The sequence below is a fragment of the Euleptes europaea genome, chromosome 9 (assembly GCF_029931775.1).
Source record: "Euleptes europaea isolate rEulEur1 chromosome 9, rEulEur1.hap1, whole genome shotgun sequence".
Lineage (NCBI taxonomy): Eukaryota > Metazoa > Chordata > Lepidosauria > Squamata > Sphaerodactylidae > Euleptes > Euleptes europaea.
The window spans coordinates 92,366,436-92,437,453 of record NC_079320.1 but is presented as its reverse complement, the minus strand read 5'-3'; the positions used below and the strand labels follow the sequence as shown (position 1 = coordinate 92,437,453).

Genomic DNA, 71,018 nt, shown 5'->3' with positions numbered 1-71,018 from the left:
CCTCCAAAGAAGGAGTGCCCACCACCTCCTGAGGAAGCCTGTTCCACTGAGGAACCACTCTGTCAGGAAGTTCTTCCTAATGTTTAGCCAAAAACTTCTGATTTAATTTCAACCTGTTCTGGTCCAACCTTCTGGGGCAACAGAAAATAACTCTGCACCATCCTCTGTATGTCAGCCCTTCAAATACTTGAAGATGGCTATTGTATCACCTCTCAGTCGTCTGCTCTCCAGGTGAAATATGCCCCAGCTCCTTCACCCTTTCCTCACAGGTCTTGGGGAAAGGACTTGGGGATTGACCACAACATTGGGGTAGTCAGATGCCGGGTTGATGGAGACCTGATTCTGCAAACAATCAGCAGATCTGGAAGGGCTTCTGCACCAGACGGATATTTCCCCTTGTTTTTTGGGGGGTGGGGGGTGTTTGTCACAGATTCTGGAGAAACTGCAGAAGGGCTGCTTGCGGATGTGGTGGCGGAGTCTGGAGGGTTCGCATGTGACTCATTCTCTGCCTCGCCTGCCTTGAGAGACTCCTTGTAAAGCTGAGCTCCAGAATGACACTCTCAAAATGGATGGTGCTGGGTGGTGGCAGCGGTTTGTGGCACACCCAAGAGAGAACCAAAAGCTTTTTAGTTACTTCAAATGTTGGGCCTAAAAACTAAAAACCCTCTCTTTTCTGCTATCCCCCCTACCCCCCAGAACTGGCCTAACCCTAAGCATGTGTGAATTTTGTGGCTGCTCCAGCTTCAGGCCATGGGAGGCCCAGTTTTGCTCTCTGCCTTGGAAGGAGCCGCTCTGGACTGGCAAGCAGGGAGCGGGCGGCAGGTAGTGGGATGGCCCAAAGACGGGCATTCATTTGGATCTGGGGGCCCCTCTGGCCCAAATAACTGGCAGGGAGGCAAAAAAGAAAAGAAAAAGGATGGGTAAAAAAACTGATGGGGGTGCCATTTCTGGGGGGGGGGGCTGTGCCTGGTTTCAAACCAACTTCAGAGGGAGTTTCCCTCTTTCTTGCTGTCTATTTGTCTTTTGTTATTTCTTTCAGGGGGGAGGAGGGAAACAGAGGGAGATGTTTGTTGAAAATATCTTTCAACCTGGGGCCTTTTGCGCTACTGATGGATTCAGACAGTTTTTAAACCTTTGCCTTGAGAGCGTTACTATAATGGAGAATATTCTGCATTCAAAATTTAAATTGTAAAAGCATTTCGTGGACAAAGAATTGGGCTTCTTATATGGACGGGGTGTGTGTATGTGTCTTATGTAAATGCATTTAAATGTAGTCAATTGATTTCTTAACTGTTCAACTTTTAAATAATTAATCAGTTGATTGGCTAATTATTGGCAGTCTTAAAGGCAGAGGTGGTTTTGACACAGGGCAAGTTCTGGTCTGGCAAATAAAAAGCAAACGTTGCCCTTGTGCTAAAGGTAGCCTGCGGGGGGTGGTGGGGGGTGGAGAGAAGCCACCCAAAAGCCTGTCGCTCTGGCCACCCACCTGGCTGCTGAAGGCCGGGCCATGCAGAGGAGAGCCTGGCATGAGGAAGGTCTCACTGGGCGCTGCCTGACTCCACGCACAGTAGCAGCGCAGCCCACTCCTGCCATGAGAGGGGGCAAGACTTAACCCTAACCACTCCGTCCCATGTGTTCTCCCCCTCCCTTTCTCTTTGCTCCATCTCCTAAGTACCCCAAGGGCAGTTGAGAGCCACCATGGTGTAGTGGTTAAGAGCGGTGGTTTGGAGTGGGTGATTCTGATCTGGAGAATCGGGTTTGATTCCCCACTCCTCCACATGAGCAGCGGAGGCTAATCTGGTGAACCGGGTTGGTTTCCTCACTCCTACACACGAAGCCAGCTGGGAGACCTTGGGCCAGTCACACACTCTCGGCCCCACCCACCTCACAGGGTGTCTATTGCGGGGAGGGGAAGGGAAGGTGATTGTAAGAACATCAGAAAGGCCCTGCTGGATCAGACCCAGGCCCATCATGTCCAGCTGTCTGGTCACACAGTGGCCAACCAGGTGCCTCTAGGAAGCCCACAAACAAGACGACTGCAGCAGCAGCATCCTGCCTGTGTTCCCCAGCACCTGAGATAACGGGCATGCTCCTCTGACCCTGGAGAGAATAGGTATGCATCACGACTAGCTTCCATTTTGACTAGTAGCCCTGGATAGCCTTCTCCTCCATGAACATGTCCACTCCCCCCTTAAAGCCTTCCAAGTTGGCAGCCATCACCACATCCTGGGGCAGGGAGTTCCACAATTTAACTATGCGGTGTGTGAAAACATACTTCCTTTTATCTGTTTTGAATCTCTCACCCTCCAGCTTCAGCAGATGACCCCGAGTTCTGGTATGAGAAGAGGGAAAGCTTCTCCCTGTCCACTCTCTCCAAACCATGCATAATTTTATAGACCTCTATCATGTCTCCCCTCAGCCGCCTTCTTTCCAAGCTAAACAGCCCTAAGTGTTTTAACCCATCAGTGTATATGTGAAGTTGGGATTTTTTGCCCCAATATGCATCCCTTTACACTTGCTCACATTGAATCTCATTTGCCATTTTAATGCCCATTCTTCCAGTTTGTAGAGATCCTTTTGGAGCTCTTCACAGTCCGGTTTTGTTTTAACCACCCTGTCGCGGTTCGGGCCGTTAAGTGCCTACACTCTTAGAATGTACCATTTACTGAGAAATGGAGTTATCTATTCAGCGAGACACCACTAGACCGGAATCAACGGTTCCTAGAAACTTGTTATCGCTCCTAGGACATCTCTTGAACACGCCAATAAATTTATAATAATGGACAAGAGTAGAAGTATATAAAAAACACATTTATTTACATTATATAATATATGCTTTTTGGTTGCAAAGCCTTAAAATATCATATAAGATTAGACATCATTAGTCTTAAACATGTTTATGTAGCAAGTAATCATTCACATTCTCTATGCCTCCATAAAGGAGTATCTTAGTCAGAATATACTCATAAAGTATCCTTAGTGCAATGCACCTTCATTCAGAATATAAGGTTACAGAAATCCTGTCAAAATATGGTTAATTCTTTGGAGAAAGATTTGGTTAGAAGCATCCTAACTTAAACCATTCAAAACATCATAACATTTCTGTACAGAAGACACACTATACCTTGCTGTGTCATCTGTGTCATCTGGAGTCCTCTAAGAATCTAAGCTCTATGAGAACATATGAAGTTATCCCAGAGTATCTGAATTTGCTAAGTCTTGAATCCTTTAAAGACTTCTATTAATATTCTTAACTGATCATCATTAAGATCAGGCATTTTCTATGTACATGCTATGCATGCTCTTTCTAGTTTTAGACAGCAATGCTGAATGTATAAATACTATGTGTTAGCTTAAAGCTGTTTACAGTCTCTTTGACTGTGCCAATCTGTGTATGTGCATTGTGCATATCTCACAGAGTACAGAAAGTCTCCTTTCCCTTCAGGAACATTTCTGGTCTCTTGCTCTGAGGAGGTTCAGAAGTCCCTCTGTTAAGTAGAGGATGTTCTGACACAATCCCAGAGGTCTAGCTATTAGCCCTGTATTCAGGATGCTTCTTAGCATTGGTAAGCCAAATAGGCTTAGATTGTAAGAATCCATAAATCTGATGGACTCTCAGTGTTCCAATACTTGGAAAGATCACTGCACTTAGATTCCCATTCAAAGAATAGGAATTCTAAGGGTCTCTATCCTCTTCTAGGAATAGAGCAGTCTCACAAGAAGACTGTAAGTAAGATATGTTGAAATATCCAGATCTTGATACTTCAAGATATCTCTGAGAACTGCTGTCCACGCAAGAACAGAGTTTCAGTGTTTTACATCTCAAGCCTTTTGAGATGGAGGTGCTACATCAGACAGCTGCAGTCTGCCAGTCATAGCACTCTAAAGTGCCAGCTGTACTGTGGCTGTTATTTATACTATTTCTAGACCCATTAAGAGTGTTCCTTTATCCCCTCTTCCTTATCCTTCAAAAGGGTACCTTTATTCTCTCTTATCAGATACCAGGAGCTTAGTGGCATCTGCTCCTGTCCTCTGATATCTTATTGTCCAAATATGGACATCCTTCCCTTTCATTCCTCTGTGCCTAAAGTATAAATACTCATTTCTGAGGTACATGATCACGTTACATATTTAATTTCTATACCATCCTCTTCGTTAGGACAATACGCATTAAATGAGTCTACTTAGAAATCTGTAGCACAACATTTAACTATATAACTCATGAAACACAATTATTGTTTACATTTGTCACTTTGTAACATCTTTTAGTAACTGACAGCCTTGGGCAGATTACAAAAGGCAAGAAAGCTTGTTACTCTTATCTTTGAGAGAACGTTAATGCCTTTAAGCTATAATAAGCACAAATTCAGCTATTAATGCACTCTTAGTACATTAAGATATCTTAAGACCTTGAAAAGGCCTTTGAGATTCTGACATCTGGCAGCTGAGTCAGAAAGGTGACTTTACGCTGCCCCTTCAAGGGAAGGTGCTCAGCTCTGCCCCTTCAAGGACAAAGCCAGAGTAACTTTAGTAGTTAGCTTTGATAGAGCTAACCTTGAGAGTAGTCTGTCAGCCTGACACAGAGCTAGCCTGTCAGCATGACACAGACTTTCATTATACATTACACAATCCTCTATAGTGGCTCAGTTTGCATGATGTGTTTAAGCTCTATATGGAATTAATTCTGCACATGTTCACAGAAATACCATGATTATGTCATAGCCCGACACAACCCTAAATAATTTGGTGTCATCTGCAAACTTGGCTGCTTCGCTGTTTAATCCCAAATCCAGGTCATTGATGAACAGGTTGAAAAGAACCGGTCCCAACACAGATCCTGGAGCGACCCCGCTGCTCACATCCCGCCATTGTGAGAACTGACCATTGATTCCTACTCTCTGCTTCCTGTTTTTCAGCCAGCTCTCAATCCATAAGAGGACTTGTCCTCTTATCCCATGACCTATGAAGTTTGCTTAGCAGACTTTGGTGGGGGACTTTGTGTATTTGGATTTCCAAAAGGCTTTTGACAATGTCCACAGGCTCATTCCTGTCCACATGCTTTTTGACACTTTCAAAAAACTCTTAAGAGGTTAGTGAGACAGGACCTACCTTTACAGAAGCCATGTTGGGTTTTGCTCAGCAGGCCTTGCCCTTCTATATGCTTGACAATTCTATCTTTAATAATGTTTTCCATCAATTTACCTGGAACAGACATTAAGCTAACTGGCCTGTGATTTCCTGTGTCCCCCCTGGAACCTTTTTTTATAAATGGGTGTTACATTGGCCATTCTCCAGTCCTCTGGTACAGAGGCTGATCAAAGGGACATGTTACATATTACATAAGCCGGTTTGATTCTCCCTTAAGTGGTAGAGAAACTCGGCCTATAAAAACCAACTCTTTCCTTCCTTCCCACCCTGCAGGTGATGCACAGCGCCCCTTCCCCCCAGGTCCCCCTCTCTTGGAGACCCCTCTTCTCAAATGACTCCAGCCTCCGCCCCCGCCTGCTGCTCTCTGAATTTGCAGCTTCCCAGCCACTCCCCGTGGGAACTCGGACAGGTCCCTTCCTACCTGCCTCAGGCCAGGGGGGGCTTCACCTGCAGGGTGGGCTGCTGACCAGAAACTGTCTCTCGCACCTGATCCAGCTCCCAAGTGCAGCAGGGATTTGGGGGAAGGGCCTACTTGGATATCACCAGGAGGCTGACAGGTGGTTGGGGTGTGACACGGAAGGGGACCAGGGCACGGCTCTCAGTTTTGCCCTTTCAGTTTTCTGCTCTGCAACTTCTGCTCTCATTCCCAATGCCTCTGTGCAGGTGGAGAGTGCCTTTCCTGATCAGTCAGTTACTGCCTGCCACTGCCGTACATCTGGCCTTTCATGGATCCTTTTGGGAGAAGCATCATGGACTACACACACTCTAAAGAATTAACTGAATAACAACAGAAGGCTGAGGGTCTCTTGAGGAGTGGGGACTCCCCTGGATGAAGCAGGGCCCTGGCTTTGCCATCTCCTGCCAGTGCCTGTAAAGGGTCAGCAGATTCCTCTGGCCCCACCACTTCTGAGCCTTTGCTGCTCAACCAAGTGCCTCAGCTCTTGGTGCTGCTGGGGCAACCTCTGCCTCTGTCACCTGCCCAGAAAGCTCTGTCGATGGGCGCTTGGTGCCTCTGCAGCTCATTTCCCTACCTCCGTGTGCAAACAAGAGCATCCATGGAGACCATGTCTCTGAAAGGGAGGGATTATGCCTTTGGGGAGGAGGGATGGAAGCAAACCCCACCTCTTGAAGGTTGAGAGCTGTCCCCTGCCCTTTTGGCTGAACAGATGTTTGCGTGCACATGTTCCCTGGCTGATAAGCAAAGAGGTGCCCAGTGTGAGGGCCATGTGTTTCTGACTTCTCCAGGTCCCTCATTCCCACCCCTTTGAACTCGTAAAGAACAGTTCACACCTCCCCGTGCCTTCCTGGGTCTCACGTCCCATCTATCTTGCCCAGGTGCCAGCTCTCCCTCCCCTGCTGCGCTTCCTGCCCCCACTCCCTCAGGCCGAGTCCGGCCTTGAAGTGCTGATAGCCCTCACTGTCTCCTTGGGACTGTTTGATGTTTTGTATTGCACCAATCTGTCTTGCAGTTTCTCACAACAGGAGTGTGAACCTTTTGCCCTGTAGTAGATATATACTGTAACCCCGATAAGCTAGTTCACTTGTAACTTTGAATCCGTGTCTGCTCATATCTTCTGAAGCCTTCAATAAATCCTTTGTTTCTGCATCAAGTCTGAGCAAGTGATTTGGCGAAGTAGCACAGGGGATTGGGACTCTCACATTAAGTTACAAGTCCCTGCCTTTTTCGCTCTGCACCTGTACCGCACGGGACAGCGATGCAAGGCGAGGAGGATCCCACTACCCCCCCCCGGTTCGCCGGACAAGCGCGAGGCACCGGTGCTTCCAGACCCTAAGGAGGAGGAAGCCAAACGGAAGATACCCGTGGTCCCTAAGCCGGGACCGGACTTGGGTACGAAGCCCAAGAACCCTTTCAACTCCTGGCTAGACTCCCCCAAGGACTGGTCGCTCTCCCGGACCGAGGCGAAACACCGCCGCTTGGCTTTATCCGGCACGGGACTCGAAGGCGACCTCGCACGAAGGGAGGCCCTGATGGAGGAGGAACGGAGGCAATGGCAAGAGGAGCGCCAGACCATGCTGGCACGCATGGACACCATGCAAGCTGTGATGGGCCAGATGGCAGCCGCTCTGGACGCGCTGAAGGTACAGCCACCCCCCGGTAACCCCCCAGATGGGGCACCGGTAACCCCTCCCGTCCCTCCTAGCGCCCCGACCCGCCGTGACCTGAAGATCACGTACGATGGGTCGGGGGATCAGTTGACTTTCTTTTTGGTCCAGGTGGACATTTTTATGCGTGAGCAGGGCCGGACCTTCACCTCCGAGGAGTCCCGGGTCCAGTACGTGGCCTCCCTCCTGCAAGGCGAGGCGGCAGCCTGGATGGTGCTGCAGTACGAACTCCGCTCCCCTGTACTAAGGAGTCTAGATGAGTTTATGGTTGCTCTCCGGAACCGGTTCGAGGACCCGAACCTGGGGGAGCGGGCTAAGGCCAACTTGATGCAGCTGCGCCAAGGGACTAAGTCGGTGGCGCAGTATGCAAGCGAATTCCAGTCCCTATCGAGTAGAATCTTGGATTGGAGTGAAGCCACCCGGGTACAGTGCTTCAGGGAGGGATTGAATCCGGACCTGCAACACTGGGCTTTCATGCAGGGTAACCCCCCTGATGTCGAGGGTTGGGTACGCCATGCGGCAGACATAGAAAATCGTAAGCAACTACTGAATCTGTCCAAGCAGCGGACCGGTCGCGATCTTCAGCGGCGAGGGGACAAACCAGGCGGGCCCAGAGATCCCCGAGCACCGGGCGGCAGCGGCCCCTCGGCCGCTGAACGCCGCAAGCGCTTCGAAGCGGGAGTGTGCTTGGTATGCGGAGGCAAGGGCCACTTCGCCTCGCAATGCCCGTCCCGTACCGGGCGTCCTCCCCCGCCCCGTCTGACCGAACCGGAGAAAGCCCCGGCGGAGGGCCAACCTCGACGCCGGAGTAGTGCTCCCGGACGCCGGAGCGCACCCTCGGCGCTGCACGCGCGCACCCAAGAAGAAGCTTCCACTTCCTCCGGTCCATCGGGATCCCGGATTACAAATGCCACCTTTGACTCCGCCGAGTCACGGAATACAATCACCCCATCTCCTTCGTCCAGCGAGGAGGAAGAGTGGGAGATGCCGGCAAAAAACGCCGTCGGTCTGCTGTAAGAGGGGCTCCTCAGCAGACCGTTCCGATTGTTGTGCAAGGAGCTCCCCCAATGGTAAGCGCCCAAGAGGAAAATGTGTATATCGGAGTCCACCTTTCCCTAGCCAAGGGAGGCCCGAGATTAGAGTTTCCCACCTTGGTTGACTCCGGGTGCGCCCGGACTTTAATGAGTGAGGAAGTTGCCAAGAAGTTATGCGTCAGGCGCAAACGGCTCCCGGCCCCCCTCCGTTTTTCACAAATGGACGGTAGTGATTTTAAAAAAGGGCCGGTTACCCACCGCACCACGGCAGTGGTCATGGCCGTTGGGGAACATTAGGAAAGACTTTATTTTACCATCGCCCCCATTGTAGCCCCCGTGGTGTTAGGGATGAATTGGTTGCGGGTACATAATCCCTCCATAGACTGGGTTAAACGGACACTTACTTTCCCCGAGGACCCCTGCCTTCTGCATGATAAGGACCAAGTATTCTGCACCCCAGCCGCCGCGTTGGTGGGCTCCCCGGCGCCTGTTACCGCTCCACCCCAGCTACCCTCCGAATATGCACAGTTCGTGGATGTATTCGATGTAAGGGAATGTGATGAACTGCCCCCACACCGAGAAACCGACTGCGCCATTGAGATTGTGGGGGAAGGCAAGCTGTCCAAGGGAAAGGTTTATCCCATGAGCCCTAATGAGAAAGCGGTCTTACGGGACTACCTGGACACCAACTTAGCCCGGGGTTTTATCCGCCCGTCTAAAGCCCCGTATTCTGCCCCTGCTTTCTTCGTCAAGAAGAAGACAGGGGATTTGAGACTGTGCATTGACTTTCGCAGGCTGAACGCTGTCACCCAGTCTAACGCTTACCCCCTCCCTCTCATTCCAGACCTGCTAGCACAATTGAAGGAGGGCCGAATTTTCACCAAATTGGATTTGGTGGAAGCCTACCACCGCATCCGTATCATGGAGGGGGATGAACCCAAGACAGCCTTCTCCAGCTGTTTTGGCATGTTTGAATACTTAGTCATGCCGTTCGGACTTTCGGGGGCTCCCAGCGTATTCATGCAATTGATTAATGATGTATTACATGATTTGCTGTTTCGTGGGGTGGTAGTGTTTTTAGATGACATTCTCATTTATTCGGAAACTATGGAAGAACATGTCCGTCTGGTGCGTGAGGTTCTCCAGCGGCTTAGGGACCATAAATTGTATGCTAAAGTGTCCAAGTGTGAATTTCACCAACCTTCCATAACGTTCTTGGGATATGTCATCTCTCACCACGGTTTGGAGATGGACCCCGACAAGGTTCGGGCGGTTAAGGATTGGGAACCCCCCTCCACACGCCGACAGTTACAGCAATTTCTGGGGTTTGCCAATTTCTACCGCAACTTTATCCCCAACTTCGCCCAGGTGGCCCTTCCCCTCACTTCCCTCTTGCGCACCAAGGGAAAGGGGGCAAACGCCGCTCTGCCTTCCGCCCGTTTGCAGTGGTCTCCTCCTTGTCAGCAGGCCTTTGATAATTTAAAACTGCTCTTTTCGTCCGAACCGGTCCTGGCCCACCCGGACTGCAACAAACCTTTTGTAGTCCAGGTGGACGCTTCGGATGTAGCTATGGGAGGGGCGCTGCTGCAACGGGAAGGCGGCGGCGCCTTACGGCCGTGCGCCTACTTCTCTAAGAAGTTTTCCCAGTCCGAGATTAACTGGGCCATTTGGGAGAAGGAGGCGGCAGCAGTCAAGCATGCCCTCACCATTTGGAGGCACTTCCTGGAGGGGGCAGAGAGTCCATTTGAGGTGTGGACCGATCACAAGAATTTGGAGGCTCTCAAAGGAGCCTGAAAGCTCAACGCGAAACAAATTCGTTGGGCTCAGTTTTTCGCCAAATTCCGGTTCACACTCAAACACGTTCCCGGTAAAGAGAATGCCCTGGCCGATGCTCTATCCCGACTGCCCCAGTACCGCAATGATTTCGACCGTCCCGTGGACTCCCTGTTTACCCCCGAACAACGAGGGGAAGTCCAGGGACTGGCCGTCACCACCAGATCGCAAGCTCGCTCACCCGGCGATCCCTTGCTCAAGGGAATCCCGGAAGCGTTTCAGCAGCGCCTCCGGGACGCCTCCTTACTGGAGACGGAGCAGCAGGCTCTTCCTTCCGGCATGGAGCAGCAGGGTTCCTGGTGGACACTAGGGGGAAAACTTTATGTCCCGGCGCCTCTCCGCAAGGAAGTGTTGGAATTAGTCCACGGCGCCAAACTTGCGGGTCACTTTGGCTTCGTAAAAACCCTACACCTTGTTAGACGGCAATTTTGGTGGCCTAGCATGAGAGCCGACGTGGAACTGTACGTGCGCAGCTGCCCCACCTGCGCCACGGCCAAGAAAAGAATGGGAAAGCCTCCCGGGCTTCTGAAACCCTTGGAAGTCCCCTCCCGACCCTGGGAGGTGATAGCCATGGACTTTATCACCGATCTGCCTCCCAGCCGGGGCAAAACAGTACTCTGGGTAATCACGGACCTGTTCTCCAAACAGGTCCACTTTGTGCCCTGTGCCGGACTCCCCTCGGCCCAGGGACTGGCCAGGTTGTTTATCACCCATGTCCTCAGGCTTCACTCGGTCCCCAGGAAGGTTCTCTCCGACAGGGGGGTCCAGTTTGTTGCCAAATTCTGGCGAGCCTTCCTAAAATTGATGGGGGTGGAAGAGCAAGGACTCTCTTCAGCCTACCACCCGCAGACCGATGGGCAAACCGAACGAGTGAATGCAGTGGTTGAATGTTACCTCAGGTGTTATGTCAATTATCACCAAGACAATTGGGTTGACCTGCTACCTTTTGCTGAGTATGCGTATAACAATGCTCCCCACTCCTCAACGGGATTTAGCCCTTTCCGGGTGGTGTACGGGACAGACTTTGGCCCCTTCGGCTCCACTCCCGTCACCCCTGAACTCGAGGCGATACCCGAAGTTCAGGAGTGGGTGCAAGTAGTCCGATCCTCTTGGCCCTGGTTACAAAAGAACCTTGAACAGGCCAAGCGTAAATACAAAGAGCAAGCAGACAAGCATCGCTCCCCGGGGTGGGAACTCAAGGTGGGAGAACAGGTTTATCTCTCCACCAAAAACCTGCGCTCTCTCCGACCTTGCAAAAAACTCAATGATCGTTACGTGGGTCCCTTCCCCATATCCCGGGTGATCAACGAGGTCACGGTGGAATTGGACCTTCCGAAGACTTTGCGGGGCGTCCACCCCGTCTTCCATATTAGTCTACTCAAACCCTACGTAGCCGCTCCTCAATTCCATCCCCCACCCAAACCTGAGCTGCCGACAGTTGTGGGAGGGGATACGCACATGGAAGTGTCCAAGGTCTTAGACAGCAAATGGAAAAAGGGGAAACTGTTCTACTTTGTCCGATGGAAACATCTGGGTCCCGCGCACGATGAATGGGTTGCAGCCCCCCACATGGCGGCCCCTCGCCTCGTTCAGGAGTTTCATTGCGCTTATCCTGATAAGCCTCGGCCTCCCGACCTCGCGGGAGGGGGGCCTTAAGGGGGGCAGAATGTGAGGGCCATGTGTTTCTGACTTCTCCAGGTCCCTCATTCCCACCCCTTTGAACTCGTAAAGAACAGTTCACACCTCCCCGTGCCTTCCTGGGTCTCACGTCCCATCTATCTTGCCCAGGTGCCAGCTCTCCCTCCCCTGCTGCGCTTCCTGCCTCCACTCCCTCAGGCCGAGTCCGGCCTTGAAGTGCTGATAGCCCTCACTGTCTCCTTGGGACTGTTTGATGTTTTGTATTGCACCAATCTGTCTTGCAGTTTCTCACAACAGGAGTGTGAACCTTTTGCCCTGTAGTAGATATATACTGTAACCCCGATAAGCTAGTTCACTTGTAACTTTGAATCCGTGTCTGCTCATATCTTCTGAAGCCTTCAATAAATCCTTTGTTTCTGCATCAAGTCTGAGCAAGTGATTTGGCGAAGTAGCACAGGGGATTGGGACTCTCACACCCAGAGAGAGTCACGGAGAGCGTGGGAGAGAAAGCACAGGACTGGGGCTGGGCTGTTGGGTGGGGGCAAATGGGAAAGGGCTGGATTCTGTGAGGAGGCTGCAGCCTCTTGGGGGGAAGGATGCTCCCGGGGCTGGCCCGCCTTGCCTTCTGCCTTGCATGGCTGCTCCTGCCTCCCAGCTCCGCATCCCCTTGCCTGGAGCAGTGCAGATGTTACCTGATGTCAGACCTCAGTACCTCGTTGCATTTCAGCAACAGTAAACTCCACTCCAGGCATTGCAGAGAGTTTAAAAGTTTTATTAAGAAAGCAAACGGGTCAGTACATCTATATGAACTTAAGGTCAGAATAAAGGTTGGGGAAATACTGGTCATTTTTATAGGGAACGTACAAGACATTTGGTTACACGTAATCTTTGAAATGCAAAACATCAGGTTTCTTGCAAGCTTCTAGAGGTGCCAGGCTTCTGGCAGAATTGACACCTTTAAAACAGATAGTTGATTTATAATAGGAAGGCTTTGAAGTGGAAGTGTTACTGCCCCCGGCCTTCGTCCCTTCTTCCAACACTGAAGAGAAGTTTCCCACGAGACCGGGAGGGGGGGAAGAACACGGAGCTTGCTATCCGGGACCCGACTGAGTGCCCTCGCTAACACTCCGCCTCCCCAAGGACCCCTCCACGGGTTTTCTCGGTTTGACGGGGTAGTGCCAATGAAATTCTGCCACCAGGGTGGGGGCCATTACATGCATAGTGGACACCCATTCATCGTGGCTGGAGTTCAGGTGTTTCCAATGCACGAGATACTCCAGCTGGCCCCTTCGCACCCGAGAATCTAACACCTTGGAGATCTCAAAGTGCTGTTCCCCTTGCACCATAATTGGGGTAATCAGAATATCGTCCAGATAAACGATTACTCCTTTAAACAGTAGGTCATGTAGGATCTCATTAATTAATTGCATGAAGCACGACGGTGCCCCAGATAAACCGAACGGCATGACCATAAATTCAAATAACCCATAACAACAAGAAAAGGCCGTCTTTGCTTCATCCCCCTCCTTAATCCGGAACCGGCAGTAGGCCTCCGCCAGGTCAAGTTTCGAGAACACACAGCCCTCCTGGAGAGCACTCAGGAGGTCCGGGATTAAGGGAATGGGATAGGCGTTAGTCTCAGTAATTGTGTTAAGCCCCCTATAGTCAACACACAGTCTGAGATCCGAGGCCCCCTTTTTCTTCACAAAGAAGCAGGGTGAAGAGAAAGCGGCTTTGGACGGCCGTATGAACCCCCACGCTAAGTTCTTGTCGAGGAATTCTCACAGTACTGCTTTCTCTTGGCTCATGGGATAAACTCGGGCTTTGGACAGCTTGATGTCCTTAAGCAGTTCTATGGCACAGTCCGTTGTGTAGTGAGGAGGTAAGAAGTCACAGTCCGTCCCCTCAAACACTTCTGCAAAATCACTATACTCCGGGGACAGTGTGTGTGCCTCAATCGTAGCGGCATCCCCCCCTTCGCCTCTGGGCATGTAATCCCGGCCGTGTCTCTCGCATTGGGGAGCCCCAAACACAACCCGCCTCTGTTCCCAGTCAATGCTCGAGTTGTGTCCTGCCAGCCAGTTGCTACCGAGAACCACTGGGTAGGAGATCTTAGGCACTACAGTGAAGTGGACCTGTTCCCAGTGGTCTCCCACCCCCAACAATACCTTGCGAGAGCGCAAATGGACCGGGCCTCCCCGCAGATCACTCCCATCCATTTGATGGAAATGTAAGGGCTGGTCTAGAGTGACCCGACTGGGCGCCCTCACTGACACCTGAACACCTTGCTCTGCCTGGAGCCAGACAGCATCCAGAGCCTGTCACAGCTGCGGAGCCTGGAGAACTTCACCGAAGTGTGAGTATCATGCTGAGGATGCAGCGGCAGAGGTCAGGGTGGGACTGAAATGTGGTGCCCGTGACGGGCCGATATCCAACTGTGGCATGTTGGGATGGCAGGGAACTCAGCAAAGGGGGAAATGGTGGTCTGCCAGAAACATAAATCAGAGCTAAGAGGAGAGCTTTCAAATGGGACTGGGGAACCCTAAATAAACATCTGGAGTATATCGCCCTGCACAAATACATGTTTTTATGTTCTTGCTGTGGGGGTCCTTGGAGTGGCCAAGTCACACCTCAGCCCCTCCTCTGACTGCTTTTCCTGTGACAAAGTTCAACCGCCCCCCCCCCCACAGCTGCCCTTCTGAGCTGGCCTTGTCGCGGTTCGGGCTGTTAAGTGCCTAAGCTCTTAGAAAGGACCCCTTCCTGAGAAGGGATATGTTATCTTATTCAGCGAGACACCACTAGACCAGAATCAACGGTTCCTAGAAACTTGTTATGGTTCCTAGAACATCTCTTGAACATGTCAATAAATTTATAATAATGGACAAGAGTAGAAGTATATTAAAAACACATTTATTTACATTATACAATATACGCTTTTTAGTTGCAAAGCTTTAAAATACCATATAAGGCTAGACATCATTAGTCTTAAACATGTTTATGTAGCAAGTAATCATTCACATTCTCTATGCCTCCATAAAGGAGTATCTTAGTCAGAATATACTCATAAAGTATCCTTAGTGCAATGCACCTTCATTCAGAATATAAGGTTACAGAAATCCTGTCAAAATATGGTTAATTCTTTGGAGAAAGATTTGGTTAGAAGCATCCTAACTTAAATCATTCAAAACATCATAATATTTCAGTACAGGAGACTCACTATACCTTGCTGTGTCATCTGTATCATCTGTAGTTCTCTAAGAATCTGAGCTCTTATGAGAACATATGAAGTTATCCCAGAGTATCTGTATTTGTTAAGTCTTGAATCCTTTAAAGACTTCTATTAATATTCTTAACTGATCATCATTAAGATCAGGCATTGTGTATGTACATGCTATGCATGCTCTTTCTAGTTTTAGACAGCAATGCTGAATATATAAATACTATGTGTTAGCTTAAAGCTGTTAAAGTCTCTTTGACTGTGCCAATCTGTGTATGTGCTGTACAATGTATCAGCATTGTGCATATCTCACAGAGTACAGAGAGTCTCCTTTCCCTTCAGGAACATCTCTGGTCTCTTGCTCTGAGGAGGTTCAGAAGTCCCTCTGTTAAGTAGAGGACGTTCTGACACAATCTCAGAGGTCTAGCTATTAGCCCTGTGTTCAGGATGCTCTTTAGCATTGGTAAGCCAAATAGGTTTAGCTTGTAAGAATCCATAAATCCAATGGACTCTCAGTGTTCCAATATATGGAAACATCACTGCACTTAGATTCCCATTCAAAGAATAGGAATTCTAAGGGTCTCTATCCTCTTCTAGGAATAGAGCAGTCTCACAAGAAGATTGTAAGTAAGATATGTTGAAATATCCAGATCTTGATACCTCAGAGAACTACTGTCCACGCAAGGATCAGAGTTTCAATGTTTTACATCTCAAGCCTTTTGAGATGGAGACATGTTACTCCAGACAGCCGCAGTCTGCCAGTAATAACACTCTAAAGTACTGGCAGTATTGTAGCTGTATTTATACTGTTTCTAGACCCATTAAGAGTGAAGAAGGCTCCTTTATCCCCTCTTTCTTATCCTTCAAAAGGGTACCTTTATTCTCTCTTATCAGATGTCAGGAGCAGTGCTGAACTGGCTTAGTGGGCAACTGCTCATGTCTTCTGATATCTTATGTCCAAATATGGACTTCCTTTCCTTTTACTCCTCTTTGCTTAAAGTATAAACACTCATTTCTGAATTACATGATCACATTACATATGTAATTTCTATACCATCCTCTTCATTAGGACAATACGCATTAAATGAGACTACTTAGAAATCTGTAGCACAACGTTTAACTATATAACTCATGAAACACAATTATTGTTTACATTTGTCACTTTGTAACATCTTTTAGTAACTGACAGCCTTGGGCAGATTACAAAAGGCAAGAAAGCATATTACTCTTATCTTTGAGAGAACTTTAATGCCTTTAAGCTATAATAAGCACAGTTTCAGCTGTTAAGACCTTGAAAAGCCTTTGAGATTCTGACATCTGGCAGCTGAGTCAGAAAGGTGACTTTTGTCAACTTAGACAGATAAGGGAAGGTACCCTGCGCTGCCCCTTCAAGGACAGAGCCAGAGTAACTTTAGTAGTTAGCTTTGATAGAGCTAACCTTGAGAGTATTCTGTCAGCCTGTCAGCATTACACAGACATTCATTATACATTACACAAACCTCGGTAGTGGCTCAGTTTGCATGATGTGTTTAAGCTCTATATAGAATTAATTCTGCACATGTTCACAAAATACCATGATTATGTCAGAGCCCGTCACAGCCTTCCTGATGCCATCTCTGGCAGCCCCCCTCCCCCCAGCTGTCCCAGCCTTGTAGGGGTCAATTTTTCACCTTTTCGTTGGTCAGCCAAGATTGTTGATTGTTTGACCAAAAAATGTAAACATTGCATGAATATACAGCCTACATAATTTAAAACTAATAATTTCATGACTATAATGTATCTTAAGCAGAAAACTATCTTTAGATAGATTTTTCCTCAAAAAGCATTTTATTTAAAAAATCTGCTCTTCAGGGCAGCTGCGGCGGGGAAGGCGCAGAGGTGGCGGCGGCTCCCGGGGCGGCGCGGGTGTCGCCTCTCTGCTGCTGCCGCCGACGCTTTATATGGCGAACGGACGCCTTAGTTTGGGGAAGGGACGGGCGCAGCGGCTCCGGAGGGAGGAGGGGGCCGGGTTCAGGACCCTGACGGGCCGCATCCGGCCCGCAGGCCGTAGTTTGAGGACCCCTGATTAAGAGCATCTGAGATGATGCAACTGGCCTGGAAACTCCCTAGAGAGCCTGCAGGGGGCTGGCCTGAACTGGTTAGAGCCAGAGTTATGATGCAAGGTACTGAAACAGCACAATAACTTGGCAAAGTGACCTGATAGGTTCCAGGAGTTGGAACTATGTATAAATGTATATAAGCCCATGATATTGTAACTCTGTGTTGAAGAGTGCGGGTTGCTATGAGTGGAGAGAGAGTGTATAAGGATTAGTATTTTATCTGTGCACTGTAAAATAAACAAGCACTGTTTTCTAGTAGCAAGGAGTTCTGGTGGTGATTTACTGGACCAACTGCCTACAACAAGTTAACTTTTCTTTGCCTGGGCGCCTGGCTGCCTTCCCGTTTGGGTGGGGGGCGGCGGCCCCCAACAGTGTTTGAGGGACAGTGAACTGGCCCCCTGTTTAAAAAGTTTGAGGACCCCTGCTCTTAATCTACAGACTGCTTGTCAAAACTAATCTGACAGCCTTGTATCTTTAACAGGGGGAGGAGGGAAAGGCCCCCCACCATCGCCCCAGGGGGCAAGATGGGCAGGCTGAGTGTGCTCGCGTGCCCTGCGTGGCCGAGAGGGGGCGCAGCTTGGCCTGCCGACCTTCCCTGGGCCCAGGGCGGCCGAGGGGGGCTGCAGGCGGCCGAGGGCCCAGGGCCCATGCCAAGCAGCCCTTCCCTGGTCCGGCACCCCCCAGAATCCGGCTGGGCCCACGTGCTGCATCTGCCTGAGGCTTTGCAGTTGGGTGGTCCGCCACACTCTCAGAGCCAGCAGATGGCGCAGGGGGGCAGAAGTCCTCGCCAGCCTCTCTAGTTAGAAAGAAGGGCAGGTGATGGGAAAGAGTGCCCTTCAGTGATTTCTTGGCCCTCTGGCATACCTTCAGAGGGGTGGGGGGGTGGGGGGGGTGGCTGACCCATGCCGGGCTTTAGAACCCAGGCGGAGCATGCATTCAGCCATCCCAAGACTGGTCCTGCACTGGACCCAGCTGGCACAACAATGCTACCCACCGCCCAGCTGTAATGGGGACTGGTAAGAAAATCCCACATCCTTTCTGATTTCGTAGGTTTCCCCCCACGAAGGAGTGGAGAGAGGGGCTTCCTGTTGCTGTGTGTGGAGGGCGCATTTCCCTGCATGCGCCCATCCAAAACAGCTGCTCAATAGAGCAGGCCCTCTTCCCATGGGTGGGGCCCACAGTCTTGTCTCCTCTTGGCCCCCACAATGCTGCCACGCAGATCGGATTATCTTCCTGGCTGGGTGCTCCAGTCAAGCCCCGTTGTTGGAAGATGCCGGCTTATGGCTTTCCCTAGCAGGGGCCCTTCTGTAAGCTGACTTCAATAAAGCAACCGCAGACCAGTCTGCCCCCCCCCCCGGAGGGGGACTTGGGTGGATGAGACAGTAGATATTCTGCTGTTACTCAGCACCATTCGCTCTTCAGAACTGTCTTAAAATGTCATGCCCACATCCTTCGGCTACCAAGAGCTCTCTGGCAGCCTGTGAAGCAGCAGCAGCCACCCTCTGGCAAGCAGTGTGTTTCTCCTGCCCGCGTGGCTTCACACTGGCACAAATGGGAGAAGGGCCCAGACCAGGAGACCCACACACACAACCATGTAATGTGATCACAACTTTTATGTGTGTCGACTTTAGGAATGAAGGCCCCGAGCAGAGGTGTCAAATGTAAAGGCCCCCAAATTCAGCCCCTTGAGAGCTCTTATCTGGCCTGCCAGCCAGGCGAGGTAGCGCCCCACACACACACACACACTCTTGATCTGGGCTGGCGAGGTGACATTTATGTCACACCCGGCCCTCATAACCATGGAGTTCGGCACCCCTGGTCTAGAGGCTACGTCCCTTGTCCGCAGCATCTAATCCAAACCTCTGTCTGGTGGGAAGATTCACGGAGGGCAGAGGGTGCCACCCCACAAGCCCAGATTCCTGCCCAAAGCCCGAAGGACTTGACCTGCCGGGTGCCTCAGGAGCCCTCTCTCTAGGTCCAGGCTCCAGCCAGCCCCCAAAGCTGAAGCCCTGGCTCAGCAGCAATGCTGTGGATGCCCCCAAGTCAGTGCCTCCAGCACTGCTTCAGCTAAGGCCATTCTTGGGCATTCAGCCAAGGCCACCGGGGCTCTGGAACCCACACGGCAAAGTCCACCGGGACTGGCTGGAACTCCCGGCTGAGAGCCGCGAAATCAGTCACTACAGGGAGAAAGACCAGGCTTCACTTTTAGGGATGAGAAAGCAAAGGGGCAAGCGTAGGATGGGGGAGTCCTGGCTTGGCAGCAGTACAGGTGGGCCAGGTCTGGGCATCTTACGGTGCCATCTTAAGGGGCGTCACACCCTCGGACTTCAGTGGTGCGCCCCTGCTTGTGACTGCACAACCCGAACAGCAAGAGGCGATGTGAGGGCCGGGTTCAAAAAGCTGAAACAATCTTGGGCTGCATGAACAGGTTTGGCTCTTCGTGGCCTCACCAAGCCAGGCAACAGACCCCCACCCCCACCCCCACCCTCAGAGTATCATGATGACCCACAGGAGCACAATGTTGGGGTGTGCCAAGGGCAAATGGCCTTCACTGTTTATGATCCAAGCCACAATGGCCACATCGTGGGAAGTCCTGCTTGGCTCCATTTGGGTCAAGCCTCACCTCGAGAGCCAGTGTGTAGTGGTTAAGAGCGGTGGTTTGGAGCGGTAGACTCTGATCTGGAGAACCGGGTTTGATTCCCCACTCCTCCACATGAGCGGCAGAGGCTAATCTGGTGAACTGGATTTGTTTCCCCACTCCTCCACAGGAAGCCAGCTGGGTGACCTTGGGCTAGTCACAGTTCTCTCAGCCCCACCTACCTCACAGGGTGTCTATTGTGGGGAGGGGCAGGGGATTGTAAGCTGGTTTGAGTCTCCCTTAAGTAGTAGAGAAAGTCGGCTTATAAAAACCAACTCTTCTTCGAGATGCGTCCAGTTCTGAGCACCACGTTTTACAAAGAGTATTGACAACTTGGTCTAGGATGGTTACGGGTCTGGAAGCCAAACTGCAGGGGGAAAGGTTAGGAGCTCGGCAACTTGAGGAAGAGAAGATGAAGGGGAACCTGGTTCGGGGCCGTGGCGCAGACGGGCTCTCTCTTGCTCTAGAGGGCAGAAATGGGTGGGGATGGCACAAAACCCCAACTGCAGCAAGAATAAGAGCAGAAACTTCCTAAGGCGAAGAGGCCATCAATCAGGGAAGAGACGGCCTCAGGAGGGGGTGGACCCTCCTCCACTGGAGGTTCTGAAGCAGAGGCTGGGTGTCCATCTCTCAGGGGTGCTGTAGTGAGAAGTGGGTGGACTAGATGACATTCAAGACCCCTTTCCACTCAGTGCATGATTCTGAGGCCTTGGGGGGGGGGCTTCCAAAGGTTTGACATAACAAAGCCCTGGAGATAAAATGGACCCTTGGGGGTAACTCCATGCTTCGGGTCCCAGCTGGCGAATCCCGCCTTCCTATGGAAACGCCTCATTCCCCACCAATTTAGCAAGGGTTGAATTCCCTTGACCTCAAGAGGATTTCTGAATAAACATGTTTAGGATTGTGTTGCTGGTGCATCAAGGGATCTCCTGGCCTGTAGTTGAAGCCCAGGTCTCCTTCACAGCGTGTCGAGTGTGTGAATCTTTGTCTCATACAGCTAGTCAAACATTTGAAAAACATGGGGGGGGGGCTGTAGCTCAGCAGAACAGCCTCTACTTTGTACGCAGAAGGTCCCAGGTTCAATCGCTGGCAGCAGCTACAGTTAAAAAGGACCAAACAGCAGGTGATGTGAAAGGCCTCTGCCTGAGTCTCTGGAGAGTGGCTGCCAGTTTGAGCAGACAATACTGACCTTGGTGGAACCAGGAGGGTCTCATTCAGCATAAGGCAGCTTTGTGTGTTTGTGTGTTCCTGCTCAGTTTGAGTCCCACTTGAGTTCATCCATCCCTGATCTGGGGGGCGGGGGGTGTTGGTGGTGCAGCTGCCAGGAGAACCTTCTAGGCTGTGCGGTGGGCCTCTTCCCCTGAACTGGGATGGCTCATCTTATGTTCAAGCAATAAAGCTGCTGCCTAGATTGCAGTAATTGCCAGGTTAATTAGACTTTATATGAAGCAGAAACCCACAAGAAGATCTTTGGTTTAGTTCAAGTGACATTAGCTCATTTGGTCCATAACCCAAAATCTGCTTCCCACCCCCTGGAATGGTCTTCTCTGCCCTCCCCCACACACCCTTTCCCCACTCTTCCCCCACCCCCAACGGGCCTTGGACTGCCAGTGCACCCCCTTTCATTAGCCCTTTTCATTCACAGGGCATCCCTGGTCAGAAGCTATTGTTATAATATACATCTGAAGAAGTGAGCTGTGGCTCACGAAAGCTCATACCCTACCAGAAAATATTTTTGTTAGTCTTTAAGGTGCTACTGGACTCTTGCCCTTTTTGACTACTGCAAACAGACAAACACGGCTACCCACTGTGAATTATCTAAAGCTTAGAATAGTAAATAATCAAGTATTTCTCAGTTGCAAGACAGCTTTGACACCCCCCCAACCTACCCCCAGGGGGAAAGGATGGTGCTTTGCACCCCCACAACCAGTGTCTGCAACACACACGCACAGTTTGGAAACCGTCCCCTCAATGCCATACAGCCAATGGCCAAAGCGGCCATTTTCTGCAGGGGAACTGATCTCTGTCTCCTGGAGATCAGTTGTAATAGCAGGAGATCTCCAGCTAGTGCCTGGAGGTTGGCAACCCTACTGATTGGGTAGGGCCTGATGATGTCATGAGGCAGGGCCTGATGTCAAATCAAATTGTTGTAGTACTAGTAGTAACTAGGCATGTACCAGGTATCTGTATGTAGTCACAATCACATGCTTTGAAAAGCTGGGCTACTTACCAGACTGAAAAAAATAAATAAAAGCAGCACAGAAATCAACTCTGTGCTTAATGTTAAATTTAATTGAGCTTTTATGCCAATTACTGCCTCCCATCTCCAATTGATGTGGGACAGGAGCCAATGAGTGAAAGGCATTCTGCACATGCTCAGAGTCGTACAGTCTTTCACGCAGACAAGTTCCAGCAAGGTGGTTTTCATTTAATGATTAAAACCAGATTATCAGGCAAAGTGAAATGAGGAATTTGTCCTTTTTCCTTTTTCTGCTCTTCCCGCCACCCTACTGCTGAGGCAGACTTCCCACTGCAAACAGAGGAGCGCAAAACAAGCATAAATCTCACGCTAGTTTTCTGCCTAATATTCTCTCTTGTCACAGTGAACATTAAAAAAGAACAGAAACTATTGTATGCTTAGCAACAAAACCCCCAACTTCTTCTAACTCAATGGTTCATTTTTAACTTCACGGAGAAATCCACAGTAGAACTTGAAGGGAAGAAAATAAAACACATAGCTAAGACTTTCCCTGGTTCTAGGGTTTCCCCTTGGTTGGGTTGGCCCTCTCAGCTTTTAGAGAGAATGAATCATTCCTATCCTGGTCCACAAACCTCTCAAGCCCTGTTTCCACAGTCGTCTTTCTCCCAAATCACCACCCTTGCAGAAAAAAAGTTAGATTAAAGATGGCCCTTCTGGGTCCAGGTGGGGGGGGAGGTACCGGGTGGCCTGCGCATGGGGGTGGGGGGGCGCCTGCTGCCCTGTGCTGGAGGGAATGGAGTTTGCAGGCTGGGCTCTGCCCCGCTGACCGTCTCCCGCCTCGTTCACTCGTGGCGTCCTCCTTGCAGAGTCCGTGCTGACGCAGAGCACCCCGGTGCTGGCCCTGGCGGTGGCTGTGCTGGCCATGCTGCTGCTCCTGGTGGTGCTGGTGTTTGCCATCCTGATCCCCCGCCATCGGGCAGCCGCCAAGAAGAAAGCAGCCCTGTAAGTGCATTGCTGTGATCCCTGTGGGCCTTCGAAGCAGCGGGTTGGAGCCCACAACTCCCTGTTTCGGTTGGCAGAGGTGCTTTCTTCATGGGAAAGGCGCTTCGCATCAGAGGAAAGCACCTCCCACAGGCAGAACGGAGCTGCTGGATCCAGCCCTGGTTGGTGTTCTGTAGGAGAGGACTGGCCACTAAAGGCTACTGGGGAAAGTCCTGGTACCCTAGGGGGCCACCCACACGCACACTGGGGCCACCATGGCCCAAAATGAAAGACAGCCCTCACAGAGAGCAGGTACACGATACACCACCACCCTCACCACACCCCATGAAGGACACACATGACCTTGCCCTACATGGCTACAGATGAACCTGCCTAGCTGGGCAGGCGCTCTCTTCTCACTTCCTTCTTCCTTGGGGGGGGGGGGGGGCTTTTCCAGGGCCATTTTTTCCCCGTTTGTCTTTGCTGTTTCCACTTGGAGAGTTGGGCTTGAACTGGGTGGCCTGTTGGATTTCATTTCAACCCTACAATCAAAATCCAGAGTCCAGATCACACGAACTGACGGCATCGCTTTACTCCTCTCAGGTTAGACCTCACCTAGAGTACTGTGTTCAGTTTTGGGCACCACAATTTAAGAAAGATGTAGACAAGCTGGAACGGGTCCAGAGGAGGGCAACGACGATGGTGAGGGGTTATTACGCTGTTCAAGATCAATGGATCAAGGAGCTTCTAAGGGATAAAGGAAAGGATGGTAAGGGGTCTGGAGACCAAGACCTATGAGGAAAGGCTGAGGGAGCTGGGTGTGTTTAGCATGGAGAGGAGACGACTGAGAGGTGGTATGCTAGCCCATCTTCAAGTGCTTGAAGGGTTGTCGTATAAAGGATGGTGCAGAGTTGTCTTCTGTGCCCCAGAAGGTCGGACCAGAACCAGTGTGTTTAAAGTAAAAGTGTTTCCGGCTAAACATTAGGAAGAATTTTCTAACAGTTAAAAGCAATTCCTCAGTGGAACAGGCTTCCTCGGGAGGTGGTAAGTGCTCCTTCCCTGGAGATTTATAAAGCAGAGGCTAGATGGCCATCTGACAGCAAGGCTGATACTGTGAATGTAGGCAGATTGTGAGAGGGAGGGCAGGAAGTGTTTGGCTCCCGTGGCCCTTTCTTAAATGCCCAGGGTAATGCCGATTGCCGCTTTGGGGCCAGGAAGGAATTTTCCTCCAGGCCAGCTTGGCCAGGGATCCTGGAGGTATTATGCCTTCCTCTGGGCATGGAGTAGGGGGTCACTGGAAGTGTGTGGGGGGAGGTAGTTGTGAATTTCCTGCATTGTGCATGGGGTTGGACTAGATGACCCTGGAGGTCCCTTCCAACTCTATGATTCTATGAAAATCTGCAGAGGAGTTTATTTTTAAAGGGAGAGATAGAGGAGGCATTTTTCTCTCCTCGATGCCAGCTGTGAGCTAGTTATTGTTTGTTCAAGGCCTGATTTGGGCCTTGGGGCTTAATTAGCTCCGTGGAGCTCAGTTCACACATTCACTTTCCAGCAGCTGGATACACGACGTGTGTGAAGCAGGGACGGCCGATGAATCTCCTGTGCCAAGGCAGCTTTGTATTCTCAAACCCGATTCTTTCTCAGAGGAGACACTTCACACATCCAGCTGAGCCACTGAAGGGATGAACCACGAATGTACAAATCACCTTTTGGAGAAAAATTGAAATCTGTATTGTTGGTGTGGCATTAATGCATCTCTTTCTCCAATCGACGTCTCCTACAGGGAAGATTTTGGCCAGCGTACACCCATCTACAAAGGCAGCGTGGAATCTGTGCCTTCGGTGGTGGTGGGGGATACCCATCCTCTGGTGATGTAATCAGGGTCCACAGGTAGGTTGAAACACTTTGGTCTGTTTAGCTTGGAAAGAAGGCGGCTAAGGGGAGACTGTCAGGCCTACTCGCTGTGTCTCAGATAGTTTCGTTTTCTCACAGACTGCTCAAGGACTGTTTTCCCAATACTGCACTCCTGTTCCTTTTGAAGCTAGCAGGTGCCCGTGGGAGCTGTGGCGCCTCTAGGCTGTTGAAAGTGATCTCATGAGACTGTATTGCTGAACGCTTTTTTCTAATGTTCTTATATTATCAAGTGCATGCCATTTCCCCCCATTGCTGTCTTAGGACCTCTAAGCTCTGCTTCCCTATGTTACCAGTAAACCTACTCTTTTTGACTACTGAGTCTCCTGGTGTGATTTCTGGTTTTCTATGGACCAAGTGCTTACATTGACATGATAGAGGTCTATAAGGTTATGCATGGTATGGAGAGAGTGGACAGGGAGAAGCTTTTCTCCCTTCCCCATAATACTAGAACATCTGCTGAAGCTGGAGGGTGAGAGATTCAAAACAGATAAAGGGAAGTAGTTCTTTACACAACACATAGTTAAATTGTGGAACTCCTTGCCCCAGGATGTGGTGATGGCAGCAGACTTGGAAGGCTTTAATAGGGGAGTGGACATGTTCATAGAGGAGAGAGCTATTCATGGCTACTAGTCATGATGCATACCCATTCTCTCTAGTATCAGAGGAGCATGCCCCATTATATGAGGTGCTGTGGAACACAGGCGGGATAATGCTGCTGCAGTCGTCTTGCTTGTGGGCTTCCTAGAGGCACCTGGTTGGCCACTGTGTGGACAGACTGCTGAACTTGATGGGCCTTGATCTGATCCAGCATGGCCTTTCTTATATTATGAACTCTATGTGTTCAGACATGGGAGTTTGCTGGGTGACCCTGGGCCAGTACCATGCGCACGACCTAACCTACCTCACATGGTCATTGTGAGGATAAAATGAAGGAGAATGTTGTGAGCCGCTTTGGGTCCCCCATTGGGGTGAACATGGGGTATAAATGAAGAAAATAAATTCACAAAAATCTCCCTTCCTCTTTCAACCCTCTCTGAGATCCTAGGGAGAGGACACGCTTAATCTCAGTGATTCCTCACATTCAGGATTCTAGGGAGCATATAGGAAGCAGTACAAAGTTCTAGAGAATCTCTCGGGGGGGGGGGGGATTCTTGCTTCACGATGTATCAGGCTCAGCCTTGTGAAACTTGCCTGTCTAATGACTTTGTAAATGGTCCCCCAGGTGGTCGAAGAAAAATAACACAAGCGCCGCTTTCAGGCAATACAAAAGATGAGGGTCAAACCAGACAAGATGGTGCAAGATTCAGTCTAGGACCTTTGGCACAATTTTCCTGTGTAAAGGAAAGCTACAGGAGGCTACGATTTGGAGCCCCATAGCAGAAGGTAACAGAGTTTTAACTCGTTTCCTCATGAAATGTCCCCCTTGTACTGCTGTTTGCCCCATGGGGGGTAACACACAGACAACCTATATATTTTCTTCAAATCGCAGCCTGGGGGAGCCATTTGAGGACAGGGAAATGGCATCAGAGAGGGGATGAGCTCACTCCTCCTTCCCCGTGATCCTGATGCAAATGGGACCTCACCTGGCTGCTGTTGATGACGGGAAAGCACAGCGGACATCCGAAACTGCATCTTCCCGCCTCTCGTCGGGTTTTACTCTCACCTGTGCATTTATAAACCGTGCATCCTCCACGCATGACTGGGGTGTAAGGAGGAGCTTGGCCTCCTCACTCACTCCCCTTCCTGGCGTGGGCTGTGCGGTCCAAGCCGAGGGCCGTCCGTGTTGCCCCCTCCTGTGCTGAGCGAGGGGGGGGGGATCAGTGTGGTTCTGATCAAACATTCTCTGCTCAGCTGTGACCTGCTTAGTGAAGCAGGATAAAACCTTTTATCTGGGACTCTACATGTGAATTGGATAATTTTAGTTTTCTTGTAGCAGGGGTGGATTTTAATATTACATTGGCAGTTGCCAAGTTTTTCCCCAGTCCATTAAGATTAGACATTCTTAATTCTCTATTGTTTATCCATATAGCTAGCTAGCTAGCTAGATTCCCCCCCCCCTTTCTTTTAGTTTTAATCTTAGTGTGACACTGTTCAGAGCCGAATCGGCTGCATGATCAGTAGCATCAAAGTAAGTCAGTTGCACCCGCCTCTAGCTTCCATTCATTTTAATAGGGCTTGCGCAGAATAGACTGTGCCCTGAGGTGGGGTGGGGGGCACATCAGCCCCCCTCTTTGCACCTGCTGTCCTTAATGGTACACCCAGGTCTGTCACCTGAGGTTCCTGCTTCATGTTATCTTATCCCAGGGCAGTTTGAATCCTGCAGAGAGCTACACTGGCCAAAATTCCCTCTTCTGCATGGTTATTAAAAGTAACCAAAGCCTGCTCTTCTTTTGTGATGGAGTAACCCAAAGATGAATGCAGGTGGCGAATCCCAAGGCAGGGAGGATGCCCATGGCGTACCTTGTCTACTCCATCCCAGGTGCAGGTTAAATATTTCCTTGGGATACCTCCCCTACTTTTTCAACTCAACCTGTACACTTCTGGTTGAAGTATTAAATCTGGACCCAGTAAATCCCAGGAACATCACAAGGTTATTAATAAAGAATTGCTGAAGAAATTAGGGATGATACCATAGAGACAGGGGAGGCTAGAGAGTAGCCCCCACTTCCTGCTCGCATTTGAAATTCTCCAGTTAGGTGGTGTGGTTATAGCAAACCGCAGGTGAACTAGCTGACCTTCCTGTGTCTACAGCCAACGTCTGGTCTTGTTCTCTGCCCAAACGGGCACCCAACTGCGTTGAGATTGAGACTCTTTGGGTGTCAGGCTGAGAGTGGCCCAAACATCACAGGACCAGCTGTGCCAACATAGCGGTCACAGGTGACCTTGGGCCCGTCTCCATCTCTTAGTATAGCCTTCCTCGGGGTTGTTGTGATGAGATGGTGTGTGTGTGCAGTGGGGGATTAGGACGAGCTGTGTATGCCTGCCCTTGGTTCCTTCATGGAAGGAGTAAAAACCTGTAATGAACGAACAGCATCTTGTTGTGACGATATTGACAACCTGTTTTCCTTTTTTCTGCTTTCCCCCTTAGGGTGGAACAGATTTTTTTCTCTCTGTCTCTTTGCATCACTTTCAAGATCCAGGTTCTTCTGAAACTCTGGGATGACGGTGTCACCAATACAGAAGTGTGACTGCTTCTTTTCAAGTGTGCATGCAATTTGATTAAAAGAGGAGAGAACTGAGCTCTCAGGGTCAATGTATTTCCCAAGAGCACCGGGTAGAAAAGCAGCTTGAGATTTCTGTATAGCAGTTGTTGCTTTTTGCAGGGAAGAAGTAAATCAGAGTTAATAGGGGGAAGGAGGGGTTGTGGCTCAGTGGAAGAATAACTGCTTGGCATGCAGAAGCCCCTGGGTTCAATCTCCCGCATCTCCAGTTAAAAAGAACCCAGCAGTAGCTGATGTGAAAGACCCCTACATGAAACCCCGGAGAGCCCCAGCCAGTCTGAGTAGACGATACTGGTCTTGATGGACTGAGGGTCTGATTCAGTAGAAGGCAGCTCCATGTGCATTCAGGGAACTGGGCTGCGTGCCTTCTGGTAAGCTTCAAGTTTGCCCGGCATTGAGGCTCCAGAGAAGCAACTGTTTTGCAAGGTGGTGCAAGTGCTGCCCTCCTTCCCAGCATTACCTCCCCCCAGGTAGAAAGCCTGCTAGAGGTGACATGCAGTTCCCTAGCCTACTAATCAGCTGGCCAAGGGTTGGCCAAACGGCATGGCTGCCGCTGCCATCAGCTAGTCTCTTTCTTTCCCAACAGGGTTTTGGAGATGCCCGCGCAGGAACTGGGTGTGCCTGCCTACAGGAAGTTTGACATCGAGGCCTGGATGCCAGGTGGTGGCACAAATGGAGAGGTGAGTGGCGAAGGAGAAAGAAGAAAAAGAAGAGTTGGTTTTTATACGGCGATTGTCTCTACCTTTTTTTAAGGAGAATCAAACCGGCACTCAATTCCCTTCCTCTCCCCACAACAGACACCTTGTGTGGTAGGTGGGGCTGAGAAAGTTCAGAGAGAACTGTGAGTAGCCCAAGGTCACCCAGCAGGCTTCATGTGGAGGAGTGGGGAATCAAATGTAGTTCTCCAGATTATAGAGTCCATTGCTCTTAACCACTATACCACACTGGCTCTCATGGACTCACCTCTCAGTGTGGGCTTCCCACTTGTGAGGACCCATCCAGCTTCATCCTTCAGGGTCAAGGCAGAAGAGCGCTTTTGGGAGAGGCATAGGGGATCCCACAGGTTTCTTCTTGAGAGAAGCAGTTCCTAGGTGCCAGGGTGACGCTTGTTTTCTTCGGCATAGTGCAGATTCAGGGACTGTTACCCCCAATCTAGCTGCAGCTGAGTCAGTCTAGATGACCCTGGTGGTCCCTTCCAACTCTATGATTCAGTCCCTCTGCGTGGAACTGTGAGCTCCGCACACAAGAGAAGAACATCTGTTGGGGGGCTTTTGTTTGTTTTTTGCTATTAAATCACAGCAGACTTATGGCGACCCCATAGGTTTTCCAAGGCAAGAGACATTCAGAGATAGTTTCTTTGTCTGAGACCTTTGAAAGCTGTTGTAGCAGCCCTGACCTTTAGTGGTCTCCATCCAAAAAGTCACCAGGGCTGACCCTGCTTAACTTTTGACATCTGATGAGATTGGGCCAGCCTGGGCAATCCAGGCCGGGGCAACTGTTTGTTAGGCACATCTAAATCAGGTAGCAGTTTTTCCTCCCTTATTGCAGGTTGCCCCCCAAACATGGGGCTCTGTCCCCCCCCCCAGCCGTGAATAGCAACCCTTAATTCAAAGAAGAAAATGTGAAGGGTGTGCTCAGGTGCGCTGCCAGAGTGGGACTTCCCGTTTCCCCTTGAGGAGTCGGGTGTGGCCACCTCTCCCCCTCCTGGATTGCCGCCTGTGGCCTTCCTCCTGTCCGTAATCTGCCCAGCCCCACCCGGTTTTGCGGTCATGTCAGAGTGTGATTTGTGAGATTGCTCAGAGTGCTCTGACTTCTTGGCATCCCCCTCGGGTCTTTCCTTCCCCTGCCAGATCTCCAGCGCCTCCAACTGCACAGACTACCAGAGCCGGCAGCTGAACATCATGTACTACAACAGGCAGGGGCAGTTCTGTTACGCACATACGGTGAGTGCAGGCCATTTATTTACAGCATTTAAATCCCACCTGTGGACTGCTGTAGAGCCCAAGGTGGCATGCATGGGGACCCCTGGGAGGTCTCCCGCCCAGCACACCAGCCAGACCTTCACTTCATTGAAGAGCTTTCACATGTGGGAATGAGAGATGGGTTGGTGTTCGGGGGGGGGGGAGTGGGCCATGAAAGCTTCCACATTAGCCCTTGGTCCTTTTTGCCATGGTGACTGAAGGGAACCTCCACATTCAAAGGCAGTCAACCTCTCAATCCCAGTGCCATCACGGTAAGGCTTTGGCTTCTATGCCCTGTGGTTGGCCCTCCAGGGGAACTGGCTGGCCACCGTGAGGCCGGATGCTGGACCAGATGGCTCCTCACTGGTCTGATCCAGCAGGGCTCTTCTTATTTTTTTTATACCACCGAACTTGATGAGATGCCCCAAAGGGCCTAGGAGGGGGGCGCATTGGTGTGGCAAGACCCTCCACCTTCTCTCTCTGTTTCTCAACAGGTCAATGGCACAGCCTGTGCCATCCCCCGAATGCTGATTGCTATTCTCGAGTCCAACCAACGCAAGGTTTGTTTCAGCACCTAAAAGGGTCTATGCTTCCAGGATACGCTTTTAGCATTATTATTATTTACAATATTAATATCTTGCCTTTCTGCCCTTACAAGGGCCACCAAGGCAGCTAACAATCTAAAACACACAAGATAAAATTACATTATAAAACCCCTCTCAAACATGCATCATGAAAATGATTTTCAAAATACATACAAAACAGTTTAAATGCATATAAAACATGAAAACATTGGTTTGGAAGGAGGGATCATTGAGGGAATGCCATGCCATGGTTGGGGGTGGCCTCTGACCTGGAGGACCGGGGTTTGATCCCCCCTCCCCCTCACACAGCCAGCTGGGGCGACCCTTAAGGCCAGTCGCAGCTCTCTCTCTCGGCCCCACCTACCTCGCAGGGGTGCCAGTGGTGGGGCGGGGGGGCTGTGAGCCCCTCTCTGAGCCCCTCCCTCAAGCGGGACAGAAAGTCTGGGCAGAAAGTCCGCCCCTTCTCACTCCCCCCCGCTGGTTCTCTCTCTCCTGTGCGCCTGGGCACGTTCCCGCAGGCAGGGCGCGGCCCTGAGGAGCCCCCCCACTCCTCCCCTCCTCGGGCCCCTCCGCCCCTCCGCTTGCTTCTGGCCAGCAGGGAGAGACCCCCCCTCTCTCTCGTGGGGGGAGGGGCCGCCGGACCCCTGGGGAGGGGGCGGTGTGTGCGTGGGGGGGCGGGGAGCAAAACGGGCACTGCGGGGTCTTGTTTCTGCCCCTCGAACTGGGGCTTCTTTGGGCCCGACGTCGGAGTTAGTGGAACGGGGGGAGGTGAGGGCAGGGGGGGGGGGCTCCGGAGGCATAAAAACTTGCATAATGTCCTGCAAGATCTCTACCTTCCCAACCAGCATTACCTCTGTCTTTCCAGGGCTTAGTTTCAATTTGTTCACTCATAGCCTGTTTACCACAGCAGCCAAGCATTCAGGACCTCTACCACATATCATCCACATATTGAGTGAGCGACCCCAAAGCTACAAATGATTTGTCCTAAGGGCTTTGCATAGAGACTGAAAAAAAGAAATACTTCCTTTTATCAGTTTTGAATCTCTCACCCTCCAGCTTCAGCAGATGACCCCGCATTCTAGTATTATGAGAGACTTCTCCCTGTCCACTCTCTCCCTACCATGCAGACAATTATAGCAGGGGTGTAAAACATGTGGCCCACGGGCTGGATCCGGCCCCCGGAGGGCTGTTCTAAGGCCCGCGAGCTGAAGCCACCAGCTCCCTTCCCCCTCCCTTTATGGGGTTCCTGGGGGCAGGGGCAGCAGGCCTCAGGTGCCCGGCACTCCCCCCAACTTTCCTGGGCGTGCCCACCCTGCCGTCTCCCCCAACTTTCCCTCATTCCCCCACCCTGCCATCCCCCCCAACTTTCCCTTGCTCACCCACCCTACAGCTCCGGAGAGGAAACAAACATTTTAGAGACATGAGCTGAGGAATGTATTGGGCAGCAATTTCCCCTATCGTATTTGTCATTAATTTATATTTTTCTCCCTCTCCTAGAGACACATTATAAAGATGTTCCATTTTCCCCCCTGTGACATATGGTGTGTAAACTTCCTCAGGAATACTAAAACTGTGTTCAGACAGCACTCAACAGCTCCAATTCAACTGAGATTTGGCTTGAATATGGCTAGTTGTGGTGTCTGCATCCTCTCTGTTTCCTTCTCACCTGGAGGTCAATTAATGATTTTTGGTTTGAAGCGAACTCTGATTCCTTATGTCATGGAATTCCCCACTTGCTGTGAATTTATATCTGGTTTAAACCATGATTCCTTGGTGGCAGGATGGGCTGAATATTAAATAGGCAGATAATTGTAGATGGGGTATTTGGTTGGGGAAATCTGGGGGTGACAGCTACCATACGCAGGTGTGACCGGTGGGTCAGCTCAGATGTAACACAAAACCATGGCTAATTTTAACAAGGGTCACATTTGTGAACCCAGGATTCAGCTCTCAGATGGTCACTCAAATCCTTGTTAGCCTCCATCCATGCTGTTTTCATCACTTTCACTCCGGCCAGGTGTCTCTTTAGTTGGGGCCTGGGTGAGGACCTCACTGGGGAAAAAGCCAAAACTAAACTAGGAAGTCCGTGTTGAAAAACCACAGAAAATCAAAAGACTAACTGCGGTTAATAAGTCCAACTTCAATTAATGGATTCAAATTCAGTTCAGCTACTTCAGAATACTCAGTAATATACTTAGATGTTGTTCCAAAATATTCACAGACTCAAAAATACTTGGTATAGACTCAGACTAACCTAGCACACACAAAAGTACTGGTGAGTGGAGGTTTCCTACTCCTTAGATTTGCCCACCTCCTGTGGAAACAAATCTCTCTCTCCCAAAACACTGAGTCAGGAGTCTTCCAGTTGCAGAAGCCACCTCCCACCAAGGGACTGAAGAAAGGGTGAATGGGCCAAAATGGTTTCTGCTGGGAGACAGCTCACCAATCACCACCCAGGTCGCAAAATACTATGCAGTAGCAATGAAGCTACGTTGCCTTAATGTACATCCTTAAACTGTGGAAATGTAAAATTGGGTGATTCCTAATTTTGTTGGCCTTGGTTGCAAACATCTACCCTGGCATACTAGCCACAAATAAAATTTATTTATTTATTTAGTAGGAGGGAAGAGGGATGGGAATAGGAGAGTGATGGAAACCCCAAGAAGACATACAAGCATGAAGAGCAGCCATGGCTTTCAGACAGACTTAGATGAACATCAGATGGTAGCAGGATGCACGGAGAACAATAAAACTGACTCTCTCTCTACCTACTAGAGTTCTAGTCCAGCACAGTTGGTCCTTGAGGCATACAGTTTCCAGAGCTTAATACAAGTGTCTTTCTGCCAGCAAGGAGGGGTAAGGGCGAAGAGGGTGACACTATTCTTCTCATTAGCTACGTTTATGGAGACAGCTGGCCCTAACGGGTTGTCTTCATGGAACTTTCCAGGGGTGTGTGAGTGAACTCCCTTCTCCCATACTAAGCTCCCAGTTGAACTGCATGATCTAATTTAGCAAGCCTGAGAGCCTGTCCTTGTAAAAAGGCTGCTGCAGGGGTGGGGGGGATGCCCTCTGCACCCACAAAAGGCCAAAAAGACTTCAGGCTGGAAAATTCCTCCAAGATGGGTCCTCTCTTGACAAGGTAAAACAGAGGTTGCCTCTGTGATGCTCTCAGTGTAGCACATTCCTCCAGAAACTCTGTGGTTTCCAAGGGAAGAGATGTTCAGGTATGTTTTGCCATTGCCTGGCTCTGTGTCACACCCTTGGTATTCCTTGAAGGTCTCCCATCCCCATACTAGCCAGGGTCAGGGCTGAGAGTTGTGGACTGGCCCAAGGTCACCCAGCAAGTTTCCATGGCAGAGTGGGGATTCGATCCTGGGTTTCCCAGGTCACTACAGTCTGACATTTCAGAAAGGGGCAGGACCTTTGCCCCATCATGGGAGAATTGTCACCCTCTTCATATGGGGCAACTCTGGAAGAGGAACTGCAAACTTCAACTGATGCAAAACGTTGTGGTATATTTACTCTTGGGCGATCAAGTGTAATCCACCCCACAGGGTGTCTGTTGTGGGGAAGGGAAGGTGACTGTGAGCCGGTTTGAGTCTCCCTTAAGTGGTAGAGAAAGTCGGCAAATAAAAAACAACTCTTCTTCTTCTACATTGCACCGGTGCTGTGACCCTTTCATTGTCTGCCTAGTCGTCTTTGGGTTCTAGAATCATAGAATCATAGAGTTGGAAGGGACCACCTGGGCCATCAAGTCCAACCCCCTGCACAATGCAGGAAATTCACAACTACCTCCCCCCTCCACACCCCTAGTGACCAGAAGATGGCCAAGATGCCCTCCCTCTCATCATCTGCCTAAGGTCACAGAATCAGCATTGGAGGTGCTGTTTATTAGATATAAAGTCATTCGTGGTCTGAGACCCCTGTATTTACAGGTCTAACCCAGGGGTAGCCAACTATTTGGAATCTGCGGGCACATTGGGAATTCTGCACCCACGGCATGGTGGGTGCAGCATTAAAACGGCTGCCACCAAATGGCTACTGCAGGAGGTGGAGCCAGCCACTAAATGGCTGCCACAGCTTAACTTCAGCAACAACAGGAAGAAGAGCCTTGTGCTGCGGTGGCAGCTGCCGCCAAAGCAGCGTTTTAAAAAATCTGCACAGCCAATCAAATCTCCGATAGCCAATCAGAAGGCTTGCTGGGCAAAAGCCCTCCCTGGCCCCACCCACTTATTTTCAAAATCAAAATGCAGCAATAACGCATATTTATTAACCCTTTCCAAGCCAAAACACCTCCAGAACACCACAGAATGAGCTGGAACGGCATTAAACGTATAATAGTTCTGAAAAAAAAACAGTGGCATGTGATAAAGACCATCCAGAACAATATTTTAGAAATCAAAACCCGGATATAGCGCACACTTATTAACTCTTTACAGGCCAAAATGCCTCCAGAACACCACAGAACTGCCTGGAACGGACACTGAACAAATAATAGAAAAGGGCAAGAGTCCAGTAGCACCTTAAAGACTAACAAAAATATTTTCTGGTAGGGTATGAGCTTTCGTGAGCCACAGCTCATACCCTACCAGAAAATATTGTTAGTCTTTAAGGTGCTACTGGACTCTTGCCCTTTTCTACTACTGCAGACAGACTAACACGGCGACCCACTGTAAACAAATAATAGTACCGCAAAAAAACAGTGGCATGCATTAAAGGCCCTCCAGAACAATATTTTGGAAATCAAAATGTGTATATAGCACACATTTATTAACCCTTTCCCGGCCAAAATGCCTCCAGAACACTATAGAAAGGGCCGGAACAGGTATTAAACATATACTGTAATAGTACTGCAAAAAGTAGTGGGCATGTGTTAAAGACCCTCCGAAACAATATTTTAGCAATCAAAATGTGGAAATAGCATGCATGTATTAACCCTTTCCAGGACAAAATGCCTGGAAGTTAAATAATAATAATAATAATGAGCCGCAGAGGGGGCGGGACGTACAGTTCCTGTGACTTCCTACAATTTCCCCAAACTGGCACCTGGTAGGGACCTCCCCCCCACTGGTGTCCCCCCTCACCAAAACAGTGCAGGTCACCTTTCTGCAAAGGGACAGGGCAGTTGAGTGGTAATGGATCAAGGCCACAGATCCCTTCTGCCACAGTCCTAGACCCAAAGCTCCCCCTCCCCAAGGAAAACCAAAGAATCCGCTCTAGTTGCTCCAAGCAGCTCCAGAGCCTGTTTTTTAATGGGTGTGTGTGCTAGGTGCAGTGCCTTTGTCATAGACTGGGAGAGTATCGAGGAGCCACAGCGATGCAGCTGCCACCTGCCCCACACACCCAGATGCAGCTGAGTTTGTGGGTTGCACAGGATGAGGGAGGAGGCACATCCCAGGGAACAGCCACCTCCTTTGTCACCTCCGGGTTAAAGGGCTGCCTCCTCTGTCACAGCTGGTCCACAGATCCTTCCCAGCTCTCCAGAAGGTGGACAGTAGGAAGGGTTCAATTTTCTTGAATGATTGACTTCATTTATACCCCACCTTTCTCCCCAGTGGGGACTGTCAGAAATACCAACTCTCTTATTCTCTCTTATATTAATGGATTGCAATGAGAATAGATACTCAGAGACACAGTAAAATCTGTTTTAAATATTTATTATTACATGCAATAGGAGCTGGCATCCTACTGGCCAACTCGAAGCTTAGACGGGCAGTCCGTCTCGTTTAAGTCCTAAAACCACGATTCGCAATTTCCTCCCCCATCCTCTCATTGGAAGAGAGGAGTGGTTTACAGCTTCTTGGGTCGCCTAATAACGTATTGAAGAGATTTATGAAATCATGTTAATTAGTGGCTGGGCAAACCCTCACTATTTTGATATTGGTTCCACAGAACTCTGATCCTTACCATATTGAAATATTGGTTCACAATAAATTCTAGGTCTAAGAAATACTCCTGGGCAAAGTTCACTCTGTATAGTGACCTCCTTACCTCAGTGGAGCAATCTTCAAGGGATTAGCTTTAATCCACTCATCCTCTGGAATGTGCATTGTCTTCCTATTCCTTGATCTTGTTAATCATTAATCGTGGTATGCATTGCCTAAAGTCCATTGTCTAAAAGTATTGATCAACCTTGCTATTCATTATGTGTCTTCCTTAATAAAACCCTGGGAGCTCCACTCAGATGTTAGAGGTGGTTCTCTCACAAATCAAGATACACTTGTGTGTGTTTTCCCTTCAACGTATAGCATACAATTTACATCATCTTAATCCCATCCCACAACCCTCAACCTCTGTTACACTCTGCACATGCTCTTGTACTGTTTGCACTGTCTTTGAACTGTGGTTAGACTGTGGTTAAGATTTTGCTAATGCTTGCTAAAGCTATCTGCGTTATATTTTGTGCTCCGGAAATTCGCTAGCTGGCTAGCCACAGATCTTTCTGTCAACTGTTACCCTGCTCCACTCTAGGGGACTTATAATTCTACTAAAATCCAGTTTTCTGCCTTTTGTCTTAATGGCTGTCCCTCTGTTATTGTCCAGTCATGTCCCTGGGTCTGGATTGTCAGTAGGATAAGCAAAATCCAAGAGGACCTCTCTGGGTCTCATGGGCTGCTCATTTTCTCACACTGGCATACTTCAGGACCTGGGAGGTGGAGTCTTTCTTGACAGGGAACAGCCTTATAAGCATTACAAAAAGGCTTTCTACCTTTGAGAGAGTTTGAAGTGTTTTCATGCTTCAGCTCTCATCTGCATTGGTGATAGAGTTCCTTTATAAGAGGTTTTATTGTTAAGTTGAAACAGGAAGTTACTGTTCAAGTCACATTATATTAGAAATGTTTTAGCAATTTAATACTTCAAAATAAGCTTAGTAAGTGTACAAAAATATGAATCTCTCTCGCTTTAACAATTATCAGCTCAACCTGCAGGAGTTCAAAAAGCATCAATACAGATCTGGTTGCTTAGCGACTGTGGTTTTTCATGGAACATCCAGGTTGCACCTGTGTTCTTGCGGTTAAGCTTCAAAGAGCTAGACATCCTGTAGAGCTGTTCTTGGTAATTTCCAGACAGATCTCAGAGAAAAGGTTGTCACATACAAAAAGGGAAAGAAAAGTTTTAAGATTATTATTATCCGCTACTATAAGATATAATTCTGGCCAAGCTCTAGAGAAATATATATATATATGTTTATGTTTGCTGCCTTGGGTTCTGAGAGAGGCATGTTCGCTTATGGCAGGATATATATATATATACACACACATATACATACACACACATATATATACACATATATCCTGCCATAAGCAAACATGCATCTCTCTCAGAACCCAAAGCAGCAAACATTGTTCTCCCCTTCTCCATTTTACCCTCACAACACTCCTGTGAGATAGGTTAAGCTGATAACGTGTGACTGACCCTAGATCACCCAGCAAGAATAAGGATTTGAACCTGGAGTCTCTCAGACCCGAATCCGACATGCTAATCATGACCCCATGCTGGCTCTGCTTGAGAAGATTGCAGCAGAAGGGCTGGGAAGGGTGGCACTCTCTCTGGCCCCCATTCCATTGTGGGGTGAGTGTGTGAGAGGCAGCACCCCTTCCTGTGTCTATGAGCACAGGGCAGGAGCGTCACTGGCCATGGCAGGGCGATGCCGGTCTGCCCTGCTGCTCCTGCCCCAGAAGGTCTGCCTCAGGTGAGGCTTCCAGCCCCAGGAGTCCATTTATCCACTTGCATCAAATCCAAGCCCCTCCAGTGAGGTCAAGGGGACCTTGTCTCCTTTCAAGGGTCATTCCTAGTCTGTCTCCAGATTGCTATTCATAGGGCAATGTCTTGCTTCTTCTCGGAAGTTCCACAGTGTCTGTCTGTCTGTCTGTCTGCCTGTCTCTCTCTCTCTCTCCCTGCTAGTTATGTAGTTAGGAGACTGTCTCTGTCTCTCCTCTTCACTATCAAGTATATTAGTTCCTTAAAGAACTTTTATCTACACTTTAATCAGGTTGTGCACCTGTGCTGCAGTAATTACTCTGCCAATATTGTTCTGGGTCCGATCGGAGAGAGGGAAACAGGACCACGCCCAGCCAGCCACCTGCCTTAATTGGCTTAATCCAGTCGGCCACACAGACAGAGCAGTCCTGGTCATCCTTTTCATTTTTGGTGCTTGGCTTTTATTTACTGGGTGTTGGGGGGGAAGGTGATTGTGAGTTTCCTGCATTGTGCAGGGGGTTGGACCAAATGATCCTGGTGGTCCCTTCCAACTCTATGATTCTATTCTGTGATTCTATTTCTTTTTATTTGCTCTGCTTGGTTTATTTCCCATTCCTTTTGTCTTGGGTGCCTCCCACCCTCTCAAGACTCTGCCTGCATCTTGCTCAGCTCCAGCTTCCAAGTGGCTCCAAGTTCACCTTCACAGCTGGGGAGTGCTAGAGGAGCTCTGGGCCAGAAAGAGTTGGTGGGAGGGATTCCAGAGGCTTAAGGGGGGGGGTGTCCTTATTTATTTGGGAAGTGCTCCTGGCTATGTGCCTGGCATTTTGCCCTTGGCCTGGCGAGGGGAGGGAGAGTGGCTGAGTTTGCTTCATTTCCTGGGAACCCCAGAGTTGCCTTTGTTAAGTCCACGTGGGGAGGACACTCAAGGATGGAGACGGAGTTCCAACAGCAACCGCTGTATTCAGAATGAGAACAGAACTGGAGAACTCAGTGAACCGGCCCCGCTTATATGCCCCCCTGGCTGCCTGCGGCCACTCCCCCCTGATCCGTGATTGGGGGGGAAACAGTCCCCAAGTAGCCAATGGCTTTTGCGGGTTTGGAAGCCTTTGTTGAGACTCAAGCTCCCCAGGTTTCCCCTGCTTACCGGTACTAACGATATACATACACAACACCACTCCCCCCTAAGTCCGAGCAGCCCGCTGAACACACAGTCCTTCAGATGGCTTGGCCGCAATCATGCCTGCTGGGAACGGCACAGCGCTGGAACGGGGCTTGCTGGCTGCGGTGACGGAGTAGGTTGGTCACGCTCCTGGTGGCAGAGCCATCTTCCGCTGGGCCGTCAGCAGGATCCATCACACCAGTCAGGAGTAGGACCTCGGGCTGTGCGGTCTCCGGAGCCTCTGCTTGCTCCTGCTCTGCAGCACTGGGATGTGTCGGCGCCCCCAGAGCGGTGACTGCATTGGGCTGATCCGTAGGGCAGCAGCGTAGTTGATCTATGTGTCACTGCAAGACTCGCTTCTCTGGAGTGGTGACCCTGTAGGACACCGGGCCCATTGCTTCCTGGACTGTGGCCGGGATCCAGGCCGGGCACGTGCCATAGTTACGGGTGTAGTCCGGGTCTTCCTGTGCCACGACTCTCAGTGGGGCCATGGCTTCTTGGGCCGTGGGTCATTGTGCAGTTAGGTCTGGGTGGAGGCAGTCAAGCAGGGTCTTCTGCCGGTGTCCCATGAGAAGCTCTGCAGGGCTCCTGCCAGTTGCAGTGCAGGGTGTGATATGCTGGGTCAGCAGGAAGTCTGCCAGCTGCGCATCCCAGTCCCCATGGACTATCCGCCCTAGCGTGTCCTTGGTCGTTCACACCATGCGCTCAGCCTGGCTGTTGGTGGAGGGGTGGAATGGCCCTGAGGTCACGTGGCGAATCAAGTTCTTTGCCATGAAGTCCTGGAATTCAGCCGACGTGAATTGCGCCCTGTTGTCCGAGACCACTGTGTCTGGCAGGCCGTGTGTTGCGAAGAGTTGGCGCAACACCCGTACGACTACTCGGGCAGTCATGGCGGAGACGGCCACCACTTCCAGCCACTTCGAGTAGGAATGCACACGACGAGGAAGGTTTTCCCTTGAAATGGCCCCACGAAGTCTACATGGATGCGGGACCATGGCGTGTGCGTCGACTCCCAGTGTTGGGTCGGCGTGCTTGGCATCTCCGGTCGCGACTCCTGGCAGGGTTGGCAATGCTTGACCCACTCCTCTACCGTGGCATCGATGCCCGGCCACCAGACATAGCTTCTTGCTACCGCCTTCATGCATACGATCCTGGGGTGGCAGGCATGCAGAGCCTCTAAGACCCTCGTGCGGAGCTTGGCTGGTACCACGACACGGCTCCCCCAGAGCAGGCAGCCCTTGTGTAAGGACAGCTTGTGTTGGTGAACGGCTTGAATTCCCCGTCCGGCTGGTTTGCCAGCCACCTCTTCCCCACCCAGTTGAGAACACAGGCGAGGGTGCAGTCCTTCGTGATGTGAGCGGCGAGGCCCGCCGTGTGTAGGGGCGGCTCAGGCAGGGTCTCCAGGAGCAGGTTGTTATGGGCTGGGAGGGGGTCGGGCCCCACGAGTGGCACACGGCTAAGGGCATCCGCGTTGGCGATGCTCTTCCCAGGCCGATGCAGCAGCCAGAAGTCATAGGCATTCATGAATATCGACCATCGGAGCAGGCGGGGGGACAGGATCTGCGGCATCTGGCGATCCGGGATGAACAGGCCCAAGAGCGGCTTATGGTCCATCACGATGTTGAATGGCCGGCAATAGACGTAATCGTGGAACTTTTTGATGCTGGCCAAGAAGGCAAGAGCCTCCCGGTCAATCTGGGCGTAGTTGCGTTCCACCGAGGAGAGAGTTGGGGAGTAAAAAGCGACCGGGGCCTCCCGACTGTCCGGCAGCTGGTGGTTGAGGACCGTGCCGATGCTGTAGGACGAGGCATCACAGGTCAGCACAACCAGTAGCCACTCATTGAAAAGCACAAGCAGGCTGGAGGACGATAGCAGGCCTTTGGCGACCTCAAAAGAACGCTGCGGTGGCTTGCCCCAAGATCACGGGGTGGCCTTGTCAAGGAGGCGGTGAAGGGGCTCCGCTATCAACGCCTTGTTGGGCAAGAAGGCGTGGTAAAAGTTCATTAGTCCCAAGGACGCCTGGAGCTCCTGCTTGCACTGGGAAGGAGGGCGCTGTGGATGGCTGTGATCTTGGCAGGCGTCGGATGGTTGCCATTGGTGTCGGTCAGGTATCCCAAGAACTCCACTTGTGGCAGGCCCAGCTGGCACTTCTCACACTTCACTGTGAGGCCAGCATCCCGGAATCGGCTGAGCACCTGGCGGACGCGCTCCAGGAGCTCCCCCTCGGAGCCACCGGTGACCAGGACATCATCAAAGTAGGGAACGACACCCGGCAAGCCCTTGAGCAGGTCTTCTATCAGGTTTTGGAAGATCCCCAGGACCGTGCTGACCCTGAACTGCAGGCGCGTCACCCGGAAACCGCCCCGGTGCGTAACAATTGTCTGTGCCTCGGCTGACTCAGAGTCCACCGGCAGCTGCTGGTACACCTGGGTGAGGTCCAGCTTAGCAAACACCTGGCCCCCGGTAAGGGAGGCCAGGAGATGGCTGATGACCGGCACCAGGTAGGAATCCTCTCTGAGAGGAAAGGAGACCCTTTTTTGGTAAAGCGTTTATGTTACAGCTGTTCTACTTTGGATGTTTTTAAAGCAATTTCACAACTGCTAGACAAGTCATAGGGAGGGGACTGTCATGTATTGACATGAACAATCCCCAACTCGGCAAATGGAGAAAAGATGAGGAGCCGGATCTACATTGCCAGCATTCCTCTGGGTTACACTCGCATCCACCACCCGTGAAGGCCAGGCAAGGTCCAGCCAGAAAGACCCTCAGCTCTGCCTCAGCTTGACATGGCTCAGACCTCGACAGGCCTCATTGGAAGGAGGAGAGAGCACGGATGCCCCACAGTCAGCACTGCTCCTGTGGGAAGAAGTGCGGGGGGGGGGGGAGAGTAGTATTCCTTCCCACCACTGTCTCAGAAAGGAGCCCCTGGGGCAGCCCACCCTGGAGGAGAAACCCTGTGGGGGGCTGCTGCTGCTCTCCAGGGAGCCAGGCAGGGGTGCTGCTGTGGGCCAGCCTGCACATGGGCACGTGGAGACGCAGCAGGGCTTGGCTCATGCCACCAGGGCCTCCTGCTCCTCATCTTAGGAATGAAGCCGCATGAGATCGCAGAGCAGATCTGGGAACCAGAGGCAGGCCGCCAGGGCTAGGGAAGCCGGTCCGCTCTGCCAGACCCGCAGTTCAGAGGAAGCCGAGCTCACAGGTGCTGCTAGAAGCCCCAGCAGCAGAAAACTCGCCTAGTGGGGAGAGGGCGGGACACTGGCTGTTCAGACTGGAGCCGGGGGGCACAGGAGCAGCCGGGATCCAGAGCCTGGCCTCGCTGTCTGGCCACAGTTCAGCCCAGAGGCCCAGGCCGGGGGGGGGGGGCTCTGCTCCCGCACCCGCCTGTTCATCACCTGGCAGGCCGGGGCAGAGTTCTGTTGTGCTTCCCGTTGCCCTGGGCACCGGCTCCACCTCCCTGCCCAGGAACTCCCCGCCAGCGCTGGGCTGGCAGCTCTCCCTGTGCCAGGAACCAGCGGGCCATGGCCGCAGCCTTTGCCCCCAAAGCCAGCAAGAGCCTGATGACCCCAGAGCCTCATTATCTCCCCGGGTAAGTGTGGGGGCCACCGGCCAGAGCGAGACCCGGGAGCTCATGGGGCAGACGTTAGCCCCCCCGCCCGGGCTCAGATTGCAGACTTCCTCTCCATCTCTCTCCTGTTTGCGCTTTGCCCTTCGGCGAGGCTTCTGGCCACAGGAAGGGAGAGCAGCTCTGGTAGGCCTTGTGGGGTGGGGGCAGGAATCCCAACGTGTGGGGCTGGGCAGGACGCCCCCCTGCACAACAGACCCCCTCAAACTGCTGAGCTCTCACCTGGCTCGCTGTGTATAGGAGCCTCCATAGCAACCCAAAAGGAAGCCAAACTGGGCAGATTGCCACTGGGGAGGCGAGGGGGGTAGGGGGTGTGTGCTTAAGAAAGGAGAACCCAAATGTACACAAGACGTAGGGAAGGGGCCCAGCCAGCCAGACTTCCTCATGCATACATACACTTTCCCTGGCACCATCCTAGAGCAGCAAGACTCCCTCTGCAGTTCACGGACGGTCACGTTTGCAAGAGCCCCCCTGGACACTGCTGGCCCTGCGCACCAGTCCAAACACACACGCCCGTGCAGCCTCCTCTCAGAGATAACTGTCGCTTTCACATTGCTAGCATGCCCAGGAGCATATTGTTTCTCCCTACCACTGTGGAACCTGAGCCTTTGCGTATCTGCAGTTAAGTATGGGTGCCAATTCCAGGGACGGCCTGGAGATCTCCTGGAATTACAGCTGGAATCTCCAGAGGACAGAGATCTGCTTCCTTGGAGCAAATGGCTGCATTCGAGGGTGGACTCTGGGCATTATACCCCACTGAGGCCCCTGCCCTCTCCAAACTCCACCTTCCCCAGGCTCCACCTGCAGGAATTTCCCCAACCTGCAGCTGGCAACCCCAGGAGTCCAGCTTGCAAAGTTATGAAGAAGTGAGATGTGACTCACGGAAGCTCATAACCTGCCAGAAATTTTGTTAGTCTTTAAGGTGCTACTGGGCTCTGGCTTTTTTCCTATTATGACTCATTATTAGGTGTCAATCCCTCTCTCTGAACTCACTTTTCTGCTTGCCAGGAGTTTTGTTTTGTGGGTTTGTTTTCAGCAGAGATCTGCCCCATTCCAGCACCTGCATACGTTGACCCAGCCCCATATGCAGAAATCCCACTTCTTCATAGCCTTGATAGAATCATCATGGGGAAGCTGTGCTGTAAAAATAAAACTTATTGATTTGCTTTATTTATAGTCTGCCTTTCTCACCAAGACTCAAGGTGGATTACAAAATGCAGACGTTAGGTCAATTGGACATCACAAGACATCCAGTAACAATATTCTATCTTGAAGATGGGGGGGCAGAGGGCAACCACGTCAATCACTTCCAGGAGCTTCTCATTCCAGGCTCCAACCACTGTCTCAACAGGGCGGTCATTTTTGATCCTCAAATCCCCCCCACAGGGCATTCTGGAAACTATCTGGATCTGTAAGTCTCTGCAGGAGGACCAATCCAACCAGCCCCTCATGCCTGCTGAGCATCAGAACCACATGGACCCATGCCTTGGGGAGCCCGTGGTTGGACCACGGCACAGGCTGTAGCTTCACCCCTCCCAAACTGGACCTTTCCCCAAAGACTTGCTGCAAACTGCAGTTTTGCCTCAAGCCCCCATATAAAGGATTAAATCACACACCCCATTTCTAACATGCTCCTCCTCCCTGACCCCAAGATAGGGCTGAGTAGCTTGAGAAGCCCGCAAGTTCAAGCCCCCCCCCCCGCCCTGCATCCCGAGACTGTGAGAACACCAAGGGTGTTGTACTAGGCATATTTACTCAAAAGCAAGTCCCTCGGTTCAGCAGGGGCTACTGTCAGGTGAGCAAACCCAGGCTTGGAGACTCACCCGCCATGGAGCTGGCAAATTTGTGGGGGTTCCTTTCAGAAGATCCCTGAATCCCCCCCCCCGCCCGCCCGCGCGCAATGGCTGGCCGGCTCAATGCTCTGCAGGTGCTTCAGGGGGAGGCTGGGCGATGCGTCTCTTTCTGCTCCGCGGAGGCCGCTTGCCGTGATCTAGCCAGCAGCTGGGGGGAGGGAGGGGGTGCTGCTCCACCTTGTCTGAAGGAGAGAGCGAGGAAGCCAGGCATGGCGCGCAGGTTTCCCGCAGCAGGGGCCTGCTCAGATCGGGCTGGGAGCATCCCAAAGGGCTCCAAGCAGCCCCCTGCGGAAGGAAGCCCTTGTGCCCTCCACCTCCCCCCACTGCATGCTGTCTCCTGGGCAGTTTCACAGCTCCGGTAAAGTCCAGTGGCCAAGGCTGCTGTGCCTCAAGCCACAGACAGAGCAGGAAGGCAGTGTGGGATGTCGAGGGTGCTCGGGTTGGCCACGGCAGAAGCCTTCTTCTGAGACAGCCTGCACATGGCAAAGACTCTCCTCCCGAGCAGAGGCAGGGGGAAGTCTGCAGGCCCCCTCCCTGCTCCCCTCGGGGCTTTCTCCCTCTCAGCAGGAGGCACAGCGGCTGAAGCCAAGAGCCAGTCAGCTGAGGTGCCCAGAGGACAGTAAGCTGGCCTGGGGGGAAGGGGGGAGGTAAACCCCCCCCCAAACACACTGTGGGCAGCCTGCTCTTTTCCTAGGTGGCTGTCCTGGTGGTGGTGGGTGGTGGCGGCCCTCTCCCTACTTCTGCGGCCAGCTTGCTCTCCTCTCAACAGCTGCCTGGGGGCTGGGACAACAGTGCGGATGCTGCTGCTGCAGATAGGTTTTCCTTGTTGTGGAGAGGAGACGGGGCCCTTGGCTTCCATCCCTGGCACAAGGCCTGCCAATGAGAGAGACCCGTAGTTCACCCATCCTCCAATTCCTCCAGCAGCTGCTGTTTCAAGGTGGGCGCCCCTGGCCAACCACCAGTTTCCCGTCCCCCCCAGGCAATGACCTCTCCCACATTACCTAGAATGTGGCAGAGGTACCATAGAGGGGAGCGTAGTTCAGAGGAGCTACGCGTGCCCCGCCAGAGGGGCCGGCATGGCTCACGAGCCACCGAGTGAGAGTAGCGCTGCTCTAAGGCTTTCCCACACATTTGCCAGTCATTGACAGCAGGAGGTCAGGGCTTGTCCGGTCACTGCGCTTCTTTCTTTTCACCCGATCCAATTTGGTTTCTGAGGAGCAGGATTCATAATAACAATCATAGTAAAAGTCATCAAGGTACATCAAAGGGTGCCTTTTGATAAGATGCCGCACCAAAGATGTCGAAGTCAGCTTAGCAGCAGTGGGGTAACAGGATGGCCCCCTTCATGGATTGAAAATTAGTTAAAACAGCAGGAAGGGAAGTGTTCAAATAAACGGACAGTTCTCAAAATGACAGGAAGTGACCATGAGCTCTTGCCCAAAGGGGGGGCTATCTGGAGGAGTGGGGGTCACTCTCAGGAAGTTGGAGCCCAATTTCCCACCCGCCCTGGGATTCTCCTGAGCTCCCAGGTGCTGATGTGGTCAGGGAAAGTTTGGGGCCAACCGTCAGGAAGGAGGGAGGGAGGGAGGCTCTGCTTCTGGGGAGAGCAGACCAGTCCAGGCAGTCCGGCCATGCAGGAGGAGACAGAGGCAGGGCCTCACGGGCAGGGGCAAGGGGAACCGCTTCAGCCACAGAGTGTGAAGCCGAAGGGAGCAGCCTGCATGGGGAGGCCCCAGAGGGAAAGGCTGCAGTAGCCGCACGAGTCCTGGGTTCGGGTGTCCAAGCAATTCCATTGTGGACTTGAATCAGCAAGGTACCCAGAGACCCTTCTTTGCCGCTGACCAGCCTGAGGCACTCTCATCTGCTGTGGGCGGCAGGGGAGGGGCTTCCATAGTGGCCTCTGCTTCAGGCCATCCTAAGGTAGCTGGGCAGGCCCCAAGCCTGTCACTGGTTGGTGGAGCATGTCAGGATACGCCCAGCGCAAGTGAAGCCAGAAGGAAGGGATTGGCTGCAGCAGGGATCATTCTGTGCTCCCAAGGGAGGTGTGTGTGAGGGTGGTGGGTGCAGATTCCGGCTGTGCTCTCACATCATGGGTCCTTGCAGCTACGGAGGCCACTGTCCCCGCTACAAGTTCACCATGGGCCAGACCTACGGGGCGCTCACCTCACAGCTGCTCACTGGCCCAGAGGGGGCACGCCCCGGTCAGCTACTTCTTCAGCCCAACTGCTGCCCCCAGGCCCCCGATGGCCACCTGGAGGAGGGTGCCGGAGAGCACTGCAGGGCAAACACCAGCCTGTTCAGTTGCCGCACTATCCCAGGATACACAGGTAAGAAGCCGTAGGTGGGGTGCAGAGTCTGTTCTATGTAAGTGCAAATAATGGGGGGGGGGTCCTCCTGAATGCTTGCATGGTCACCCCAGTTAGGTTGCCTTTGGCCAAATGGGAGAGGGCTCAAAGGAAGGGGGGCTATCCTATTATGACATTATATCTGGGCAAGGGGAAGAGCCTACGGAAATGTAAGGGGTGGCAGGAGGAGCCATCAGCCTCTGAGAAAGCCCAGCTCAGAAGCTACAAGGTACACTGGAGTCTGCCAGTGCAAGGCCTTTTCTGTGGCAGCCCCCCTGCACTTATGGCCCTCCTTTCAGAGAGCTCCTGTCCCTCCTCTAGGCAGCCCTGGGCAGCAGGGGAGGCCTTTTGCTTCCACTGCAATCCTCATGAGACAGAGTTTGCAGGGCTGCAGCCCTCTTCATGTGGCTGCTTGACTCTTCATGGGGTTTGGTTTTCAGCTCCTCTCCTTCGGAAGCCCCAGGGCAGAAAAGGGCAGCCATTTTTTTTCAAAAGAAACAACTAACACCCGACAGTCTTTTAAACGGCAGATGGACAATCCCCCTCTCTGCTGAAGGAATTGGGGGGGGGGCTGGACCCCCAGGGTGTGCCTCCTCACCATCTTCATGGAGGAAATGGCATCCCTTTCCGAACTGCTGGCAAAGCAGCCCTGACTTCCCAGGGCCCTCGGGCGCCTGATGGTTTGAGTGGTGATAATTCAGTTCCTGCTAAAGCGTTTAAGCAGCAAACTGTGAATGAAGAGGCAACATCTGAACAGGGGCGAAGGCCTCGGCAAGCAGGAGGTTGCTGGCATTCCCCGGGGCAGGAGGACCCTGCCCTTTAAAGAGGTGGCTCTTGGGTGGAAGCTGCAAAAAAAACACATCTGCAACCAGAAGTCTTAGTGTGCTTGACAGGAGCGGCCAGGGGAAGCCCCCCCCCCCATTTGCCAAGAGCCCTTCAAGATCCTCATAGGACATCCCCCCACCCAGCTCCACCCCCTTCAGCTATCTCTTGCATGTTTTGTGGCAGGGTTCATCCCTCGGGCACAGAACCACTTTGCCAAGACCTACAGCCAGATCTGCAAGGAGGCTGGGCAGGAGTTTGCCAGGCAGCTGGTAAGGGGTGCTGGTGGGTGGCAGACAGTGTGCCAAGTCATAGCATCTCCACAGGACATCAAGCCGGAGTTTGAAGTGAGTAACGGTCATAATGGCAGGTCAAGGCTTGGGGTGTGTGTGTGGCTGGGTGGCCCTCAGGACCTGAGCAGCGTGAGGGCCTCTGGCTGGCTTTCCCCTGCTGATCCCTCTCTGACCCTCCTGGATATGAGCTGCCAGAGGGGAAGGGGCCCCCTTTGGCATCCTCAAGTACAGCCCTGGTCCCCTGGTCAGCCCACCCACTTCGAGGGCAGGTGCAGGTGGTTGTGTGTGTGTGGGGGGGTCGCAGGTTAACCATCCCAGCCCTTGTGCAATCAGGTGGTCCGGGGAAGGGCAGCATGTGTGCATGTGGGGGGGGGGGCTCCTTGCTTCTTAGTTGGTGCCTGTGCTGTCGGATTGGGAACATTTGTGAGTTGAGGACAACTAGTAAAATGAAGCATCCAGACAGATGGGGGGGGGGCGGCCGGCCTTGGGGGCCAGCTCCACCAGATTCAGGTGAAGAACACAGTAACATCCGAGACGTTCCCCTGTCCATGACCAAGGGTCCTTGTTGTCCGGCACCTGGTTTCACACAGTGGCCAACCAGGCCCCCCCGGATGGCCTGTAGTCATGACATTAAGTCAAAGCTCCCCCACTGCTTTCCTGCCTTCCTTCAGTCACCACCATGGTTAGTAGCAACGTGTCTTCCGCAAATCTGTCCAACCCACTTTAAAACAGACATCTGCGTTTGTGGCCAACACTACCTCCACGGGCAGTGAATTCCTTGGTTTAATTACTTTTGGAATGAAGATGTATTTCCTGCAGGGAGCAGGAGGAATCAAACCGGCTTACAATCACCTTCCCCACCCCCAACAGACACCCCTGAGAGAGTGTGACTAGCCCCAGGTCACCCAGCTGGCTTCACATGTACAAGTGGGGAAACAAACCCAGTTCACTGGATTAGCCTCTGCCGCTCAAGTGGAGGAGTGGGGAATTGAACCCAGTTCTCCAGATTAGAGGCCACTGCTCCAAACCACCACTCTTAACCACTACACCACTCTGGCTGTCCCTGCTGGGTGACCTTGGGCTAGTCACAGTTCTCTCTGAATGGCAACTGCAAACCACCTCTGAATGTCTCTGACTTGAAAACCCTACAGGGTCTCCATAAACCAGCTGAGACTTGACAACAGACAGACGCGCGCACACACACACACACACACACACAGTCTCCACCCTGTACTTAATTTTATAAATCTCTATCCTGTGCCCCTTTAGTTGCCTCTTTTCTAAACTGAAAAGTCCCGGACTCTCCAGCTTCTCATAGAATCACAGGGTGGGAAGGGGCCACCCGGGCCCTCGTGAGGGCAGTGGGGGGGGGGGGCGCTTCAGCGGTCATCTCAGTTGCCTCTTTGTTCCTTTTCCTGGCTTTGCAGTGGGGGGGGGGAGAACAAATCGGCCCTGATTCCCTTTCAACGAATAGAGTTTACTCTCTGCTGACACCAGCAGGGCATTAATAGAATTGCAGTTTGCGCTCTCTTAAACCCCCTTTCCCCCCCCCCCGCTAGATTCAAGTCAGGCAGAACCTCAGAGACCAAGTGGGCGTTTCAGGGTTTCGGTCAGTTTTCGAGAGTCGGAGCTCCCTCCCTTCCTCAGACACCAGTAGGAACGGAGATCTGAGACTTTTTATCCCAGTCAGAAGGTGGGAAGGGTATCACAAAGAAGGCTTGTAAAAGATGCAAAGAGACTAATGCATACTGCAGCCAGCTAGATTAGAGCAGAGGGAAAATGCTTGGGGGGGGGCAGAAAATTAGCATCTCTAATGAGGTAAGAATCCTTTGCCCCTATGGGGGGGGTCTATTGTTCTGAACTTGTGAATGGACTTGTGAATGGACTCATATGAATGAATGGATAGACCTCAAACTTAGGGTTGCCAACTGCCACGTAGTAAAAGGAGATCTCCTGCTAATTCAACTGATCTCCAGCCGTTAGAGATCAGATCACCTGGAGAAAAATGGCTGCTTTGGCAATTGAACTCTATGGCATTGAAGTCCCTCCCCTCCCCAAACCCCGCCCTCCTCAGGCTCGCCCCCAAAATCTCCTGCCGGTTGAGAAGAGGGACCTGGCAACCCTACTTAAACTGGATTTCTCCTTTTTTTTAAATAATTTTTTATTAATTTTTATAACATAAAATATAGAACAAAAAACCAAAAAAAACCCAAATACAATTATAAGTAATACAAAAAATATAACAAAAGATATTACAAAAGAGTATCTAATACTTATTAATACATTCATAATTACCAAGTTTTTAAGACCAAAAAGATACCCCTTCAACCCTCCACCCACCGTAAAAATGTGACCCATCACCTGACTTCCGAAGAAGTGTCTTAACAGTTTTAAAAATATCTATCAACAGTAAAATATAAAAATCTTAAAGCTAGTTTCTATAACTCACTAATTAAAGTAGTAAAATCCATTTTTGCCAGTTTATCCCAATATGTGATGGCCTATTACCCATGTTTTTTTTTTTAAATTCTTCCATATCCTTTCCGTGTAGGAATTCGGTTAGTTTGGCCATCCTCATATACATCCCTAATTTCTCTCTCCAGTTACGAATTGAAGGTTTATTCACTTGCTTCCAAACTTTAGCTATCACAATTCTTGCAGCGGCAAAACTATATTGACAAATAATTGACATTGTTACAAATTGACATTGTTACACATATTTTTTGTGGGATTCCTAATAAACAAAATGCAGGTTTTCTTTTTACTCTACCATTAATCAAATTATTAGTTTCCCTAATAACTTTTTCCAAAAAATTCTTAATTTTTTTACATATCCACCATACATGCATAAAAGTGCCTCTTTCCATTCCACATTTCCAGCATAAATCCATATCTCCTTTTTTTCATTTTAGATATCAACACAGGAGTTATATACCATCTATAAAATATTTTGTATACATTTTCTCTTAATTATTTCTCTTAAAATTTCATTAATTATTGTAAATTTAAATTCTCTCTTCCATAAATTTTCCCATGTTTCCAAATCAATATTAAATCCTAACTCTTTCATCCACTTCAGCATTACTGGTTTAATTCTTTCTTGTTCTAAATTAGTTTCAATTAATAATTTATATATTCTTCCTATCAATCCTTTATTTTCCTTTATTAATATTTTTTCCAGTTTGGATTTATTTTATTAAATCCAAGATGATTATCCTTATTAAATATATCTATCAGTTTATAATGCAAAAACCAATCCTTAATATTAAGCTCTTCTCTACTCCTTAAAACCCATTTCCCTTCTTTACATTCAATAATTTCTCTATAAACCCCCATTTCTAAATTTAAATGTATCCCTCTCTTCATATACGCTTCTACTGGATTGATCCATCCCGGGGTCTTATTTTCCAAAATCTTTCTATATTTTTTTCCAAATTTGAAATAACCCAATTCTAATAATATGAATATTAAAATCTTTATTTACTTTCTCCTTATCATACCGTAAATATGCATGCCATCCAAAACGTAGGTTAAAACCTTCCAATTCTAATAATTCAATATTCTCTAACAAAATCCAGGTCTTTAACCAAACAAAACAGGATGCCTCATAATACATTCTTAAATCAGGTAATCCTAAACCTCCTGTTTACTTTAATTCAATTAAATTATTATATGTTATTCTGTGTCTTTCCTTTCCCCACAGGAAATTTAAAATATCTCTTTTCCAAAATTTAAATATTTTAACCCCTTTTATAATTGGTAGATTTTGAAATAAAAAAAGCATTTTGGGTAAAACCATCATTTTAATTATCTAAATTCTACCCCATAGTGATAGAGGAATTTTTTCCCAATTTTTCAAATCTGTGGTAATTTGCTGCCATATCTTAATATAATTATTTTTAAATAAATTTAGATTATTTGGAGTTAGCCAAATACCTAAATATTTTATTTTATGTTCAATAGAAAATCCTGATCATTGTGATAGTTCTTGCTGCTGCAATGGTGTCATATTCTTAACCAATATTTTAGTTTTATTTTTATTTATTTTAAAACCTGCAAGCTTTCCATAAACCTCAGTCATTTTGTTACATTCTCCAATTTGACTAATTGGATTAATTAAAAAACATACTAAATCATCAGCATAAGCTTTAACCTTAAAATGATTTCTCCCAATTTGACAACCTATAATATCTATATTATTTCTATTTTTCTTCAATAAAATTTCTAACGTTAAAATAAACAATAAAGGTGAGAGAGGACAACCTTGTCTTGTTCCCTTTTGTATTTCAAATTGTGATGTCAAAGTACCATTAATCAACAATCTAGCCGTTTGATAAGTGTAAATGTTTCCAATAGCTGATTTAAAATTTTGTCCAAATCCCATTAATTCTAATACTTTTTTCATAAATCTCCAATTTACATTGTCAAACGCTTTTTCTGCATCTAAAAATATCAATGCAGTAGGCATGGTAACAAATTCTGCATATTCTATAAGATCCAATACTATTCTGACATTTTGACTAATCAGTCTACCTGGAAGAAAACCAGCCTGATCCTTATGAATTACTTGATTCAATACAATTTTCAGCCTATTTGCTAAGATAGTTACAAAAAGTTTATAGTCATTATTCAATAATGAGATTGGTCTGTAATTTTTGACATCCAATAAATCCGAGTTTGGTTTTGGTATTAATACTATAATTGCTTGATTTCAGGTATGTGGGATGGATCCATTCTGCAAGCAGTGGTTCATTACTCTTAATAAATGTGGAGACAATTGTTCTATAAAAGTTTTATAATAAAATGCTGTAAATCAGTCTTCACCTGGAGACTTATTTAATTTACTTTTACCTATAACTGTTCTTAATTCCTCCATCATTATATTAGAATCCAGTAATTCTTTATGTTCCTGTAAAATTCCATCCCAATCAAATTGCTTTAAATACACTTCTATTTCCCTCTCTGAAATGATACTTAGTCTGTAAAGATTTGAATAATAATCTATAAAAGTTTCTATAATTTTTTGTTTGTTCGTTGTTGTTTTACCACCCTTCCTTATTTTTAGTACAGGTAATTTCCTCTCCTTATGTTTGAGTTGCCAAGCTAATAGTTTACCCGGTTTATTGGCATGTTCAAAAAATTTCTGTCTATTAAACATTATCTTTTCCTCTATTTTTGAAGTTATTAAAAATTTGTATTCATATTGTAATTTTTTTAACCTATCCATCTGTTCCTGTTTATATAATTTATCTTGTAATTTTCTTAACTGTCTTTCTCCCTGTTTGATTTCCTCTAGAATCTTCCAATTTTTCATCTCCCACTCTCTAAACCATCTTGAATTTTGTTGTATTAATAATCCTCTAATTACTGCTTTACCAGCGTCCCATACTATTTCATCCGAAATCCCTTTATCAGCATTTTCCAGAAAATAATTCTGTATGTCTATTTTTAACTTATCTACTATTTTCTTATTTTTCAATAGATATTCATTTATAGACCGCGATTTATTTTTCTTAATCCCCATGTTAATTTTAATCAAGATCGCATTGTGATCAGATAATACATTGGGTAATATTTCAGGACTTTCAGACATACCTGTTATACCTTTAGAAAGCCAAAACATGTCTATTCTTGAATGTGAAAAATGTCTCGATGAATAAATTGTATATCCCTTTTTATTAACATTTACCAGTCTCCATATATCGAACATTTCCCATTGTTCTATAAGATGATTAAAAATACCTGGTAATTTACCCTCAGATTTACCCTTTTTCTTCTTTGTTGACCTATCTAGCCTTGGATCCATCACTCCATTAAAATCTCCCATCCAAATCATTTTTTCTTTGGCATATTCAGCTAGTATCGATGTCAAATTATTATAAATCATTTTTGATTAATATTAGGTGTATAGATACCAACTAACACAATTTTTTGGAAACAACTCGCAATTTCTACCAACAGGATCCTCCCATCCTTATCTTGATATAGGATCTTAGGTTCTAATGTTAAAGGGATATACATAGCTATACCATTTTTTTTCTTTTCATTACATGCTGTAAAAATTTATTCAATTTTGTTTGCTCCAACCTTATAACATCCTTTGTTAAAATATGAGTTTCCTGTAAACAAAAAACATTAGCTTTTGATTTTTGTAGGTGATAAAATATTTTCTTCCTCTTATTAGGAGAATTCAAACCACTAACATTCCAAGACATTATTTGTAGCATTTTAGCGTTCAATCAAACCCCATATTTATTTAATTTTTTCCAGATCTAATCTCACCCCCCTCCCCCTCTGACCCCTTTTAGTTTCCCTTATACATAGTTCAGCTATCTTCTTGAGAGTCCTCATCTGATGATGATGGTTTTGCCCCCCCACTTGCTTTTGCTGCCTTTTCTTCTTCTGTGAGATCCTTTCCGACTAAGTCTTTAGATGGTTGACATGGTGGTTTACTTAGATCTCCTTCATATCTTCTTAGAAATTGTTCAGCTTTGACAGTGTCTGTGATCTTAAACCTTTTCGCCTTGAAGAGAAAAGAAATTCCTTGCGGATATTCCCATCTGTGTTGTATTCCATTAAATCTCAGACGTTCCACAATCTCTGCAAAGTCCTTTCTTTTCCTCAGTAGTCTTCCAGGGATCTCCTTCATTAACCTCACCGGTATACCTTCTATTGTAAGTTGATTCGTGTAGTGCTTATTCAGAATCAGGTCCCGGTGACTTCTAGAAAAGAGTTGAACCAAGCAATCCCTTGGAACTTTATTTTTTGTTGCATAAGCAGAGTTGACTCTATAGGCTGTTACTATCATGCCTTCCACAATTGTTTCATTTTCCTGAAGAAAATCAGCCAACAGCACTTTCAAATAACTTTTTAAATCCTTCCCCTCCAGTTTTTCTTTGAGGCCGGGTATACAAATCCAGCTCTCTTTTATTCTTAATTCTAACATTGCTGTATGGTCGTCACGTTTTTCTTCTCTCTCTTGACATGCCTCCATTGACAGTTCTAAGACGTCAACACGTTTTCTGGTTTCTTTATTATCCTTTGAGTGTTTCTGAAGTTTTTCCTCTAACTTGTCCTGTCTCACTGTCAAAGATGAAATGGAGTCTTGCAGAGCAGAAATGGCAGCTGTGTTTTGACCTACAGCCGCTGTATTTTGGTTCAGACCTTGTTTGATTGATTCCATCTCCTGCTTCACTGATGTCATCTCTTGTTTGACTGATGTCACCTCCTGAAGTGTTTTGGTCATCAGTTCTTGTAAAGAGTTCAGGGTAGCATCAGGTTTTTTTGTGCCATCTTTACAACCAGAGGTGTCGCTGTTACTGGTGAGGTGGCAGGTGAAACAGCTGGGCTGGTAACAGAGGCTCTTCTGTGGGATGGTAAAGTTTGCTGGATCTGAAGTTGTCAAGAGTCTTTTATAAGTACTTTGGGATGTTTTTCTGTATCTTTTTTTTCTTTATCTTTATCTCCCATTCCCAAAAAGCTTAAAATGGCTGTAATTTGTAATCCAGTAAGAAAGAAAAGCGGGGGTGAGGCTTGTTATTTATTCCATCAATTTAAGAGTCATTTAACAGTGGAACTTTATCTTGATTCAAACACCAGACCTGGGAGAGTACTTTAGCACATCTGCTTCTTCAATTCACTGTCATTTGCCAGTTTTTAACCCCCTTCAAGTTTTTGCTTGGATATGCTATGACAATTGACTTGGCTGGCAGCACTGAATTTCAAGTGCGCAACAGCTGGCAAAAAGCCAAGTTTCGATTTGGTTCTGTTAATGAGTCTTAAGATAAAATCCAGGATGCTTTTTACTCCTTCGCAATTACTGTTAGACACCTCAGTGAAATTAGTTTTTAATATCCCATATAACATAAAGAAAACCTTGTTTTTTGAAGATCCGAGTCTTCTGCGCTGCCTTCCCCGGCTCCTGGGATTTTAATGGCGCCCACTCCTCTGCTCACCCGTCCGGGCACTTGTCGCCGCTTCTGAGGCAATGAGCGCTCCTAGGACGGGGAGCGCGCCAGGACCCGATCAGCATCTCCTCTCCTTCAAGGGGTGCTGCTTGCCAGATGGTGGGGGGGTGGATTCCTGCCCCCTGGCCGCTTCAAGCCTGGAGCGTGATCTTTGCGCTGCCGCGGCATTTGCCCCGAATCCAGAAGTCCAACTGGATTTCTCCTGACTGCCATGTCTCCCTCACAAAGACATGGAGCTGCTGCTTAATGAACCAGACCCTTCATCCATTGAAGTCAGCATTGTCTACTCAGACTGGTAGCAGCTCTCCAGGGTCTCAGACAGAGAAAGGTCACATGAACACATGAAGCTGTCTTATGCTGAATCAGACCCCCCTTGGTCCATCAACATCAGTATTGTCTACTCAGACTGGCAGCGGCTCTCCAGGGTCTCGGGCAGAGGTCTTTTATATCACCTACTTGCCTGGTCCCTTGAATTGGAGGTGCCTGGGATTGAACCTTGAACCTTCTGCATGCCAAGCAGATGCTCTGCCACTGAGCCACGGCCCTTCCCTTATCCAGTGGGAAAGTACTGAAAGAGCCCATTTCTGTCATTTATCCCCCCTCCCCTTCCTGACATGCATGCACACAGGCTCAGAAAAAAGGGGAAAGGGGGAGGTGCTTTCAAGACCCCACATTTCACTCTGACTAACCCTAGACTGCAGTATCATCGTAGAGACCAACAAGATTTGGGGGTGGTGTGGGGGGTGGGTAGGAGCTCTTGACTTTGTCAGATACCTGCAAGAGCTGTGGGCATTAGAAAACTCCTGCCCTGAAAATCTTGCTATCTCTGAGGTGGTCTTGGCCTCCAGTCCAGCTGCAGACCACCATGGCTGCCCTCTGAAGTGATCTGCCTAACCTGTGGCCTGGCCACTTCTCTGCCCTCAGCTCCCCACTGCTAAGGAGAAGCCTCGGTTGGCAGATTCTCCCCCTGGAGTGCCCACCTCTGCTTTCAAGCTGCATGGAGCATCTGCTGCAGCGGAGGATGGCGGCCCCCCAAAACATTTCATTTCAGGTGAGGATCTGAGCCTGTTGGAGGAAAGCATCCCTGCAGCACACTCACCCCACCTTAGCGGGGGCCGTAAGGTCTGCCACTTTCCGGGGGTGGGAGGGCATGACTGGAGGGCAGGGCTGCTCCCGGAAGAGCCTCTATCCCCGGCTGTCCCCGGTGCCAAGGGGAAGAGGGGCCGTGGTGGGCATCTGTCCTGGCTGTAACCCTTCTGTGACCCCTTCAGGCTTCACAGGCTTTGTCCCCCGTGCCCGCTATTTGATGGGGGCAAACTACCCCACCCTCACCCGCCGAGCCTGGGCAGAGTTTCGCCAGATGCTTCGTAAACAACGGCCTGAGACTCCCCCGGAGAAGAGCGCTGAGAAGAAGAGCAGAGGCCCAGTCTTGCCACCACTGGTGAAGACCTACCCCACAGACAAGGGCCTCCTGCCCCACTACCGGGGCTATGTGCCGGGTGAGCGAGTGGGGGGCTTGGCAACTGCCCCAGGCCTCTGTGGGCTCCCCTCTGCTCCCCACTGGGCCCTCCCATGTCTGGCTCAAAGGCCTGCCCCACAGCTAGGAGGCTTGCGGCTACAATTGGCCCAAGGGCAGACTGGCAGACTCCAAAGTGGGGTCAGTCCAAGATGCTGGAGCAACCAGCAGTCTGTCTGCTGTGCCCCTATGTGGCACGGGCATTGTCCCTGGCCAGTCTCTGCCCAACAGCCCCTGCCGCACTTGCAGCAGAGGTAGTTGGGGCTTAGCTTGGCTGGCTCTGGGCCCCATGACCCTCCTGGACAGGGACCCTCGGGACTCTTTCCCCACAAGCGGGGGGAGAGAGGGATTCTATCCTGACTGCAGCAGAAGGTTCTCAGGAGGCAGTCACGTTCCTCAGCTGGGGAATGAGCTTCCTTCGGCCATGAACATCCTCCCCCGCATCTCTGCCCTCCGGCTCGCTTGTCAAAGGGTCTTTGGGCGCAGGCCGCTGGCCTGTTTCTCCATGCGGTTCCTGCCTAGCACTGCTTATTCTGGGAGGAGGAACAGACAACAATTCTGGCCCCAGCACAGCCAAAAAAAGCCCAGCCTCCAGAGGGTTGGCTCTCCAATCTGGGGCCCAGATAAAACAGTACTTTTGCTTTGTAGCCCCTCCCGTGAAAGGAGCAGACCCCCCCTCCACTGGAACTTGTCTGCTTGCAGTATGGAGCCATTGGGGAAGGAAGAGCAGCCACCCCACGGCCTGGACTCAGCCCCACAGGCCCGGCTCGTGTGTAAAGAGCTCCGCCGGCCCAGGGTCCGGCACCCACAGAAATGCCAGGGCTGAAGGGCACAGACCTTTGCACCCAGGCAGCACACGGCTCGGTCTCGCTCTGCTTTTCAGCTCCCCCCTGTGTTTTCTCAGCCCCCATTTCAGAGGGGCAGAAGATGCAGGGCCTAGCCAAGGCAGAGGCACCACCAGGGAACGTGGGAGGCCGCTCCCCCCCACACACACCCAGCTTCCTTTCCCAACATCTGGCCCTGTCAGGCCAAACCATTTCCAAAGTTCTGAGGCAGCTGCCTGGCCGACAACCCCAGAGGCCTTCTGGCCGCTCCAGGGCTCCCCTGCTGCTGGCCATTCTTGCACACACACCCCTCCCCAGACGACACCAGCCGATCCATTTCAGGAACCAGGGCCTCCGTGGCTGATCCTTCTCTCTGAAACAGCGTCTCCAGGCCAAAGGGTCTGGTCCTGCACCTGGCAACAGTTCCCTGGAAATGGCATCCCCCTTGTCCTGAGCAGCTCCAGCTGCTCAGTTTTGACCTCCCTGCCCACCCCCAGGGAAAAGCCCTGCTGCAGGGAGAGCCGGCTGGAGGTGATGGTGCTGCCTGGCTTGCGCCGGCTGCTCTTCCTCGGGAGTCTCCTTGGCCTCACACTCTGCCCACGCCTTCGGTCTTCTTCTAGGTTACAAGTTCCAGTTTGGCCGCACCTACGGCCACCTGACCTACGACGCCCTGGGCCGCAGCACGCAGGAGAAGCTGATGCCGGATCGCCTCCCATAGAAGGCTGCTTCCCCCACCCCCCAGGAATCGGGGACACAGCCCCCCACCGCTCTCTCCTTGACCGAGGACACACCCAGAAGGGATGGGGTGTGGGGAGGTAGGCCCCCACGCCTTTACCATCAGGGTCAGACCAGACGAGTTGGCTGCAGACCCCAGAATCTGCTTCCAGGGTGTCCTGGAACAACCCAGCACGGGGGTCTCCTCCAGCCACCCCCACAAAGGCCTGGACTAACCCCAGAGCATCCGTGAGAGATCAGCTCTTCCACTCTAGGGCACCCCCGACAGCTGTCTGGGCAGAACCGGCAGCAGCAGCGGGTGCTTAAAGAAGCAGTTTGCAAGGCTTCCCCCCTCCCAAGCTGAAGTGGGGCTGGAACAGGTGGACATGCTGCGGGGGGGGGGAGAGAATTGAGGGGGAGGCTGTGGGCTTCGGCCCAATCCTAGGCTCCGCTGTGTCCTACCTGCCAACGGATGCTGCCTTGGGAAACCTGATGGGGCGAGGAGGGAGAGCAGCCGCTAGGAAGAAAAGGTCCTTTGAGCAGCTGTTGCTGTGAGCTCCTGCAGAGAGAGAGGCCTGCGGTGGTCTCCCAAGCCCCGTGTGTGTGTGCCGGACCCTCCGCACATGCCTGCCCCCCCGAAGGTGTCAGCATACGATGTGGAGCTTCTCTAAGGCTGAAGCGTGACCAGAACCCCCTGAAAGCCATGCAGATGACTCCCAGCTCTCTTTTGCTCTTCCAAAATCTCCAGAGGAGGCCCTGCTGAGTGCTGCCCCACCCCCACACAATTCCCCTCCATGAACTGCTGCCTGGTATTCAGAGCAATGACCCCCGGTCTTACCAACTGCAACAGGGCAGCTTTTGGCCTTAACAGCCCCGCAGAAATGGAGTGGGTTGGGGGAGGCCAAGCAGATGGAGAAAAGGCTTCTAGAAGTCTCTTTTGGCAAAACAAAAAACAAAAAAACTCCACCCCTTTCCTGTGTGCCTCTCCTCAGTCTTAGGGCTGCCCTCTCATTTTTAACTCTTTAGCTGCATCCACACTGTGGTTCTCCCATTTTGCTTTCATCGCCATTGTGTGACAGCATGTTCACCCGATCAGTTGAGCAGTGAATTCTTGCCAGTGATCTTCCAGCTTCCCAGCCCCATTCCTTTCAAAAACCACCTATACCTTTCCCTTTATAGCTCCGCAATAAAAAGGAGTATGTTTTTGAAAAGCAAAAGCTGAGAATTCAGAGGAACTAGTGGATTATGGCAACAGGGGCTAAGGGAAGGAACCCTGCATCGATGCAGGTGGGACCTCCAGAAACGCACACCTTGGTGTCCCGGTGGCCATCCACACGGCCTCTCACTGACCTTCTTGGGAGAGATTTCTGAGTAACACAGCATGGGAGCCTTCCTTCCCTCCAGCGCCCACAGAGCGACCTCAGCGAGAGCCTTCCCCATTGCCTGCAACCAGCATACCCTGCAGGGGCTCAGGGCATCAACAGGACCTGTGGTGGGGCATCCCACAGAAAGTGCAGGGCAGCATCACCAGTCACCACTTCAGAGAACGGCTCGTCACCACCACCTTCTTTAATGTACATCATAAATAAATAAAGTACAGATTAAATAATGGCACCATATCCACAAGAGCCGTACGTACACACAGGAGCAAACTTTGCAGCGTCAGAGATGCCCTCGGCAGGGACCAGCTGGAGGGGGCCGGGCCCCTCTGCCAAGACGCTACACTCTGGCCGGCCTTTCCGATAATACTGCTGTGCTAGCTACACTGGGACGAGGGTGTCCGAGGGCGGGGGCTCCCCCTCCACACACAACTTGTTCCCTAAGTGGGCAAAGAACGCAGCACAGATGTAGATGACACTCAAACCCCTGGAAGACCCTCCCCCAAAATCATGTGGCAGGCAGTTCCACCAGCCTCTTAAGATGACCAGCCTGGTCAACACACTTTAGCCTCTGTCCCTCTTCAGTAAGGAATCCCCAATTACCAGCACCGCCTCTCCCTAATTTGGGGAGCAGAAGTTTGATTCCTCTCATCCACAGGGGCCTGAGAAATGTTCTTCAAGCTTCGGGGAGGCTGGGGGAGGAGCCCTTGCTCCAGTCATCCAGAATCAATATCTCTGGGGAGACCCTGGAACCCATTGCCTAGCAACAGAGGCTCAGATTGTCTCCTGGCTTTCCTGCTCTTGTGGGCTACATTCTTCCTTGCACTGTCTTCCTCCTCCTCCCATGTTGGGGGCTCCTCCATGTGATGAGACTTTTCCTCCTCCTCCTCCTGTTGCCCTCTCAAGAGTGCTTCATCCGTTCTGTCCCATGAACTCTTCCCAGTGGACAAGAGGGCCTCAAGTCCCTGCATCATCTCCTCCAGCAGGGCTACCAACTTACACTAGCTGCAAGTGTCATAATTGTGACCCTCAGGTGAGAATACAAACATGCCACGGACTTTGCTTGTAACTGCCTCAGCTCCCTCACCAGCCATGCTGCCGCGAACCATTGCAGAAGTGGTTCAGGGTTTTTCCTGCACTTCATGTGAAACTACAGGGGGTAGAGAGAGGAAGATGTACCTGGCCAGGAGCCAAGCAGGGTTATAGCATCATAGAGCTGAAGGGGCCATAGGCCATCTAGTCCAACCCCCTGCTCAATGCTGGATCAACCTAAAGCATTCTTCCCAAGTTTCTCAAGAACAGCTCATGTCAAACTAATCTTATCTCCTTTTTTGAGAAAATTGCTACCATTCTAGATCAGGGGAGTGCTGTGTGTGTGAGAGAGAGTGTGTGTAAAGTGCCGTCAAGTCGCAGCCGACTTATGGCGACCCTTTTTAGGATTTTCATGGCAAGAGATTAACAGAGGCTGTTTGCCAGTGCCTTCCCCTGCACAGCAACCCTGGTATTCCTTGGTGGTCTCCCATCCAAATACTAACCAGGGCTGACCCTGCTTAGCTTCTGAGATCTGACGAGATCAGGCTAGCCTGGGTCATCCAGGTCAGGGCTGGGGAGTACTGTAGACATAGTTTATCTAGATTTCAGTAAGGCTTTTGGTAAGGTTCCCCATAATATTCTTGTTGACAAATTGGGAAAATGTATTGTCGAAGGCTTTCACGGTCAGAGTTCATTGGTTCTTGTAGGTTATCCGGGCTGTGTAACCGTGGTCTTGGAATTTTCTTTCCTGACGTTTCGCCAGCAACTGTGGCAGGCATCTTCAGAGTAGTAACACTGAAGGACAGTGTCTCTCAGTGTCAAGGGTGTAGGAAGAGTAATATATAGTCAGAAAGGAGTTGGGTTTGAGCTGAGTATTGCAGGACAACGTCAGGAAAGAAAATTCCAAGACCACGGTTACACAGCCCGGATAACCTACAAGAACCAATGGGAAAATGTAGTTTAGATCCTGTTACTTTGGTGGATCTGTAACTGGTTGATAGATCGTACCCAAAGAGTGCTTGTCAATGGTTCCTCATCCACTTGAAGAGGAGTGACTAGTGGAGTGCCTCAGGGATCTGTCCTGGGCCCTGTGTTGTTCAATATCTTTATAAATGATTTGGATGAAGGAATAGAGGGGATATGTATTGAATTTGCAGATTATACTAAATTGGGAGGGAGTAGCAAATACTGTGGAAAACAGAACCAGGAGACAGGATGATCTCGACAAGCTGGAAAACTGGGTTAAAACTAATACAATGAATTTCAACAGAGATAAATTTAAAGTTCTGCATTTAGGTAGGAAAAATAAAATGCATAATTATAGAATGGGGAAGTCTTGTCTTGGCAGTAGTAGGTGTGAAAAATATCTAGGGGTCTTAGTAGACCACGCACTGAACATGAGTCAGCAGTGTGATGCAGAAGCTAAAAAGGCAAATGTGGGTTGGGGCTGTATCAACAGAGGTATAGGGTTCAGATAATGTGAAGTGATGGTATAGTTTTACTCTGCTCTGGTAAGACCTCACCTAGAGTATTGTGTTCAGTTTTGGGCACCACAGTATAAGAAGAATATAGACAAGCTGGAAAGGTATAAACAAGCTGGGGGGGCATGGCTCAGTGGTAGAGCATCTGTTTGGCATGCAGAAGTCCCAGGTTCAATCCTCGGCATCTCCAGTTAAAGGGACTAGGCAAGCAGGTGATGTGAAAGACCCTTGCCAGAGACCCTGGAGAGCCACTGCCAGTCTGAGTAGACAATACTGACTTTGATGGACCAGGGGTCTCTTTCAGTATAAGGCAGCTTATGTTCATGTTCTTATGGCTCTCGTGTGGTCAGACACTTTGAGTAGACTTCTGCTTAAGATTCCCATTGTTCAATGTTAAATGATCTTCAGTAGCTTCTAATGCACAAAACATATACTACAAGTATGTATCCTATGATTTGAAACAAAAGTAGAATTGCTGTTATTGGTCCTTTGGTCATTCATAGAGTGTGTGTTCTGGATCCGTGCGCGCACTACGACCTATTTGTGGGCTCTTTTCCTTTGCTCCTGGAAACACTGGTTGTTTTGAAAACCTCCAGACTAACAAAGACTACAGTCAACAATAGCCATGCAGATTAGCTTTGGATTTCACACATTAACAGATCAGGATACAATGGTTCTGTCAGGTTCTCCAGCCAACCTGGGCAATTCCCAAAAAGCCACTCGCTCAGACAGCCAAGTCAGAAGCAGGTAAAAATTTATTGTAGAAGCATCAGGTACAGCTAAGGTAACTTGCAGGTTTTCAAAGCTGCTAATGGCGGGCCAGGGTATCGGATAATACTTAAGACATGGTTACATGATTACATCACAGGTGCCCATACTAACAGGCTTGGGAAAGGGATAGAAACAGGAAAGGGATTGATAACAATGTCTGGTGGAGAGGAGAGCGAAGCAACCCAAAACAGACTGCAGCTTGTTAGCTGCTCAAGGCCAAGGTAGAGGGCGGGGGGAAACCAGGAGTGAGAACAGCAGAGCAACTATGTAAACACCTCGTAGGGCCCTAACTCATGTCAGGAGCCCGACTGCTTGTACGAGTCAGCTCCACCACGACTAGTATGGACAACACAAGCAACGTGAAGAAGAAACCAAAGACCACCTCTGACAGGTTCCATATTAACATACCACACCCTCATTAGCACATTATCTTGATACTTACAGGACAATGATTAGCACATTACCTTTGATACTTTTTGCAGGACAATGATTCAGCTCAACCCAACCCCTTTCTGACTATATATTACTCTTCCTACACACTTGACACTGAGAGACACTGTCCTTCAGTGTTACTCCTCTGAAGATGCCTGCCACAGCTGCTGGCGAAACGTCAGGAAAGAAAATACCAAGACCACGGTTACACAGCCCAGATAACCTACAAGAACCAATGAACTCTGACCGTGAAAGCCTTTGACAATATACTGGTTGTTTTCTTCTTCAGCGCTGCTTTCCCTGGACATCCCTATCACCCATCCCTGAAAACCCTCTCCAACTACCTCCCTTTTCTCTTAGTCAGCCCTTGTGTGCTTTGTGTGCGCATGTTCATTGCTTAAAATATATTTGTTGTTTTTATTATTTTATTCTTTAATAAAAACCAATTTTAATTATACAATTGCCTGCTCATTTGAGAGTTTTCACCCAGGACTATCTTGGTATACATAGGTTATTGATCCCAGTTACCCCCCACTCACTCTCTGGCTCCAACTAATTCCCCCAACTAAAGTGGAGACGAATTCACCCAACTAAAGTGGAGAGAGCCAGCATGGTGTAGGAGAAGAGCCAGTGTGGTGTAGTGGTTAAGAGTGGTGCATTCTAATCTGGAGAACTGGGTTTGACTCCCCACTCCTCCACATGAGTAGTGAACTCTAATCTGGTGAACTGGGTTGGTTTCTCCACTCCTCCACATGCACCTTAGGCCAGTCACAGTTCTCTCCGAACTCTCTCAGCCCCACCTACCTCACAGAGTGTCTGTTGTGAGGACAGGAAGGGAAGGAGATTGTAAGCTGGTTTGATTTTCCAAAAAAGGTAGAGGAAGTCGGCATATAAAAACCAAATCTTCTTCTTCTACTACTTAGGGTAACACCCCCAGTTGGCATTCTCTGTTGTTGATGCATTGATCACAAGGAGCAGAATGTCGTGAGATCAAGACTTGCCATCAGCAGAAAAAAGACGTTCACGGACTGCGTAGCTGCAATACAATATAAGACAAGAAAATACAAGTGGCAGTTTCATAGAATCATAGATTGGAAGGGACCACCAGGGTCATCTAGATTGGACCAGATGACCCTGGTCATCCCTTCAAACTCGATGATTCTATGATCTATTGCTTTTGGCATATGAAACTGCCATATCTCAAGACAAACCATTTGTCTGTCCTCTGATTGTCAGTGGCATTCCAGGGTTTCAAGCAAAGATCTTTAAGAATATAAGAAAAGCCCTGCTGGATCTATCAAATGTCCATCATCCTGCTTCCCACAACGGCCAACCAGATGCCCTTGAGAAGCATCTGAAGAGGCAGCCTCTTTCCTCCACGGTTCTCCCCCACAGCTGGTATTCAGTGGAGGCTACCTCTGAATCTGGAGGTCTCATTCAGCCATAATTCATATCTACCGACTTCCGTTTCCGCCGCCGACTACTGCAGCAGCGCGAACCTTGCGCCCCGATCAAAGCGGCGCAGGAGGGAAATCCCCCCCTGATCGATCGTCGCGGCTCCCCTTGGAGAAGAGGGGATGCTGAATAGGCGGACGATTCGCGGCTTGCCCTAGATGTGCCCGCTGCCTTGGAAGCGGTGGCGAGCGCTCGGGCTGGCTGGCAGAGAAGCCGGAGCCATTGTTTCTCTGGACATCGGGACGGCGACTCAGAGGCGCGGAAAAAGCTTAAAGGTTGCTTCTTTAAAATATTTCTGATACCGAACTAGAGAATCATGGGGGTGTCTGGGTGTACATGAAATAAGGAGTAGCAAACTGGGTTTTTTTTCTTCTATACTCTCTAACGAGCCTAAAATGAAACTTGGCTTTTTGCCAGGCTGTGGCGCAGTTTGAATTTTCTTGCCCAGCTGATTTTGACAGACTCTAAGAGACACTCAGATCTGTGGCTGTTGAGCGGGCAATGAAACACTGATGGACAATATCTTGTAGGTGCTAACTGCTCTCCAGGATTGATTTTTCCAGTTATATGCTCCACTGATGAGACTCTCTGAACTGATGTTGTAAGACTGCCATTTCCCCCCCCTTCTCTCTCTTGGATTACAAATACAGCTATTCTGTGCTTCAATGGGAGATAAAGAAGAAAAAAATAAAAAAGACTCAGAAAAGCATCCCAAAGTACTCATTAAAGATCCCAAGAACCTTCAGACTCAATTATCTATACAATCAAAAAGAAGACCTTCTGTCACTAGCCCAGCTATTTCACCAGATACTTCTCCAGTAACAGGATCAATGTCTTTGGCAAAAATGTCTAAAAAACCTGATGCCACTTTGAACTCCTTGCAAGAACTTTTAACTAAAACACTCTATGAAGTGACATCAGTTAAAACTGAACTGGATGAAGTAAAAAAAGATGTGGCAGAAGTAAAATCTGAAGTTGTGTCAATGAAGCAAGACATGGATTTTGTTAAGCAAGGCCTTAACCAGAATACTGCAGCTATTTCAACACTGCAGGACTCTATCTCAGCCTTAACACTAAAGCAAGACAAGTTGGAGGCGAAACAACAAAAACAATCAAAGAAAAGTAAAGAAACCAGGAAAAAGGTTGACACCTTGGAACTGTCACTGGAGGCAAGCCAAGAGCGAGAAGAACGACGAGAGGACCATGCGGCGATGTTAGAATTGAAGATAAAGGAAAGTTGGATTCGTATACGTGGTCTCAAAGAACAGCTTGAGGGTTCTGATTTGAAAGAATATTTGAAAGTACTCTTGGCTGACTTTTTACAAGAAGAAGAAGCAATAGTGGAAGGTATGATAATCACAGCTTATAGAGTTAACTCTGCTTTTGCAGCCAGAAATAAAGTTCCAAGGGACTGTTTGGTGCAATTTTTTTTCAAGATCTCACTGGGACCTGATACTGAATAAACATTATAACAATCCCCTAACAATAGAAGGTCATCCAGTGAGACTAATGAAGGAGATTCCAGGGAGACTACTGAGAAAAAGAAAGGATTTCGCAGAGTTTGTGGCAAGGCTGAGACACAATGGAATACAACATAGATGGGAATATCCTCAAGGTGTCTCATTTATATTCAAATCGAAGAGGTTCAAATTTACAGATGTGGCCAAAGCTGATCAGTTCTTGCGAAGATATGAAGGAGATTTAAGTAAACCACCACAGCAACCAACCAAAGAACTGGTTGAAAAGAAACTTACAGAGGAAGAAAAGGCCGCAGAAGCTTCAGGAGGAAAATCATTGATGGAAGAACAGGATACAGATTGATTGATTTAGAATGCTGGATGAACTATGAGAGGGAGAAGGGGATACTATGGGGGGAGGAGGGGGGAGGGAGTACTATAAACCATTAAAAAGGGGTTACTATTACTACTTCTAGTTAAAAAACGACGAAAATATTATCATGGAATGTTAATGGATTGAACTCTCCAAACAAGAGGAGGAAAATATTTTATCATCTACAGAAATCTAAAGCTAATATTTTTTGTTTACAGGAGACACATATTTTAACAAAGGAGGTCATAAGGTTAGAACAAAATAAATTGGGTAAACTGTTTACTTCCTGTAATGAAAAGAAAAAAATCAATGGAATAGCTATGTACATTCCTTTAATATTTGAACCGAGGATGCTGTATAAAGATATAGAAGGAAGGATTTTGATGGTAGAGGTTTTGTGTGGTTACCAAAAAATAATATTAGTTGGTATATATGCACCGAATAACAATCAGAAATTATTTTATATGGATCTAACATCAATATTGGCTGAACATGCTACTGAAAATATGATATGGATGGGTGATTTCAATGGAGTAATAGAACCTCGATTAGATAGATCAACGAAGAAAAAACGGGAAATTTGAAGGTAAAATACCCAGTATTTTTGATCATTTAACAGATCAATGGGAAATGTTTGATGCATGGAGAATGAAAAATGGTAATAAAAGGGGATATACTTTTTATTCCTCAAGACATAGCTCTCATTCGAGAATAGATATGCTATGGCTATCTAAAGATATTACAGGTAAATTAGATGACTTCAAAATTTTACCGAAAGTTTTATCAGATCACAATGCACTGTTTTTACAAATGAATTTGGGACTTAAGAGAAACAAGTCTTGGTATATTAATGAATATTTATTAAAAAAAACCAAGAAGATAGCAGATAAAATAAAATTAGAAATACAATATTATTTTCAGGAAAATGCAGACAATGGAACTCCTGAAGATGTTGTTTGGGATGCAGGAAAAGCAGTGATTAGAGGCATTTTAATACAACAAAATTCAAGGTGGTACAGAGAGAGAGAGTGGAAAAAGAAAAAAATATTGGAGGAAATTAAACACGCAGAAATGCAATTAAGAAAAGTACAAACTAAATTACTTAAACAGGAACAGACTGATAAAATAAAAAATTTGCAACAACAATATGAGATTTTATTAACTATGGATATAGAAAGAAAAATACTGTATAATAGGCAAAGATTCTTTGAACACTCAAATAAACCAGGTAAAATGTTAGCATGGCAACTTAAATGTAAAGAGAGGAGAATACCAATATTGAAAATAAGGAAGGATGGTAAAGTTTTATCAGACAAAAAATTATAGAAACTTTTATAGATTACTATTCTAATCTTTACACACAAGGAATAGTTTCAGAAAAAGAAATGGAAAAATATTTAATACAATTTGAATGGGATAAAATATCACAGGAACATAAAGAATTGTTAGATGCCAGGAGAAGATGGATTTACAGCTCTTTATTATAAAACGTTTGTGGATCAACTTTCACTGTATTTATTGAGAGTGATGAATAACTGTATACATGGAGGACCCATTCCAAATACCTGGAAAAAAGGAAATATAGTTTTAATTCCTAAACCAAATTCTGATTTCATTGAAGTTAAAAATTATAGGCAAATATCTTTATTAAATAATGATTATACATTGTTTGTAATGATATTAGTAAACAGATTGAAGAAAGTACTAAATATTATTTACATGAAGACCAAGCAGGATTCCTTCCAGGGAGGTTGATTAGTCAAAATGTTAGAGTAGTGTTAGATCTTTTAGAATATGCAGAATTTGATACTACACCTATTGCAATGATATTTTTAGATGCAGAAAAAGCGTTTGACAATGTAAATTGGAAATTTATGAGGAAAGTGTTAGAATATATGGATTTTGGTGATAAATTTCAAAAGGTTATTGGAAATATTTACACTTGTCAAACTGCTAGGTTATTAATTAATGGGGAATTATCCTCACAATTTGAAATACAAAAGGGCACCAGACAAGGTTGCCCTCTTTCACCTTTGTTGTTTATTATTATATTAGAAGTTTTGATGAGAAAAATTAGAAAGTATGTAGAGATTGTAGGTTATAAAATAGGGAGAAATCATTATAAGGTTGAGACATATGCAGATGATTTAGTGTGTTTTTTAACTGATCCTACTAATCAGATTGTTGAATGGAGTAAAATGATTGAGGTTTATGGAAAGCTTGCAGGTTTCAAAATAAATAAAAATAAAAATAAAATATTGGTTAAAAATATCACACCCTTGCAGCAGCAAGAATTAGCGGGAATTACAGGTTTTGCTATAGAGCATAAAGTAAAATATTTGGGAATATGGTTAACTTCTAATAATTTTAATTTATTTAAAAATAATTATGATAAAACATGGCAGCAAATAAATATAGATTTAAAAAATTGGGAAAAAATACCCCTATCGTTGTGGGGCAGAATATCGGTAATCAAAATGATGGTATTACCCAAGATGCTTTTTTTATTTCAAAATTTACCGATTATTAAAGGATTTAAAATTTTTTAAATTTGGAAAAAGGATATTTTAAAAATTTTGTGGGGAAAACGAAAACATAGAATAGCGTATAAAAATCTGATTCAATTAAGAAAAACAGGAGGACTAGGACTACCAGATTTGCAACAATATTATGAGGCTTCTTGTTTTCTCTGGTTAAAAACTTGGATTAAGTTAGAAAATTATCGTTTATTGGAGTTAGAAGGGTATAATCTTCGTTATGGTTGGCATGCATATTTATGGTACGAAAAGGAAAAGATAAATAGGGATTTTAAAATCCATATTATTAGAGCTGGGCTATTCCAAATTTGGACAAAGTACAAGACTTTAGAAAATAAGACTCCGGGATGGATTAACCCAACAGAAGCTTATATAAAAAGGGGAATACAACTAAATTTAGATATAGAGATGTATAGGAATATAATTGAGTAGAAAGAGAGTAAATGGTAGGGAAGAATTAAATAAAAAGTAGGGAAGAATTAAATATAAAAGACTGGTTTGTATATTATAAGTTACAAGATATCTTTAATAAAGATAATCAACTTGGATTTAATAAAAATAAATCCGAGTTAGAAAAAATATTAGACAAAGGAAATAAGGGAATGATTGGTAGGATGTATAAACTATTGATTACAATTAATTTAGAACAAGAAAGAATTAAACCAGTCATGATTAAATGGATGCAGGATTTAG

At 48.8% G+C, this 71,018-nt stretch overlaps 2 protein-coding genes across 2 annotated transcripts; both read left to right on the top strand.

Moving 5' to 3' along the window:
• Window positions 1-28,643: 28,643 nt before the first annotated feature.
• Window positions 28,644-30,586, top strand: LOC130482429 (serine--tRNA ligase, mitochondrial-like). The gene is made up of 3 exons (XM_056855134.1): window positions 28,644-28,727; window positions 29,898-29,990; window positions 30,503-30,586. The coding sequence occupies exons 1-3, from the start codon at window positions 28,644-28,646 to the stop codon at window positions 30,584-30,586; spliced, it is 261 nt and encodes an 86-aa protein (XP_056711112.1).
• Window positions 30,587-42,970: 12,384 nt separating this feature from the next.
• On the top strand, window positions 42,971-59,412 carry CIMIP2B (ciliary microtubule inner protein 2B). Its single transcript, XM_056855876.1, has 6 exons — window positions 42,971-43,038; window positions 47,031-47,254; window positions 48,281-48,441; window positions 57,279-57,405; window positions 57,626-57,853; window positions 59,315-59,412. The coding sequence occupies exons 1-6, from the start codon at window positions 42,971-42,973 to the stop codon at window positions 59,410-59,412; spliced, it is 906 nt and encodes a 301-aa protein (XP_056711854.1).
• Window positions 59,413-71,018: the final 11,606 nt, after the last annotated feature.

Excerpts from the sequence above, each read along its gene's own strand:
- CIMIP2B (XM_056855876.1), top strand. The coding sequence starts at position 42,971 with ATGGCCGCAGCCTTTGCCCCCAAAGCCAGCAAGAGCCTGATGACCCCA. Across the intron at positions 57,406-57,625 it reads CCCAAAACATTTCATTTCAG|GCTTCACAGGCTTTGTCCCC; the intron begins GTGAGGATCTGA and ends TGACCCCTTCAG. Across the intron at positions 57,854-59,314 it reads CTACCGGGGCTATGTGCCGG|GTTACAAGTTCCAGTTTGGC; the intron begins GTGAGCGAGTGG and ends GTCTTCTTCTAG.
- LOC130482429 (XM_056855134.1), top strand. The coding sequence starts at position 28,644 with ATGCCCGCGCAGGAACTGGGTGTGCCTGCCTACAGGAAGTTTGACATC. Across the intron at positions 28,728-29,897 it reads GTGGTGGCACAAATGGAGAG|ATCTCCAGCGCCTCCAACTG; the intron begins GTGAGTGGCGAA and ends TTCCCCTGCCAG. Across the intron at positions 29,991-30,502 it reads AGTTCTGTTACGCACATACG|GTCAATGGCACAGCCTGTGC; the intron begins GTGAGTGCAGGC and ends GTTTCTCAACAG.